The 72,089-nt window shown below is 40.2% G+C and overlaps 1 protein-coding gene across 4 annotated transcripts; it reads left to right on the plus strand.

The window, feature by feature from the left end:
* The first annotated feature begins 21,358 nt into the window (after nt 1–21,358).
* On the plus strand, nt 21,359–44,262 carry ANP32E (acidic nuclear phosphoprotein 32 family member E). Of its 4 annotated transcripts, XM_036272936.1 has the most exons (8): nt 21,363–21,762; nt 25,317–25,466; nt 26,929–27,051; nt 28,940–29,105; nt 30,419–30,585; nt 38,172–38,250; nt 41,812–41,915; nt 42,508–44,262. In XM_036272936.1, exons 1-7 carry the CDS (start codon nt 21,709–21,711, stop codon nt 41,880–41,882), a joined length of 810 nt encoding a protein of 269 aa, XP_036128829.1. In that variant the 5' UTR covers nt 21,363–21,708; the 3' UTR covers nt 41,883–41,915; nt 42,508–44,262. The 4 variants fall into 4 exon arrangements, with proteins under 4 accessions (XP_036128831.1, XP_036128829.1, XP_036128828.1 ...); XM_036272935.1 differs by having other exon boundaries at nt 41,812–44,262; XM_036272937.1 differs by lacking the exons at nt 38,172–38,250; nt 41,812–41,915; nt 42,508–44,262 and adding an exon at nt 33,652–33,756 and having other exon boundaries at nt 21,364–21,762.
* The last annotated feature ends 27,827 nt before the right edge of the window (nt 44,263–72,089 follow it).

The raw sequence follows: 72,089 nt of genomic DNA on the forward strand, positions 1-72,089 counted from the left end.
GTGTTCCACAGATAGACAAAATTCAGTATTTTTCTTCCCCTATGACCTTTTAGTTATCATACAGAAATAAAATTTATTTGTATCATGGTTAAATTTTTATACAATCAATCCCATCTTCTCATGGGTTTTCAATATAAAGTGAGACATATGTTCATTTGGGGGAAATTTTGTCTTAAAGACAAGTGAAGTCTACGTTAATGAGTGTAGTAAGCTGTTCAAGGACACATTGAAAGTAAACCCATCACTTTATTAGAAGTAATAATACTAAAATAATTTATGCTAATGCAAAGCATCACTTGTCAAAGTAGCTCAAATAACCAAGCAGAAGAAAACCTTAATTAAAGGACTACATTGCACTAGTCACCTAGCTCTTATCAAATTTCAATATATCTCAGTAGGCTTACATTTAAATCTTTGATTACTATGTATTTACTTTTGGCATTTGGGGGGAAGCCATTGTCTTAAATGAGCTGAAGTTAAATAGAAACACAATGTCTGGCTGGTGTGGCTCAGTGGTTGAGTGTTGACCCATGCACCAGGAGGTCGCAGGTTTGATTGCGGGGCGGAACACATGCCCAGATTGTGAGCCTGATCCTCAGTGAGGGGTATGCAGGAGGCGGCTGATCAGTGTTCTCTCTCATTGATGTTTCTGTCTCTCCCTTTTCCTTCCTCTCTCTCTAAAATCAATAAAGAAAAAAAAATTGAAAAAAAAAAAAGCACAAACACAGCCTTAGAAAAAAATCTAAACTGTATTAAAAAATAAATTGGCGGAGGGGTACTTATTGAAACACATGGCAGAAAAGTATCCCAAAATCCTGTCAGTGGGCATTGAGCATTGAATACTTCTCTATTTTGTAACTGTAAGTTTGGATCTGACATGCTAAACTCCATTATGACAAAATAAACCTATCTTCTACCACAGCATAAGAAAAGTAGACATTGGCTTAAAGACAGCTGATCTACTCAGTATGTTTTTTCTTTTTTTTTTATACTCACCCGAGGACATTTTTGCATTCATCTTCAGATAGAATGGGAGGGAGAGAGGGAGGAAGAGAGAGAGAGAGAGAAACATTGATGTGAGAGAGACAGATCGACTGGTCGCCACCCACACAACCCCAACCAGGGCCGGGGACAAACTGCAACCGAGGTACATGCCCTTAGCGGGAACTGAACATGGGACTCTCTGGCCCTCAGGCCAACGCTCTAACTGCTGAGCCAAACCAGCCAGGGTTCAGTATGTTTTTTTGTTTGTTAAACCCCACCCAAGAATATTCTTTTCCATTGATTTTTAGAGAGAACAGGAGGGAGGAAGAGAGAGAGAGAGATCAACTTGTTGTTCCACTTATCTATATATTCATTGGTTGATTTTTGTATGTGCCCTGACTGGGGATCGGAACTGAGCTTTGTGGCCAGGGCACATTCAAGACTTTAATCCATTTGAGTTCATTTTTACCTATGTTATAAGAAGGTGGTCTAATTTTATTTTATTTTTTTGCATGTATCTGTCCAATTTCCCCAATACCATTGATTGACTAGATAGTCTTATATTCTTACCTTCTTTGTCAAATATTAATTGACCATAAAGATGTGGGCTTATTTCTGGGCTCTCTGTTCTGTTTCATTGATTTATATGTCTGTTTTTATGCCAGTACCATGCTGTTTTTATTACTATGGCCTTGTAGTATAGTCTGATATCAGGCAGCATGATTCCTCCAACTTTGTTCTTCTTTCTCAAGGTTGCTGTGGCTATTTGGGGTCTTTTGTGATTCCATATAAATTTTTGGAATATTGGTTCTAACTCTGGAACTATGCCATTGGTATCTTTTTTTTTTCTTTTTTAAAAAATTTGATTTTAGAGAGAGAAAGGGAGTGGGAGAGAAACATTGATGTGAGAGAGAAACATCATTGGGTTGCCTCCCATATGCATCCCAACTGAGTATCGAACTTCCAACCTGGGCATGTGTCCTGACCAGTAATCAAACTCATGACCCTTCAGTGCTCCGACCAACTGATCTGCACTGGCCAGCACTGCCATAGGTATCTTGATAGGAATTGCATTGAATCTATAGATTACTTTGGGTAGCATGGACATTTTAACAATGTTAATTCTTCCTATCCACGAACACAGTATATGTTTCCACATATTTGTGTCTTCTTTAACTTCTTTCTTTAGTGTCTTCTAATTTTCTGAGTACAGGTCTTTTACATCCTTGTTTAAATGTATTACTATTTTATTTATTTATTTATTTATTTATTTATTTATTTATTTATTTATTTATTTATTTTTATTGATATTAGAGAGAGTGAAAGGGAGAGGGAGAAAGAGAAATATTGATTGGCCACCTCCTGCGTGCCTCCCACTGGGGATTTGGCCAACAACCTGAGCATGTGCCCTGACCAAGAATCGAACCGGTGACCTCTTGGTGCATGGGTTGACGCTCAACCAGTGAGCCGGACGATGGACTTTATTATGTTGAGGTATGTTCCTTTTATTTCCACTTTGCTGAGAGTTTTGTTGTTTTTTTTTTTTTAATCATAAATGGGTGCTGGATTTTATAAAATGCTTTTTCTGCATCTATTGATATGATCATGTGATTTTTATCCTTTATTTTGTTTATGTGGTGTATCATTTATTGATTTGCAGATAGTGTACCAACCTTGCATCCCCGGAATAAATTTCACTCGATCATGGTGTATGATCTTTTTAATGTAATGCTGGATCCAGTTTGCTAATATTTTGTTGAGGATTTAAGCATCTATATTCATCAGGGATATTGATCTACAATTATCTTTTATTGTAGTGTCTTTATCTGGTTTTGGATTTAGGATAATTCTGGCCTTGTAAAATGAGTTGGGAGTTTCCCTCCTCTCTAGTTTTTTTGTAATAGTTTGAGAAGAATAGGTATTAGTTCTTCTTTGAATGTTTGGCAAAATTAATCTGTGAAACTGTTGGTCCAGGACTTTTCTTTGCTGGGAATTTTGTTTATTACTGCTTCAATTTCATTAGCTGTAATTGGTCTATTCAGGTTTTCTGATTCTTCCTGATTCAGTTTTGGAAAATTGCATGTTTCTAGGAATTTATTCATTTCATCCAGATTGTCCAATTTGTTAGTGTATAGTTGTTAATAATATTTTCATATAATCCATTGCATTTCTGTGGTGTCAGTTATTACTTCTCCTCTTTCATTTATAATTTTATTTATTTGGGTCCTCTCTCTCTTTTTCTTGATGAGTTTGGTTAAAGATTTGTCAATCTTGTTTATCTTTTCAAAGAACCAGCTCTTGGTTTTATTGATCTTTTGCATTGTTTTTCTGGAGCCTATTTTGTGTATTTCTATTCTGATTTTTAGTATTTCCTTCCTTCCATTCACTTTCGGGCTTTGTTTGTTGTTTTTTTCAGTTCCTTTAGTTGTAAAGTTAGATTGTTTGAGTTTTTTCTTTTTTTCTTGAGGTAGGCCTGTAATGCTATGAATTTCTCTCTTAGGCCACTTTCACTGTGTCCCATAGACTTTGGGTTGTGGTGTTCTCATTTCCATTTGTTTCAAGGTATCTTTCTTATTTATTTATTTATTTATTTATTTATTTATTTATATATATATTTTTAATTTTTGTTTCAAGGTATCTTTTGATTACTTCTTTGATCTCATTGTTAACTCATTCATGTTATCAGTAACATGTTATCTAGTCTCCATGTCTGTGTGTTTTTTAGTTTTTTTCTTGTGATTGATTTTTAGTTTCATACCATTGTGGTCAGAGAATATGCTTGATATGATTTCAATCTTCTTAAATGTATTGAGACTTTTTCTGAGTCCTAACATGTGGTCTATCCTAGAAAATGTTCCATGTGCACTTGAAAATAATGTATATCCTGCTGCTTTGGGGTAAAATGCTCTGAAGATATTAATTAAATCTATCTGATTTAGTTTGTCATTTAAAGTCACTGTTTCCTTGTTGATTATCTGTCTGGAAGATTTATCCATCGGTATCGATGAGATATTAAAATCCCCTACTATGCTGCCTGAAATACTATTTATCTCTCTCTTTATGTCCATCAAGTTTTGCTTTATATATTTAGGTGCTCCAATGTGGGGAGCATAAATGTTTACAAGTGTCATAGGCTCTTGTTGGATTGCTTCTTTTATCGTTATATGGTTTCCTTCTTTGTCTCTTACTGTAGACTTTGTTTTAATGTCTGTTTTGTCTGACATAAGTATTGCTACCCCAGCTTTTTTTTCCCATTCCCATTTGCATGAAATATCTTTTTGCATCCTTTACTTTTAGTCTGTGTGTATCTTTTTTTTTTTTTTCTGAGGTGGATCTCTTGTATACAGAATATAAATGGGTCCTGTTTTCATATCTATTCAGCTACCCTATTGTCTCTCTCTCTCTCTTTTTTTTTTTTTTTTTTTTTTTTTTTAATCCTCACCCGAGGATATTTTTCCATTTTTTGTACAGATAGAATAGGAGGGAGAGAGAGAGAGAAACATCGACGTGAAGGGACACATCGAGTGGCTGCCACCCGCACGACCAACCAGGGCCGGGGACAAACTGCAACCGAAGTACATGCCCTTAGCGGGAACCGAACCCGGGTCTCTCTGGACCGCAGGCCGACGTTCTAACCGCTGAGCCAAACCGGCCAGGGCTCTCTCTCTTTTTAGAAAATGTTTATTTATTTATTTTTAATTTTTTTAAATTGATTTTGGAGAGAGGGGAAGGGAGAAGGAGAGAGGGATAGAAACATTGATGAGAGAGAGCATCAATTGGCTGCCTCCTCCATGCCCCACACTGGGGATCGGGCCCATAACCTGGGCATGTGCCCTGACCGGGAATTGAACCAGTGACCTCTTGGTGCATAGGTCGACACTCAACCACTGAGTGAGCCATACCGGCCAGGCAAGAGGACGTTTATTAAAGCTGGGGATAGTGAAACAAGGAAGGGACTAGTATCTACCCTAAGTCTTTTAGTTGAAACATTTAAGCCATTTACACCTACAGTGATTATTGATAGGTATGCATTTATTCTTTATAACTATGTTATCCTCCCCACCCCCTTTCTTCTTCTTCTTAAACACAACCATTCAACATTTTTTGTAATACTAATTTGGTGGCAACGAATTCCTTTAGCTTTTTCTTGTCTGGGAAGCTCTATATTTCTCCTTCAATTTAAATGATATCCTTGCTGGGTAATATAGCCTTGGATGTAGGTCCTTGCTTTTCATCACTTTGCATGTTTCATGCCAATCCCTTCTGGCCCGAAAAGTTTCTGCTGAGAAATCAGCCGAGAGTCATATGGGAGCTCCCTTGTAGGTAACTGTCTTTCTCTTGCTGCTTTTAAGATTCTCTCTTTGTCTTTAAACTTTGGCATTTTAATTATGGTGTGTCTTGGTGTGGGCCTCCTTGGGTTCATCTTGTTTAGGATTCTCTGTTCTTCCTGATCTTGTGTGTCTTTTTCCTTCACCAGGTTATGGAAGTTTTCAGCCATTATTTCTTCAAATAGTTTCTCAATCCCTTGCTCTCTCTTTCTCTTCTTTCTGGTACTCCTATGATGGCTTTTTTATGCTTCATGTTGTCCCAAATATCCCTTAAATTATCCTCAATTTTTTTTTATCCTCACCCAAGGACATTTTTGCATTTATTTTCAGATAGAGCAGGAGGGAGCGAGGGAGGAAAAAAAGAGAGAGAAACATCCATGTGAGAGACACACATTGACTGGCTGCCACCCACATAACCCCAAATGGGGCTGGGACAAACTGCTACTGAGGTACATGCCCTAAGCAGGAACCAGACCCAGGTCTCTCTGGTCCACAGGCCAATGCTTTAACCGCTGTGCCAAACTAGCCTGGGCTCCTAATTTTTGTTTTTTAATCCTCACTCGAGAATATTTTTCCATTGATTTTTTTCAGATAGAGTGGGTGGGAGGGAGAGTGAAAGAGAAACATCAATTTGAGAGAGCTACATCAATTGGCTGCCTCCCACACAACCCCAACTGGGGCCTGGGATCAAACCCACAACCAAAGTACATACTTTAGATGAGGAATTGAACTTGCAATCCTTTGATCCGCAGGCTGATACTCTAACTACTGAGCAAAACTGGCCAGGGCTACCCTCATTTTTTAAAAAGGCATAAGGCAGAGGTTATTGATTTTTAAAGAGAGAGAATAAGGAAGGGAGAGAGAAACATTGATGAGAAAGAAACATCGATTGGCTGCCTCCTGCATGGCCCCTACTAGGGATCGAGCCTGCAACCTGGGCATTGGGAATTGAACTGGCAACCTGTTGGTGCATGGATCAGCGCTCAACCACTGAGCCACACTGGCTGGACACTATCTTGTTTTTTAAATTATTTTTCCTTTTTTGCTGCTCTTATTGGTGTTTTCTGATACCTTGTCTTCCAAATGGCTGATTCAGTCTTCTACTTCATACAATCTTCTTTTTATGCTTTTGAAGTTCTCACTAAGTTCCCTGAGCATCCTTATAACCATTTTTTAAAAACTCTATATCTGGTAAATTGTTTGCCACCATTTTATTTTGCTCTTTTTTTGTTGTTGTTTTCACCGAGGACATTTTTCCATTTTTGTTCAGATAGAGTGGGAGGGAAGAGAGGAACAGAGAGAGAGAGAGAGAAACATTAATGTGAAAGGGAGACATCGAGTGGCTGCCTCATGCACGACCCCAACCAGGGTCAGGAATGAACTGCAACTGAGGTATGTGCCCTTGACTGGAATCGAACCCATGACTCATTGGCCCACAGGCCAACACTCTAACTACTGAGCCAAACTGGCCAGTGCTGGTTTTTTTTTTTTTTTAGATTTCATCTGTTCTTTTATTTGAGACATGTTTCTTTATCTCCCCATTTTGGCTGCCTCTTTGTGTTTTTTCTCTGTGTTAGGTAGATCTACTCTGTCTCTACTTGGTAGAGAGGTCTTAAATAGTAGATATCCTGTGGGACCCAGTGGCATAGTTCTCTTGACCATGTGAACTGGGTGCTCCAGGAATGTTTCTTGTGTAGGTTATGTGAGCCTTCCTGTTGTAATTGAGTCTTTAAAAAAAAATTCTCACCCAAGGATATTTTTTCCATTGATTTTTAGAGAGAGTGGGAGAAGGGGGGAGGGGAGGAGTGAGACACACACACGTGCACACACACACACACACATTAATATGAGAGAGACACATTGATTGGTTGCCTCCTGCCCATGCCCCACCAGGGCCGGGGATTGAATCTGCAACCTAGGTACATGCCCTTGACTGGGAATTAAACCCATGGCCCTTTGGTCCATGGGCTGATGCTCTAATCACTGAGCAACACTGGTTAGAGCATAATTGAGTCTTTTTTTTTTTAGTGGATTAAAAGCATTTGTATTTATCACCTTATTATTATTATTATTTTATCAGCTCCAGAATTTATTTGTTTAGTTAGTTATTTAACTTATCTTTATTGTTGAATGTATAGATGTTCCTTCTTTCTCCCCAACTGACCCCCTCCTCCCTGCTCCTGCTCCCCTCCTGCCTTTCCCCACGCTGCTGTCTGTGTCCATTGTCTATGCATATATACACACACACAAGTTCTTTGGCTTATTTCTTCCCATCCCTCAAACCCCCTTTCCCTTTGAGGTTTGTTAGTCTAACATCAATTTGTAATTTAATCCCTTCTCCTTTTTCACCCATTCTCCTAAACCCCCTTCTATCTGGCAACCAACAAAATGTTCTCTGTATCTATGAGAATGTTTTTGTTATGCATGTTCATTTTGTTTATAGAGTCAATTGTCAATAGGTATGTATTTATTGCCATTTTGTTTGTTCATATTTTTTATCTTCTTTTTCTTCAAGAACACCCTTCAACATTTCATATAATAATGGTTTGGTGGTGATGAACTCCTTTAGATTCTTCTTGTCTGGGAAACTCTTTATCTGTCCTTCAATTCTAGATGATAGCTTTGCAGGATAGAGTAAACTTGGTTGTAGGATCTTGCTTTTCATCACTCTGAATATTTCTTGCCACTCCCTTCTGGTCTGCAAAGGTTTTTTTTGAGAAATCAGCTGACAGTCTTATGGGAACTCCCTTGTAAATAACTAACTGCTTTTCTCTTGCTGCTTTTAAAATTCTCTCTTTGTCTTGAACCTTTTGTATTTTGATTATGATGTGTCTTGGTGTGGGCCTCTTGGGGTTCATTTTGTTTGGTACTCTCTGTACTTCCTAGACTTGTATATATGTTTCCTTCACCAAGTTAGGGAAGTTTTCTGTCATTGTTGTTTCAAATAGGTTTTCAATTTCTTGTTCTCTCTCTTCTTCTTCTGGCACCCACATGATGAGAATATTGGCATGCTTGAAGTTGTCCCACAGGCTCCTTATACTATCCTCATTTTTTTGGATTCTTTTTTCTTTTTGCTGTTCTGATTGGGTGTTTTTTGCTTTCTTATATTTCAAATCGACAGTTTGCTTCTTGGCTTTGCCTACTCTACTATTGAATCTCAGTAAATTATTCTTTACTTCAGTTAGTGCCTCCTTCATTTCTGACTGGTCCTTTTTTATGCTCTTGAGGCCCTCACTAAGTTTATTGAAGTTCTCACTAAGTTCATTGAGCATTCTTATAAGCAGTGTTTTGAACTCTGCATCTGTTAGCTTGCTTATCTCCATTTTGTTTAGTTCTTTTCCTGGAGTTTTGTTCTGTTCTTTAATTTGGGACCTGTTTCTTTGTCTCCTCATTTTGGCTGTCTACCTGTGTTTGTTTCTATGTATTAGGTAGAGTTGCTATGTCTCCTGGGCTTCTTAGGGTGGCCTATTGTAGTAGGTGTCCTGTAGGGTCCAGTGGCACAGCTTCCCTGGTCTCCCAGCTGGACTCTCAAGGTGCACCCCTCATGTGGACTTTACACCCTTCTGTTGTAATTTAGTCTTGATTACAGTCTTGATGTGGCTGATTCTTTAATTTTGTAGTTGTAGTACTTCTATTTAGCTTGATTTCAGGTGGTTTTGAATGATGGTTGTTCTTTAGTTTAGTTGTAATTTTGATGTGGTTGTAGGTGAATGCGATACCACATTTACCTACGCTGCCATCTTGACAGGAAGTCCCATAATTGAGTCTTGATTGCTATTGGCCCATTTGTGTGTGTGGAGGACCCTCAGACTGGCTGAATGTGAGGATCAACCCCAACAACGGCATACAAGCTGCTGCTACTTTAAGCAATTTCACCTTAACACAGTCTGGTGCCTGCCAAGATCTTCCTTTGGATATGCTGCTTGTGAAGCTAAATGGATCCTGCTCTGATGTCTGAAGCTGGCCACTACATGTGTCTGTTCTGAGGCCTCTTGGGAGGGTCTCTGATGCAGTCAATGTCAGATGCCAGTCAGTGACTGTCCCTGGACAACCTGTTCGGAACTACAAAGTGATCCACAGTTTGTGGCTGCCTCTGCTAGGCCTTGGTGTATGTGCGAAGGACCAAGCTGTACCCCAACGTCAGCTTCCACCAGCATCAAGCTGGAGGAAGGTCAGTAAATGGCCCAAGACACCCAAAGATCCTGCTGCTGCTTGTTAGACTCAGTCACTGATAGAACCTCTATTGGTACTTGAGTTACATGAGGTAGGTTCTCTGTGAGTCACCAGGTAGGGGCAAGTGGTGTTCACCAGATTAATAGGGTTCAAACTCGGTGTCAGTGCTAGGTCTGCCACTCCGCAAAAGTCCCAGGGTACACCAAGTCTAGTTGCACCCTGCTGGGTGCATGTAGACCTTTGTGGTGAGACAGGGTCTCAGGGAGTCATTAGCATGATGCCAGCAGAGTTTATCAGGCCCAGACAGATCAATATTTGGCCACGTGAAGGGAAGGCTCTGCACCAGTCAGGTATGCAAGGGGAAAATGACCCTGTCCTAGAGCCACATGACTTAGTCTGTCTCATATACTGCCAGGGGCCATATCTCAGTAGAAGTGGGGACACTGGAGTTTGGAGGGTGGGACCACAAGGAGCCCAGAAGGTGGGACTAGCAGATCTGTAAGGGGGAGGCACCAGTCAGGTTCATGGGAAAGGCAGGAGAATGGTTGCCACCCAAAAGCCACACAAGTCAGTCACTGATACTCCCAGAATCTGCTCGGACCTCTACACCTTTGCCCAGGCAGCTGACTCTTCAGCAGGGCTCAAGGTGGCTCTCTCACCAGAGCCACAAACCCCAGTCTCTGCTCACACAACTCTAGTCCACTCCACTGGAGCCCAGGATGGTGGCTGTGAATGAGCTTTTGTGCGTTGGTTCTTTGAGAGGGTGCCTGTGTCTCTAGTAGTCTTCTGTCTTTCTCTGGCAGACAGAATCCCTGCTGATTTTCCTGCCTCTGGTGCTCTGGGCTGGGGAGCCTGGTGTGGGGTTGAGACCCCTTTCTCTTTAAGGGGAAACTTTAAAGAGATATCCCTCCAGAATCTCAGCCACCTCCGTGCGAGGGGGGCCAGCCCGTTTTGCATCTCTATCCTTTCTACCAGTTTTGATGTGGCTTCTTCCGTAAATCTTTTGTTATAAGACTTCTGTTCAGCTAGTGTTCAGTTGGTTATTCAGGTTGATTGTTCTGTATTTTAGTTGTAATTCCATTCTGGTCCTGGGAGGAGGTGAGTGTACCTTTTACCTACTCTGCTGCCATCTTGGATCTCTTCCTCGCATTATTTTTTTTAAAAATAATTTTCTTTTATATGTTTTCTTTCTCTGAAACTCCTGTCAATTATGTGTTGAATCTTCTGGACTGATCTCTAATATTCTTAACTTTTTTCTTTTATTTTATGTCTCCTTGCATTTTGTTTTACTTTGGGAAGATTTCCTCAATTTCATTTGTTACCCCTTCTATTGAATTAAGTTCTGCATTTATATTTTTAATTTTCATATGATAACTTTATTCTATGAATATTGTTTTTATAGCATTATTTTCTTTTACTTTCATGAATACATTACCTTTTATGGTATGTACTTAGGCTTTCTTTTAAAAATTGTTTTCATCTGCTTCCTGCCCCATCTCTGTTTCCTCTAAGGTTTAATTTTTTTTTTTTTTAATTCTCACCCAAGGACATTCTCCATTTTTTTGTTCAGGTAGAGTGGGAAGGAGAGAGAGGAACAGAGAGAGAGAGAAACATCGACGTGAAGGGACACATCGAGTGGCTGCCACCCGCATAACCAACCAGGGCTGGGGACAAACTGCAACCGAGGTACATGCCCTTAGCGGGAACCAAACCCGGGTTTCTCTGGACCGCAGGTCGATGCTCTAACCGCTGAGCCAAACCAACCAGGGCAAAAATTTTTTAAATTATTATTATATTTTAATTATGTATTGGTTTTAGATGTACAGCTTCATAGTCTTCTGAGTTTTTTTTTCTGTTTGTTTTGTTTTTGTTTTTTTACTCTGCTTCTATATGACAGGGCTTTCTAAAATATTTAGTGATCCTTACCTATCCATTCACATTTAAGAGTGAGGAACTTAAAAGATGTAATAATGTATGGCCCAGCCGGTGGGCTCAGTGGATTGGGCATTGTCCCATGGACTGAAAAGTTCCAGTTCAATTCCAGGTGAGGGGACTTGCCTGAGTTGTGGGCCTGATCCCCAGTGGGGGGCATGCAGGAGGCGGCCAATCGATGTCTATCATTCTCTCCTTCTCCCTTCCTCTCTCTAAAAAAATCAATAAAGAAAAAAATAGGTGGGGTTTTACTGTAACAATATTTATACTTCCCTTTTCATTACTTACTCATCCCTACAGAGAAAAGAGTCCCACATTAAAGAAAAAATGGTGTTAAAAAATGAGGAAAATGTAAAGTAGTTCAATCATTTTACAGTATTCATAGTACCAATCAAAATTTTTTCTCAAAAAAAATCTGATAAATATCTTCAACTAAGGTTTAATAAAATGATCAAGTTTTATTAGTTATCCTGGAGTTTTTGTATTTCAGTAGGGGTCATAATAGATATGGGAATATCTATTTCTGGCATTTTGGGTGTTAGTAGGGAGTGAGAATGCTATTTTAGGAAGCAGAACATTTTGTGCATCCATGACTTAAACAGGATTATAATTGCTCATCTTTGGAAGAATATTTGAACTTTGATCAGAGGAACTGGGTTTGAGATTTATCTTCACTAATTACTAATCATAGGAACTTGGGTATACCCTTGTTTTAGTTATCTATTGCTAAGAAATCACCTAAAAACTGAGTAGTTTAAAACAACAATCATACTTTTTAAATTTAAAATTTTGAAGTTTGGGCTTGTCTCTGCTCCACATGGTGTTGGCATGCTTGACAATGGCTGGAGGATCCATGATGGCTTCACTCACATGGCTGGGGCCTCGTTAGGTTGCTAGGCGGCTGAGGGATGTCTGGATTCTCTCTTCCTTCATAGTCTCTCACATTCTAGGACGTCTCTCACACTCTAGGACGTCATGGCCTCTCTCTAGCAGGGTAGTTGGACTTCTTTTTTGTTTTTAATCTTCACCCAAGGACATTTTTCCTTTTTTTTTTGTTCAGATAGAGTGGGAGGAAGAGAGAGAAACATTGAAGTGAAAGGGACACATCAAGTGGCTGCTTCCCACACGACCCTAACCAGGGCCAGGGATGAATTGCAACTGAGGTACGTGCCCTTGACCAGAATTGAACCTGTGACTCATTGGTCTACCAGTCGATGCTCTGACTGCTGAGCCAAACCGGCCAGGGCTAATTGGACTTTTTTTTTTGTATTCTCACTGGAGGACATTTTTTCATTTATCTTCAGATAGAGCGGGAGGGAGAGAGGGAGGAAGAGAGAGAGAAACATTGATTTGAGAGAGACACATCAACTGGCTGCCATCCACACAACCCCAACCAGGAACGGGGACAAACTGCAACTGAGGTATGTGCCCCTAGTGGGAACCGAACCCGGGACTCTCCGATCCGTGGGCCGACGCTCTAACTGCTAAGCCAAACTGGCCAGGGTTGGACTTCTTTTTTAAAAAAATTTATTTTTCTTTATTGATTTTAGAGAAAGAGGAAGGGAGAGGGAGAGAGAGAAGAAACATCAATGAAAGAGAACATCGACTGGCCGCCTCCAGCATGCCCCGACTGGGGATTTAGCCCAAAACCTGGGCATGTGCCCTGACTGGGAATTGAACCGGTGACCTCTTGGTGCAAGGGTTGATGCTCAACTACCGAGCCACACCGGCCAGTCTAGTTGGATTTCTTTACATGAGAACTAGGTCTCAGGACAGCAAAAACAGAAAATGCCAGGCCTCTAAAGGCTAGGCCCAGAACTGGCACAGTGTTATTTCTATTACTTTTTTAAAAATTATGTCTTTATTGACTTTTTTAGAGAAAGAGGAAGGGAGAAAGAGAGAAAAAAACATCGATGTGAGTGAGAAACATCCATCAGCTGCCTCCTGCAGCCCCTTACTGGGGATCAAGCCCGCAGCTCGGGCATGTGCCCTGACCAGGAATTAAACCAGGACCTCTCAGTCTATGGGAGAATGCTCAATTCACTGAACCACACCAGCCAGGCTCTATTACATTGTATTGGTGAAAGCAAAGCCTAGCCCAGATGCAAGGGGTGGGGAAATAAATTCCACATCTTAATGGAGTTGGGAGAAATTGTTCGTAACCATCTTTGGAGACAATTTACCCAATCACTTACCTCAATAAACTTCAGTTTTTTCCTTTGGAATGGTAACTCACCTCTGATAGATATAAATATAAATATAAATATAAATATAAATATAAATATAAATATAAATATAAATATAAATATAAATATATAGGTATATATCCCTTGACTCTAAGGCCCTATACAAATATACAACTTACTTTGCCTTGTAGGGTGTTGACCTAGATGGCTTCCAGGATATTCGCACAAGGGGCATGTAGAATTGTTGGTGTTCTCAGAGTACTGAATATCAGTCCTAGTGCTAAGGGGAGCAGTAGTGACCTATTGGATGGTTTTCTGGGACAGGATTTCTCAGAGGTATAGGTAGATGATTTCTGGTGGTTTCAAATCAGTCTGAATTGGGAAGAAAATGCACTGGCAGTGTTTGCACTGGCTTAGCTTTTTCTTGAGACTGAAAATTAACTAGTTTGGAAAAGAAAAAGGTAAAAATTTAAGAGGAAGAACAGTCTGCAGTTATCCTTCACTCCTAGTCTGCCACCTGTTCCCCAAGAAGGCATCAACAACACTCTTTATTTCCTAATGGAAGTGTGAATTTAAACTGCCACCTGAGAGATATTTGAATATAATCAATTGAGACAGTCAATTACTAAACATGTTTTGAGTACCCACTGTGTGCTCAACACTGTGCCAAGTCCTGTGAGTGATGCCAGAAAAAGCCAAGTGACTGATTTGATTTCTCTCCAGAAAATTCCAATGTGGTTGGGTGAACCAGAACTACATGACATATAGGAGATGTAGCAAGGCAGCATAGGATAAATGCTGAATAAATAGGACATCTCTTTTTTTTTTTTGGTAATACATGCCCCTAGTGGGAACTGAACCTGGGATTCTCTGGTCCGCAGGCTGACGCTCAACCGCTGAGCCAAACTGGCCAGGGCTAAATAGGATATTTCATAAGTCCTAAGAAAATCAGAGAAGGTAAAATTCTTTTGGTTAAGGTAGAAGAACAGCATAAGGAACACTAGAAAGAGCAGAATGATTATCATCTGTATAGAATAAAGGGGCACTAATGAGACTTGGTCACAAAAATGTGTTGCAGTTACTATTGCTACATAACAACTCCAAAATTTAGAGACTTAAAACAATAATGATCATTTTATTATCTGTGGTTTCTGTGGGACAGGAATTTGAGAAGAGTTTAGCTGGGTGGTTCTGGTTCAGGATTTCTTATGTTTTTATAATCGGACAGTGGCTGGAGCTGGAAAAGTTGGGGCTGGAGAGACTTGAGCTGGGTGAGTACCTCTCACTCTCTTCAGGTAGGCTCAAAGTGTCTCCCTGTGATCTCTCCTAAAGGTTAATTTGAACTTTTTCAGAGGGTGGGTATTTGGAGAGGCCATTGTTTCATGTTGGGTTTCCCAGGAAGCAGACTCTGAGATGGAAATAGCATTCAGAACATTTATTGGGGAATGATATTGGACTCAATATTTGTAGAAGGGAAGAGAAGGAAACAAGATTAAGCAGTGGGAGAAACAGAATGGCATGCAGGGGTGCTCTGGAGCTGGGATGAATAACCCTTCAGAATTTGTCTAAGTCAGGGCAAAGGGCTGGCCGGGCCCTTATACATTTGCTTTGAAGGAGGTATGTATAACTTTGGGCAAGGCAATTTTCCTTAGATGAGGTAACCCCTGTCAGGGCTGACAGCTGAAGGTCATCTTTGAGCAGTACTCTCAGTACTGAGTGAATAAATACTTCATTCCTGTAGGAAAATTTGGGTGGTGCCCCGCAGTGTTCACCACAGACCCAACAGGATCTGTGGCTTTCAGAAGAGGCCCTCCTGTAATGGCCTGACCTGGAGGAAGAGGGAATAAATTCTCCAACCTCAGTCTCCTACAGACTCCTAATTGCCTGACAGGGCCCCCTCCCCCACAGACCAAACTCAGGGAGTGATGGGACCCTGGGGCATTTATTTATTTATTTATTTATTTATCCTCACCCGAGGACATTTTTCCATTTTTTTACTCAGATAGAGCGGGAAGGAGAGAGAGGAAGAGAGAGAAACATCGATGTGAAAGGGACACATCGAGTGGCCTCCACCCACATGACCCAACCAGGGCCGGGGACAAACTGCAGCCAAGGTACATGCCCTTAGCGGGAACTGAACCCGGGTCTCTGTGGACCGCAGGCTGACGCTCTAACCGCTGAGCCAAACTGGCCAGGGCCCTGAGGACATTTTTTGATATTTTGTTCAGATAGAGTGAGAGGGAGAGAGAGAGAGAGAAACATTGATGTGAAAGGGACACATCAAGTGGTTGCCACCCATACGACCCAACCAGGGCCAGGGACAAACTGCAACCAAGGTACGTGCCCTTAGCGGGAACCAAACCTGGGTCTACCTGGACTGCAGGCCGATGCTCTAATCGCTGAGCCAAACCGGCCAGGGTGACCCTGAGGCTTTTATATATATTTTCTTATTGATATTTATATATATATATATAGAATATTTTATATATATATTCTTATTGATATTTTTTCTTTAGAGAGAGATAGACACATCAGTGTGAAAGAAAAACATCCATTGGTTGCCTCCTGATTGAGCCCGCAACCCTGGCATGTGCCCTGATCAGGAATCGAACTGGGACCTCTCAGTCCATGGGAGGATGCTCAATCCACTGAGCCACTCTGGCCTGGCTGTACTTTCTTTTTTTAATTTAATTTTTTTCAATTACAGTTTACATTCACTATTATTTTTTATTAGTTTCAGATGTACAATATAGTGGTTAGGCAATTATACTTTATAAAGTGTTCCCCCTGTATGTTTCCAGTACCCACCTGACACCATGCACAGTTATTACAATATTATTGACTATATTTGCTATGTTGTATTTTACATCCTGTTACTATTTTTTAACTTTTTAAAATTTTAATTAATTAATTAATTAATTTTTGTTACAGATGTTTCTTCTTTTTCCCCCATTGACACCCTCCTCCTGTACCCCCCACCCCCCGCCAGGCACCAGCATTGTTGTCTGTGTTCATTGGTTATGCTTATATGCACAAGTTCTTTGGTTTATCTCTTCCCTACTCCCAACCCCCTCCTCTGAAGTTTGTCAGTCTGCACCCTACTTCCATGTCTCTGGGTCTATTCCTTTCATCACTTTATTTTGTTCATTATATTCTACAAATAAGTGAGATTATGTGATACTTGTCTTTCTCTGACTGACTTATTTCACTTAACATAATACTCTCCAGGTCCCTCCACGTCGTCTCAAAGGATAAGAGATCTTTCTTTCTTTTTTTTTTTTATTATCCTCACCCGAGGACATTTTTCCATTTTTTGTTCAGGTAGAGTAGGAGGGGGAGATAGGAACAGAGAGAGAGAGAAACATCGACGTGAAGGGACACATCGAGTGGCTGCCACCCGCACGACTGACCAGAGCCGGGGACAAACTGCAACCGAGGTACATGCCCTTAGTGGGAACCGAACCCGGGTCTCTCAGGACCGCAGGCCAACGCTCTAACCGCTGAGCCAAACCGGCCAGGGCGAGATTTTTCTTTCTTACAGCTGCATAGTACTCTATTGTGTATATGTGCCACAGCTTTTTTATCCACTCATCCATTGATGGACACTTGGGCTGTTTCCAGATCGTAGCAATTGTAAATAGTGCTGCTATGAACATGGGGGTACATATATTCTTTCTGATTGGTGTTTCAGGCTTCTTAGGTTATAATCCTAGAAGTGGGATCACTGGGTCAAATGGCAGTTCAATTTTAATTTTTTGAGGAAACACCATATTGTTTTCCATAGTGGCTGCACCAGTCTGCATTCCCACCAGCAGTGTACTAGAGTCCCCTTTTCTCCACACCCTTGCCAGCACTTGTTTGATGATTTGTTGATGGCAGCCCCGATTTGTACTTCTTAATTCCTTCACCTTTTTCACCCAGTTCCCCAAACCTCCTCCCCTCTGTCAACCATCACTCTGTTCTTTGTATCTATGAGTCTGTTTCTGTTTTGTTTGTTCATTTATTTTGTTCTTTAGATTCCACATATAAGTGAAATCATATGCTATTTGTCTTTCTCTACTATGGTGTACTTTTTGAGCCCACAACCAGGTCATGTGCCCTGACCATGGATCGAACCAGTGACCTCTTGGTACGTGGGTCAATGCTCAACCACTGAGCCACATTGGCCAGGCTACTATGGTGTACTTTTTGAAGGTACTATCCAGTAGTAAAATGAATTCATGGTCTTTCTGCATATTTATTGTTTTCACCACACTCTCCCATTCTGTCTAATGTGTTTCAACACAAAAGCCCTAGCATTTAACCTCAACAATCATTTCTTCCTTGATACTCTTTGGTTTCCATACTTTTTTTTTTTTTTTTAATCCTCACCCAAGGACATTTTTTCCATTTTTTGTTCAGATAGAGCGGGAGGGGGAGAGAGGAAGAGAGAGAGAGAGAAACATCGACGTGAAGGGACACATCGAGTGGCTGCCACCCGCACAACCGACCAGGGCCGGGGACAAACTGCAACCGAGGTACATGCCCTTAGCGGGAACCGAACCCGGGTCTCTCTGTACCACAGGCCGACGCTCCAACCACTGAGCCAAACCGGCTAGGGCTCCATACATTTTTTTTTAATATATTGTCTTCTTTTCTTCCTGCCTCTCAGTTTCTAACTATTTTGGTAGACAATCCCTCTCTTCTCTTTCTCCTCTCAACCATGTTTTACTCTCTTTTGCCTGATAGTCTTATTTTTTTCTCATGGCCTCAACTGTCACTCGTATGTGGATAACTCCTAAATCTGAACTCCTTCCCTTAACTCTCTTTGGAATTCCAATCCAGAGTTCGACTCCATAGTGGCTAGTGGGATCAGAACACAAGACTTCTTCCCAAACTGGTACTAAAATGTGCTTTTAGGTATCTTTTTAGCCCTTTTCCCCTTCCCTTGTTTTTAAATTTTTCTTTTTTCCTTTATTGATTTTAGAGAGAGGAAGTGAGAGGGAGAGAGAGATAGAAACATCTGTGAAAGACAACATCAACTGGCCACCTCCTGCATGCCCCCTACCTGGGACCTGGCCCACAACCTGGGCATGTGTGCTGACTGGGAATCGAACTGGCGACCTCCTGGTGCATGGGTTGACACTCAACCAGTGGGCCACACTGGTTGGACCCTTCCCTTGTTTGTTGATTTGTTTATTTATTTATTTAATCCTCACTCAAGGACATTTTTGCATTTATCTTCAGATAGAGCAGGAGAGAGAGAGGGAGGAAGAGAGAGACAAACAACATCGATGTCAGAGTTAGGGGACAAACTGCAACCGAGGCACGTGCCCTTAGCGGGAACCGAACCTGGCCCTCTCTGGTCTGCAGGACAACACTCTAATTGCTGAGCCAAACCGGCCAGGGCCCTTCCCTTATTTTTAAACTCTTTCTTGATTGAACTGTGCTTCTGTCCATTTTGGTTCAGTTTTCATATCATCCCAGCTTCCTTTTAACCTGAATAAAATAAGCAAACAAATTTGACTAACTCCAAGTTGCCCCCTACAGGTGTCATTTTATACCAAAAGCTCTCCTTCATCTCCACCTCTGTTTTCACATCTTCACAAAATTTCTTTTTCAGGGAATTCAAAGGAAACACTTAAAAAGGAAAAAACAACCACTATTTTGTTTTTCTTTAAAGTAGTTAACGGGGCCTAATACCAAATATTTCCATTTTAAATGTAAGCCTATTTGAAAAGCTGTGTGTCTTTGTATGGGGGCAGGAGGTAGGGTGGTGGAGTGATGAGGAGACTATTGAGAAACCTCAGGTCTTCAACCTGAGACCTTAAAATAGCAAACACTCGCCCTGGCCGGTTTGGCTCAGCGGTTAGAGCGTCGGCCTGCGGTCCGGAGAGACCCGGGTTCGGTTCCCGCTAAGGGCACGTACTTCGGTTGCAGTTTGTCCCTGGCCCTGGTTGGTCGTACGGGTGGCAGCCACTCGATGTGTCCCTTCACGTCGATGTTTCTCTCTCTCTCCCTTCCTCTCTCTCCCTCCCACTCTATCTGTACAAAGAATGGAAAAATGTCCTCGGGTGAGGATAAAAAAATAAAAATAAAAAAAAATAGCAAACACTCAACTCTGAGAGGGGTTGGGTTGGACTAATTCACCCCTTTCTTCCCCAAATCATATTCAGTTTCTTTTGGTATTTATCCTGAGAATGGTGTAAGGGAATGAAAAGGACAGCATTTAAGCAAGAACTAAGAAAAATTAGACAAAATTTCAAAAATGCATTTGTAGCCTGCTCTTTTCTATCCCACAGTGACCAAGTTTTATTTCTATTTTCTTTAAATCCTTTAAATTTTTACAATTAAAAAAAAAATCCTCACCCAAAGACATGCTGAGAGAGAGAGAGAGAGAGAGAGAGAGAGAGAGAAACATTTTGACCGCCCTCCCGGGATCCAGCCAGAAACCCAGGTATGTACTCTGATGGGAATCCTACCGGCAACCTTGCAGTGCACTAAAGGACGCTCAACCAACTGAGCCACTCCAGCTGGGTAAAAGTGTGCTTTTAAAAGTTGGTCAAGCCCGGTGGTGTGGCTCAGTGGTTGAGCATCAACCCATGCACCAAGAGGTCGCAGGTTTGATTCTCGGTCAGGGCACATGCCCAGGTTGTGGGCTCAAATCCCCAGTGGAGGGCATGCAGGAGGTGGCCAATTGATGTTCACTCTCATCGATGTTTCTATCTCTCTCTCCCTCTCCCTTTCACTCTATCTAAAATCAATCAATCAATAAAATAAAATAAAATAAAATAAAATAAAATAAAAGTTGGTCAAGCATGGCCAGAGTGGCTCAGTTGGTTGAGCATTGTTCTGTGCACCAAAATGTTGTGGGTTCAATTCCAGGTCCGGGCACAAAAGGTGATGTTTCTCTCTCTCTAAGTATGTCCAGGGGTGAGGATTAAAAAAAGAAAAAGAAAAAAAAAAAAGCACATTTTTACCTGCTGATTGAAACCAATCAAAGGGAAAGTATAATGGAGAGGGATGGCACTACCATTTCTATGCGAATTTAATTTTTATTAGGCCAACATTGTCTTTCCTGCAAGGTCTTAGTGTTTATTACAGCAACAACTACCTCAATAACAATTCCTCGAGTAGTTTTAATTAACAGTGCCTAACTTACATGCTTCACCCAAATGCTTTCAAAATCGGTCAGTCTTTCATGGTGGAAGTTAAAATATCATCTTTAACCCGCCTCTGGTTGTGCATCAGAAGCCTGACTCCAGCACGGCAGTGCCATGAAGGCATGCTTTTTATGTGTTGTGCATGCAAGTTTCTGTGCACCTTGCCTACAAAGCAGGAGTTGTGCGTGTCGTGTGTCGAATAGCCAGTCTTGCAACTTGGGCACGCAGGAAGGATGTTTTCTTTCTCCCTTTAACATTAAAAACATAAAGAAAAAAACCCCCAAATAAATCCAACAGGCATCAAAACCGCCTGATAGCCTAGGGAAAGCGCGCCAATCACACAAAGAAAAGTAGGGGGGCTACTGGGATTCAAAATAATTTCCCCAGACGAACAACCTTCTGGACCTATCCGAGTTAACTGCGCGCTCGGTCGTAGCTAATAGACACAGCGTTTCTGGTTCAGATCCGCCCTCAAGACTGATAGACATTTATGCAGCCCAATAGAATAGTGGTATGTCGAAGAATTAACCAATACACTGGGGAGGTGGGTGGAGTGTAGGCCAGGGGGTTGGCGGTGTCGTGTCATGGAGGCTCAGTATCTCAGCAGCCATTGAAGGGGAAGGAACTGCGTGCGTGCGTGTGTGTGTGCGTGCGTGTGTGTATGTGTGTGTGAGAGAGAGAGAGAGAGAGAGAGAGAGTGTGTGTGTACGCGCGCGCGCGTGTGAGTGCGCGCGCGAGTGTGTGGACAAGGAGGTGTTGGCAGCCGAGTTAGAGTCCCAACTCCTTGGACTCCATTTGCTATTCTCTTCTTTCTTCCCCACACCTATCTGGTGGTGGTGGGCGTTTATATTTGCGTTTCTTTTCATTCATTTCCAAATCTTTTACAATTTGGGACTTGGGGGTAGTGGGAAAGGCAGGACAGGGTAACGGAGGAGAGTAGTAGCACCAGAGCAGGAGGCGGACATGGAGATGAGGAACAGGATTAACCTGGAGTTAAGGAACAGAGCCCCGGAGGAGGTGAGATGACTCAGCCCCCTCCCCTTCCCCATCAGCACACTATTCGGAGGATCGGGTTTCGGGGTTGGGGGGGCTAGGTGTGTGTGTGGGGAGGAGTAACGAATTAACCCCCACCTGGGGTTGGGGGGAAATATTTAATTTGAAGTTTTAAACCATTAAAATATTTTACTTAAAATGGCGAAGGGTCTAAGTTTCTAAGGGTTTTTTTGGTGTGTGCATGGGGGCTTAGTCGTTTTCTCCTTTCCGGCGTCCTGGCCTTGTGGGGGCGGGAAGGAAGCAGGGGTTGGGGGCCGCTCGACTCCCCGAGTTCCTCCTGGGGGCAGGCGACGTGGGCGCGACCCCCCAGCCCCACTCGACCCCGCCGCAGCCATCGTCGCCTGAGAAGTTAGTCCAACTTTTCTTCAGTGCTGCCAACTCTTTTTTCGGGGGACGGGGAGGGGCGGCCCCGGCCTAGAGGCCCCTGGGCGTCGGAGGACGTCGCGCCGGGCACGGTCTGAGGTCGCTCGCGCGGTGGGCGACCACCTGCTGCCAGCGGCGCCCACTCCCAGGGGCAGCGGCGCGCGCCGATCGCGCCAGGCATAATCTGGGTCAGCGGCCGGCTCTCCGGCCGCGGGTAAGTTTTGGGGAATTGAGGAGTAATCCCTCGTCAACCCCCCGCGGTATTCGCCGTGTCTTGTCGTGGTGGCCGCAACTCCGAATGTGATCCCTGGAGGAGGTTTCACAAAACTCAACAAATGGGTCGTAGGGCTTTTGTGCTTTAAAGATGGGTTCGGCGAAACTAAATGATGCGCGCTCGCTGCTGTCGCCTTAAAGAGACGGGGTTGGGAGGGGCCACGCGAGGCGGGGTTTCGGTCAACTTTTGTGGGGGTCGGGCGGGAGGCGTTTCCGCCTCCTTTCCGCTGGCACCTCTTCGGTTTCACCTAGTCCTTCCCGCCCCCGGCGGACGCGCCAGGGGAACGCGGGCTGGGAAGGCGACCCCATTTTTCCGTGGGGAGTCCCCGCCCCGTGTGGGGTTTCCCGTCGGTCAGAGCGGCAGGTCACCAAAACGGGGCCGGAGACCAGCGAGGAACCTCCCACTTACGATCGCAGAGGAAAGTGTCAAGAGACTTGTAAACTGTGGCCTCTGAGATAAATCCAAGAATTGGGATATAGGGATATAATATTTTCCGGGGAGTGGAGGCGGTGCCTGTGCATACCAGCATAAAGGATGGGTAGGGGCTGCCCGTCAGCGGCGTGCAGAGTGGGAACCCAAGATCTGTATGTACTTAAAAAAAAAGTTTATTTCTCTGAAATTGGCAGGTGGCAGGGAGGAGTAAGCAGCCGCTATTATCTCAGAGAAAACGGAAAGTTTTGTAGAACGTAACCTTTAGGGGCTTCAGAGAACACAAAGTCAAACTTGAAAAGCTGTCTCTTAGAAGAACACATTTAGAATGCTTTTTTATGTTTTGGGATGGAAAAGTGGATTTACAAACCCTCCCGCCCCCCATGCTTTTACCTACACTATCGCAGTAATTTCCTTTCCAGTTTTAGCGAGTGCCAGATGTTACCTTTTTGCAGCCTCTCCTTCCTCCCCTGTGGTGTAATAATGGTCTCTTGTATTTGCATAGCTCTTTTACAAAGCACTCTTCTTCTTTGCTATTCACTTACCTCCTTCAGACTAACTGGTAAAGTAGCTCCTAATAGTGGAGTCTCAGGACCATACAGTTATTTTATTTAGTTATTTATTTTTTAATCCTCACCCGAGGATACTTTTTTCCATTTATCTTTAGATACAGTGGGCGAGAGAGAGAAACATCCACTGAGAGAGACACATGGATTGGTTGCCTCCTGCACGACCCCCACTGGACTGGGGCCTAACCACAAACTAGGTGCGAGGTAGAGGTATGTGCCCTTGACTAGAATCGAACCCACGACTCTGGGGTGCTCTACTGCTGAGCCAAAGGCCAGGGTAGGACCGTGCAGTTATTCATTCAAGTGGAAGAACTGGGTTTATGACACCAAATCTAGTGACCCTTCTCTGCTCAGCTAGACTAGGAGTCAGAAGACAGAGTGGAGGCACAGCTCTACCACATTCTGACACCAAGCAAGTCATTCTCACCCTCTGGGCTGTGGCTTCCTTATCTCTAAACAGATCATGATGCCTTCTCTGCTCACTGAAGTTATTATGTTGAAGTCATTTTCAAATAGAGAAGGTGGCATTTTTTGTTGCCAATTTTTAGCTCTCAAAATACTTCAAACATATTGGGAATGGAGAGTCAGGGTCTCCTGCCGCCTCCTTAAGATTAAATACATTTAGGCCCACATCAGAAAGTTTTGTTCTACAACTTTGACATAATAGAGAATCCAGCCACCACCCACCCCCTCCCAAGAATGGGGAGAAGGTCACAAAAATGCTACCAATATGGCAGGGAGAAAAACATTTTGTCAAGAATGTATCTTTCTGGGTGATATTATTTGGCCTTGATATTAAAACAAATAACATCCGAAAGCTGGCTTGACTCAGGAAGAGCTTTCTAACATTTCTTCATGGAGGGTAACAAGGTATTTTTGAGTTGTGGTATTTATCAACCAAAGATAAAGGGGTTTAAACTGAATAATTTCCTTTCTTCTCTCTACTTTTTTTTTTTTTTTTCTTTTATCCTCACCCGAGGACATTTTTCCATTTTTTTGGTACAGCTAGAGTGGGAGGGAGAGAGAGGAAGGGAGAGAGAGAGAGAAACATCGACGTGAAGGGACACATCGAGTGGCTGCCACCCGCACGACCAACCAGGGCCGGGAACAAACTGCAACCGAGGTACGTGCCCTTAGCGGGAACCGAACCCGCGTCTCTCCGGACCGCAGGCCGACGCTCTAACCGCTGAGCCAAACTGGCCAGGGCTCTTCTCTCTACTTTTTTAAGGCAGCTCACTTGCATCCTTTCCCAGTAGCCTTGGTATCCTCTCATTGCATGAATATATGCCCTGATGTTGAGAGTTCTTTTCATCAGAGTCAGAAACAAGTTTCACATGGGACCTTTTTCAGTTTTTTGTGTTTTTTTTTTTAATACATCAGTGATTTAAAGCAGGCATTAAACTTCTTGGTCAAATTTAAATTTATTTATTATTATTTTTTTATCCTCACCCAGGACACTTTTCAATATTTTGTTCAGATAGAGTGGGAGGGAGGGGGAGAGAGAGAGAGAGAGAGAGAGAAACAGAGAGAAACATCGATGTGAAAGAGATACATCGAGTGGTTGCCACCCACACGACCCAACCAGGGCTGGGGACAAACTGTAACTGAGGTGCGTGCCCTTAGTGGGAACTGAACACGGGTCTCTGGACCGTAGGCCGACGCTCTAACGAGCGTGATGAGCCAAACCGGCCAGGGCTTAGTCAAGTTTAAATTTAAAGTTTAACATAATGATGACTGCTAGACTGTATTTCAATTTTTTTTGAGAATGAAAGGATCTGTAAGGTGATTGGTGGTTTTAATATTCACATTTCCAGAGTGTCAGACCCCAGGTCCTTTGCTAAACAAACTGCAAACTAAAGAGTCATTCTTGTTCTCTCTTACAGGTGACACAGTTAGTCCTTGATAATTGCCGTTGTGACAATGGGGAAATTGAAGGCCTGAATGATACTTTTAAAAAACTAGAACTTCTGAGTATGATTAACGTGGACCTAAGGTCACTGGCCCGGCTTCCCAACTTAAATAAACTTCGAAAGGTAGGTTGATATTATGTGAGAAAGAATCATGATTTGAATGCCAAAGGTTATTATTTCTCTTTATTGGCCAAGTGGAATGACCATTCTGCCTTTTAATTAGAAGGTTCTAAGTTTCTAGAGGTAAGCAAAGGGGCTATGTAAGATTTTGGAATCAGTTCTAATATTGCTTTTAGAAATTTAAATTTAATAATGAAATTGTGCCCTGGCTGGTTTGGCTGAACAGTTGGAGCGTCTACCTGTGGACCCAGGAGTCTCAGATTCTATTCCCCGTCAAGGGCACGTACCTGGGTTGCAGGTTTGATCCCTGGCCCCGGTGGGGGGATCGTGTGGGAGGCAACCAATCAGTGTGTCTCTCCTACATGATATTTCTCTCTCTCTCTCTCTCTCTCTCTCTCTCTCTCTCTCTCTCTCTCTCCCCCCTTCCACTCTGTCTAGAAAGCAATGGAAAAATATCTTCGGGTGAGGATTAAAAAAAAAATGAAATTGCTTTATGGCATGAATTTGAACTTAATATTTACTAAATATTTTTCTCTGAAACATAAAATCCAACTGTTAAACAATTGGAACTAAACCTATATGAGGTGTCATTATACAGACAGTCCCCAGCTTATGGTGGATTGACTTACAACTTTTTGACTTCATGATGGTGCGAAAAGCAATATGCATTTAGTAGAAACTGCACTACAACTTTTGAATTTTAATCTGTTGCTGGGCTAGCAATATGTGGTATAATACTCTCGTGATGCTGACAGTGGCAATGAGCCACAGCTCCTAGTTAGACACCAGATAATGAGGGTAAATAACTGATATTCTACAGTGTATTTATTAATTGTATTAGATGATTTTGCCCAACTGTAGACTAATGTAAATGTTCGGAGCATGTGATAGGCTAGGCTAAGCTATGATGAGGTTAGGCGTATTAAATGCATTTTTGACTTGTGATATTTTCAGTTTACAGTGGTGGGTTTAATGGATGTAACCCCATTGTAAGTTGAGCATCCATCTGTACAGGGGTTCTAATATACTATTTGGTGGTTGTAGGTGGAGTGTGGAAATTAATTACTTGTGACAATCTTTTTTTTTTTTTTATCCTCACCCGAGGACTTTTTTGCGTTTATCTTCTGATAGAGTAGGAGGGAGAGAGGAAGGGAGAGAGAGAGAAACATCGATGTGAGAGAGACACATCAAGTGGTTGCCACCCACACGACCCCAACTGGGTCTGGGGACAAACGGCAACCGAGGTATGTGCCCCTAGCTGGAACCGAACCCCAGGACTCTGGTCCACAGGCCGACGCTCTAACCGCTGAGCCAAACCAGCCAGGGCCACTTGTGACAATCTTGAAGCCAGAGAGAATCACAAATGTTTTTCTTCTTCAAATTGATATATTTTTGAAATCTTTGATCTGTCCTAAGTCTACCATTCTTTGTGTGTCCCCCCCCCCCCCGTGTTGAATATATATAGTTGGAACTTGCTAACAACAGAATTTCTGGAGGGTTGGAAGTCCTGGCAGAGAAATGTCCTAATCTTACTCACCTCAATCTGAGTGGAAACAAAATCAAAGATCTCAGTGCACTAGAAGCTCTGGTAAGTGGAAAGGTTTGTTTGGGCTTGCTTTTTTTTGGTTGAATTTTCCGATATGTGTTTGTGTGTGTGTGTGCAGAAACAGAAAAATATTGCTCATTTATTTAAACAAATACTTCTGTTTTATTCATCAGTAAAATAAAAGAATATAAATAAGAAGGTTAAAAGGCATATAATGGATACCATGCTGGAAAGCAAAAAGTAAAAGGAGATAGGAAGGTACACTAAAGTTTTGATTTAATCAGGCCCTCAAATAAGATACCAATATTAGAAGACTATTGGAAATACTGAAAAATTTTGGATGGTTTTTCATTACTAAAAAAAATACATTTTATATCCATAGTACTTTGAATAACAATTTTCATTGATATTATCTGTCAGAATAAAAATGGAAATTCATACATATCAGAAATTTTTATCTCTGCTTATTGTGAAAAATATTGATAAATATTTATATATTTAGACAAATATTTTAATATCAGAGGAGAAGTTACTCTATTGATTTCTATTTCACTCTTTTGAAACTTCTGAATTTCTTATATGTTGTGATCTAGATCAGTGATTTTCAACCTTTTTCATCTCATGGCACACATAAACTAATTACTAATATTCTGCTGCACACCAAAAAATACATTTTTTGCCACTCTGACAAAAAAAAAAATAGGTATAATTTTTATTGATTTACAAAATAGTAATAATAATAATAATAATAGTAATTACCTAGCCTTTTTGCTCCAGAGTGACTTTTTAAAAAACCAGGTGCCTATATTTGTATATAAGGATTTCTGGTACTGAGAATTAACCAGTGTAACACAACCTTATTATGTGGCATGACCATAAGAGGCAACTCTGTTCTATGACCTACATATTTATTGTTCAAGAAAGGGCATCGATACCAGATGGCTACCAGTTGTGCTGGCTGTTATCATTTTTTTTTTATCCTCACCCAAGGACATTTTTCCATTTTTTGTTCAGATAGAGTGGGAGGGAGAGAGAGAAACATTGACATGAAAGGGACACATTGAATGGTTGCCACCTGCACAACCCAACCAGGGCCGGGGACAAACTGCAACCGAGGTACATGCCCTTAGCGGGAACTGAACCTGGGTCTCTCTCGACTGCAGGCCGACACTCTAATCGCTGAGCCAAACCGGCCAGGGCTATTTTTTAAATTTGACACTAAGGGAAAAGAGGTCAGTGTCTCTAAGTAAGTGGTTAGGTATTGCATGTTTTAAAAATCATTGTTGCACACATGTTGAAAATTGCTGATCTAGATGGTTAAGGCTTTCTTTTCCTTTTGATTAAAACATTCAGATAATTTTTTAAATTGGTGAGAAATTTATTTTATTATCAACTTTAGGAGTTTGATATCTGATCTGAAAATCTGTAGTATTTTCTCAAATTCTATTTTCCTTTCTTCTTGATTATTTTTTTAGTTATTTCATTATTTGCTCATTTGTTTTCCTAGTATGAGGCAAGGAAAAGAAGATAAAGTAAAACTCTGAAAATTGTTGCTCTAATTTTTAAAAAGTTTGTAAAGAAGTTGAAATTGTTGAAAATAAGTTTGACTGTGGATTTATTGTTGTTGCCTATTTATGAATAGATTCAGTGAACAAATAAATTGAGTGCCTACTATAAGTAAGTTACTAAGCCAGGTGCTGGGACATAGCAGCTGAACACAACAAAGTTTCCACTCCTGTGGAGTTAAGCATGCCAGTGTCTCATTAAGAGAATTGGCTGTGCTTGATATAATAACCCTTCATTATAAAATTCTAAAGATCCAAAAATCATTCTCTTGATTTCAAGTATATATTTTCTGGTTCATAAATTAAAAAGAAATAACATACTATTTTAAATCTTTAATGTAAGTTTTAACTTTTTACTTTTTCAGCAAAATCTTAAAAATTTGAAAAGTCTTGACTTGTTTAACTGTGAGATCACAACCTTAGAAGATTACAGGGAGAGTATTTTTGAACTGCTGCAGCAAATCACCTACTTAAATGGATTTGATCAGGAGGATAACGAAGCACCAGACTCAGGATCAGAGGATGATGAGGGTAATCATTCGTAATACTCATAAATGTGCCACAATTATAGACTTCATGCTAGCCATGCACATTAGATTGGGCATGAATATTTAGGTGTAGAAAAAAAAGATGTTGGTAAGACAAGAAACATTTAAAAATGCACAGCCCTAATTCTGTATTTCTTTAGATTTCTGATAGCTTTGGGGGAATTTAATGATTATTATATCAAGCTCCTCGTAATTTTATATCTGTAAAAACCAATCAGTAAAAGTGGCAATTTTTATTTATTTATTTATTTGCAAATTTTAAAATAGTACTTAAAACAAAAATAAGCCCTGGCCGGTTTGGCTCAGTGGTTGGAGCATCGGCCTGTGGTCCAGAGAGACCCAGGTTCAGTTCCCGCTAAGGGCACGTACCTCGGTTGCATTTTGTCCCCGGCCCTGGTTGGGTTGTGCAGGTGGCAACCACTCAATGTGTCCCTTTCATGTCGATGTTTCTCTCTTTCTCTCTCCCCCTCCTACTCTATCTGAACAAAAAATGGAAAAATGTCCTCAGGTGAGGATAAAAAACAACAACAATCCATTCATCACAGTATTATCTATAATAGCCACAAAGTAGAAACAACTCATATCCAGCCCTTAATAAATGGAAAAACAAAATGCGATATATCTATACAGTGGAATAATATTCAGCCATAAAAATGAATGAAGTACTGGTACCTTAGTGAACCTTGAAAACGTTCTACTAAGTTAAAGAAGCCAGATACAAAAGGCTACATATTGTATGACTCTCTATATTGAAATGTCTAGAGTAGGCAAATTTAGAGAGACAAAGTAAATTAGTGGTTGCCGGGGTGGGGGGTGAGGAGAATGGTGACTAACTAATGGATTTGGGTTACTTTGGGGGTGATGAAAATGTTCTAGAATTAGATGGTGAATATATATTTTTGGAAAAATGGGTACGAACGGATGACAAAATAGCTGTTATTAGTAATGGGACACTTTATTACTACTACTTTAAAAGAATTTGGTGGATAAGCAATGTTACAAAATGTAGAATGATAGACAAGCAGGTTTTGAACTGTCCACAAAGTAAAACAAACTTTAGTACATGTAACATTTTGATGAAAATCTATATGTTGGAAAATTTTCAGTATTTAGAAACCGTATTTTTCAAATAGTAAATATGGATGTTGTAAAGGTGACATTTTAAAAAATCACCCTGAAGTACTTCCCACCTATTGGCTTAAGAGTTTAAAATGATTGGGGCAAGGGTTAAAAGGATCAACACATTATCAAGATATTTGCCCAGTCATTTGCCCATCTCTGAAACTATTTTTAAAGATGGAGATGAAGATGATGAAGAGGAAGATGAAGCTGGTCCATTTGAAGGATATGAGGAAGAGGAGGAGGAGGAAGAAGAGGATGAGGATGAAGATGAAGCAGGCTCCGAATTGGGAGAGGGAGAAGAGGAAGTGGGCCTCTCATACTTAATGAGAGAGGAAATTCAGGTAAGCAGACCCTTCTTATGTGCACTTAAAAATCAATTATTTAGGCATAGGGCTAAGTACTATAAAAAGTAAGGTATGTAGAAAGCTGAGTTATTGTTATTTCTAACTTGTGGGGGTACATGTGTCTGTCTGCCTGTTCTCTCCCCCCCCCCCCCCGCACTATCCCCAGTTCATACTATATCCAGATAATCATAAACATCTATTGATTTTATCTCCCAGAAATCTTTCAAACACATTCTGCCCTCAGTGGCATGTTATGGTGGAAACATTTTACAACTATTTCTGAGCCTCAGCTTCTGCATTTATGAAACCTAGATTATACCAACCTCATAGAATTGTTTTAAGGATTTAACAAAATAATACACGTAAAGTATCTAGTTGCTGGCACATTATAGGCACTCAAGAAAACTTTCCTGTGATTGTTTCTTGCTTGTGCTTTTATTTTTAATCCTCACCGGAGGACATGCTTAGGGAGAGAGAGAGACAGATCAATCGGCCACCCTCCATACGCTCCTAAGAACATGAATCAAACCTCACACCCAGGAATACACCCCAACTGGGAATCCAACTGGCAACTTACAGGTGCAACGGGATGATGCCCAACCAATAGAGCCAGAGCCAGGCCCTTGCTGTGCTTTTGTTGTAGCTTTCTAAATGCTCTGAATACAGCATCACTACTAAGGTGCATCCTTCCCAGTGCTTGCTTTCATAGTCTGAATGCAAGTGTGATCCTATCACTCGCCTGCCTGAAACCCTTTAATGTTTCTCTGTTGCCACTAAGGCACACAAGGCCCTTCATTATCTAGCCCCTGCTTCCTTCTCTGGCTGTATCTCCCTGGATACCAAATTAAATTGTCACACAAGGCTATTTCTTGCCTTTCTGTCTGTGTATAATCTGAGTATTCTATTAATATAGAGTAAGCAATGTATAAAATACATTGTTTATCTGAAATGGCTTTGTACACATGCCCTCTGATAAACTTTCTTTTTTTCTTGGGTAAACATATAGTAAAACATGTAAAGTGCACTGATTTTATGTATAAGTCCATGACAAACATTTTTTAATCCTCATCTGAGGATATATATTTTTTAAATTTATTTTTAGAGAGCGAGAGAAAGAAAAAAAGATGTAAGAGAGAAACATCGATTGGTTGTCTCTCCTACGTGCCCCTACCACCCTGACCAGAGATCAAATCCACAACAGGTGATGCTCCAACCAACTAAGCCATACCAGCCAGGGCAAGTCCGTGGAATTTTACGTATGTTTATATTTGTGTAGCCACACAAATCATACCTCATGAAGTCTTACCTTTAAAAGCTCAACTGTGGAGTTGCCTCAATATTGAAGCTTTTTATAATTTTTTGTAGACAATCACCTCTTTCTCTGTTACCTTTGAACCTTGATTAGGCTTTTATTACTTGTAGACACTTTTGTAGAAACGTGTTTATTTGGCTATGTTGTGCTAGATGGTGAGATCTTTAAGGGGAGGGAGGGCCATTCAGCCTTGTATCTCAGCATCCAGTGTATTTACTGGGACATAATAGGCTCACAGGAAATGTCAGATCTTTTAACTCCTGGGAGTTTATATAAGCTATTTTCTCCTAATGTTAATTTATTGAATTTCATTTTCATAATTTATAATTCAAACAAGTTTTTAATTAAAAAATAATATCTGCCCTGGCTCATTTGGCTCAGCAGTTAGATTGTTGGCTGAGGACCAAAGGGTCTCAGGTTTGATTCCTGGTCAAGGACATGTACCTGGGATGCGGGTTTGATCCCCGGTCCCTGCTGGGGTCATGTGGAAGGCAACCTATCAACATGTTCCTCTCTCATCTCTGTTTCTCTCTCTCCCTTTCACTCTCTCTCTTTTTTTTTAATCCTCACCCGAGGGCATTTTTCTATTTTTTGTTCAGGTAGAGTAGGAGGGAGAGAGAGAAACATCGATGGGAAAGGAACACATCGAATGGCTGCCACCCGCATGACTGACCAGGGCGGGGGACAGACTGCAACCGAGGTACGTGCCCTTAGCAGGAACCGAACCCGGGTCTCTCTGGACCGCAGACTGACGCTCTAACTGCTGAGCCAAACCAGCCAGGGCTGTCTTAAAAAAAAGAATTAATGGAAAAATATCCTCGAGTGAGGATTAACAACAACAACAAAAATAATAAAATAATATTTAGACTAGAAATTGTTAATATTCTCACTTGTTTTCCTAATGATTCACATTTGTTAGATAGATGATATCACTGATTAATGGTAATTTTTCTCTGATACTGTTTTAAATATAAAACTTGTGGGATAAAATAGGACTCATACTTGTTTGGGCCCTTAGTGAGTTAGGAGCTATACAATCATGATGAATAGAACTTTTAAGTATTTTATTTTACTGTTATTTAAAAAAATATGTTCTCATTGATTTTTAGAGAGAGAGGAAAGGAGGAGAGTCAAACCCGAAACCCGGGCATGTACCCTGACTGGGAATTGAACCAGTGACCTATTGTTGCATGGGTCGATGGTTAACCACTTAAGCCAGAAGTATTCATAGAAAAGGGCAACGTGTTCAGTTTACATCAGCATACAACTTGAATATTTTTTCCCTAAATTTCAATTTATTTAATAAAATAATTAACTTGTGTTATTTTGCCTTTGGCTTTTAATTTGCCAGTAGTTCTTCTTTAGATAGAACTAAGTGATTTAAAAGTGATCTTCAGCTAACTGCAAATATTTATATGTTCATTATTCCATTAATATTGGGAAATACTAACTAAAAATGACATGGTTAAGTATAGAGCGAGAATCTCTAAGTTAATACATATAACATTAAGTCAATATAGTACCCAGGTAGCAGGGACCAGAAGAAGTTTTTAATGACGATGAGATAATTTGGATGTTTAAAATGAAGTCTTGTTTTTAGAAATTACGAGCCAGTGGAAGTGTCAGAGACTTCTGAGATTTAGAAACAAATTAGAAGGAAATAGAAATGGTATTTGATTAGCTATTTTTTGTTTGAACCCTTTTTATTTTATTTTAATCCTCACCTTAGGATATATTTTTATTAATTTTAGAGAGAGAAGAAGCAGGAGAGATACAGAGAGAGACATCAGTGTGAGGGAGAAACATCTATTGGTTGTTTTCGGTTCACGCCCTGACGGAATCTAACCGAATTCTAGGTATGTGCCCTGACTGGGAATCAAACCGGAAGCCTTTTGGTGTATTGGATAATGTCCTAACCAACTGAGCCACCTGGCCAGGGCAGTATGAATCTTATTTCTGTTTCAGTTGCTCTTCAACAATAGGGAATATGTATGAAGACTTTATGTAGGTATAGCATATTTCATTTAAAATGGGGCCCTGGCCCTGGCTGATTTGGCTCAGTGGTTGGAGCATGGGCTTTCGGACAGAGGGTTGAGGGTTTGATTCCTGGTCAAGGGCGCGTAGGTGGGTTGCAGGTTTGTTCCCCAGCCCTGTTGGGGGGGTCGTATGGAAGGCGACCAATTAGTTGGTCTCATATTCATATTTCTCTCTGTTTCTCCCTCTCTCCCTTCCATTCTGTCTAGAAAGCAATGGGAAAATATCCTTGGGTTAAGATTCAAGCAAACAAACAAACAAACAAACAAAATGGGGCCCTGGCTGGTTGGCCCAGCAGTTAGAGCATCGGCCTTCAGACCAATGAGTATGGGGTTCGATTCTAGTCAGGGGCATGTACCTCGGTTGCCATTTGTCCCCGGCCCTGGTCGGGGACAGCTGATGTATAGAAGGAATCCAGTTGATGTGTCCCTCTCACGTCAATGTTTCTCCCTCTCCCTTACTCCTACTCTATCTGAAGATAAATAGAAAAATATCCTCGGGTGAGGATAAAAAAATTGGGGAAGGTGCCTGTCCAATGTGGCTGAGTGGTTGAGCGTCAACCCATGCACCAAGAGGTTGCTGGTTTGATTCCCGGTCAGGGCACAACCCAGGTTGTGGGCCAAATCCCCAGTGGTGGGCATGCAAGAGGTGGCCAGTCGATGCTCTCTGTCATTGATGTTTCTATCTCTCTTCCTCTCCCTTCCTGTCTGTCCCTCTCCCTTCCTCTCTCTCTAAAATAAATAAATGAAAAAAATTGAAAAATAAAAAGTACTTAAAAAAAATAAAAATGGCCCTGGCCAGTTTAGCTCAGCGGTTAGAGCGTTGGCCTGTGGTCCTGAGAGACCTGGGTTTGGTTCCTGCTAAGAGCACGTATCTTGGTTGCAGTTTGTACCCGGGCCCTGGTTGGGTCATGTGGGTGGCAACCACTCGATGTGTCCCTTTCACGTCGATGTTTCTCTCTCTCTCTCTCTCTCTCCCTCCCACTCTATCTGAACAAAATATGGAAAAAAATGTCCTCAGGTGAGGAAATAAATAAATAAATAAATAAATAAATAAATAAATAAATAAATAAAATTTAAAAAACTGGGGAAGGTGGCTTCGGAATTGGGAATTATGGTGCTCTTGTACTATTCATAGTACAAATGAGGAAACATTTTATTTCCCACTAATTAGGAAGAGACCAGAGTCTTCACAGAACAAGTTTCTGGTGGTCTAATAGATTATTATTACTACTATTTTTTTAAGTTTCAGCCTTGGCCACTGTGGCTCAGTTGATTGAGTGTCTTCCCATGCACTGAAAGGTCACTGGATGGATTCCTGGTCAGGGCACATGCCCAGGTTTCGGGTTTGATCCCCAGTCGAGGTGCTTACAAGAGGCAACTGATCAGTTTTTCTCTTATATTGATGTTTCCCTCTCCCTTCCTCTCTCTCTAAAAATCAATAAAAACATTTTAAAAGTTTATAAAAAGTTAAAAAGAGACATAAAAACATGATTCAATTAATGTACTTATATTTTCTTTCTTTTTGCTTAATCCTCACTGAGGATATTGGTTTTTAAAGAGAGTGGAAGGGAGGGAAGGAGAGAGAGAGAAAGAGAGAAAGAAACAGAAACATCGATGTGAGGGAGACACATCGGTTGGTTGCCTCCCACAGCCCCTACCAGGGCCAGGCAACCCAGGGCACGTGCCCTTGACCAGGAATTGAACTGGTCAACCACACCAGCCATGGCTAATCATATTTTCTTTAAAACAAATTCCAGAGAACTAATTAGCTTTTTAGACTTGGGCTTTTGTAAATTATCAAGGAATAAATGTGATTTGTATCTCACGTGTTTTAAATATCTTCTTTTATCATTCCTTACAGATTTAAGATGTTTAAAATGTTTCTTCTCTCTTTCTCCTTTCCTCGTTTACTCTCTCTTCCCTTCCTCTTCTCTCATCTTTCTCCTCTTTTCTATACCCCCCTTTCTCTTCCTTTCTTTTATTTTTGTCTTTAGTTCAAAGCTGCAGGTTCTCCTGATTTTTATTATAGTTCCTTTTTGTGCTGTTTGCTACCCCATATTCCTTCTGTTCCTTGTAGCTTGGTGGTATTCTGGTATGGAATGCTTTACAATGTTTCTGTTAGCTAAATGCTGGGGAATTAGGTTCTTTCTAGTATTTCTAGACACAAATGGAGCTGTGGATACTGTGATAAGTATGTGTCTTCCAAATTTTCCCTAACTACCCAGCAGTTCTTGACATTTGCCAATGAAAGTATTTTAAAGGAGCAATAAACTTTTTTTTTTAATTCTCACCCGAGGACATTTTTCCATTTTTTTTGTTCAGATAGAGTGGGAGGGAGAGAGAGGAAGAGAGAGAGAGAGAGAAACATCGATGTGAAAGGGACACATCGAGTGGCTGCCTCCCGTACTACCCAACCAGGGCCAGGGACAAACCTCAACCATACGTGCCCTTAGTGGGAACCGAACCCGGGTCTCTCTGGACCACAGGCCGATGCTCTAACCTCTGAGCCAGACCAGCCAGGACAGGAGCAATAAACTTTTGTGGGGTTGGAGGGGAGACCATAGATTGGTTCCATTTTTTTTCAACATATAGTAGAACTCAGCCATTTGGAACATAGTTAACAACAAAGCAGTAAGTATAAAAGGCCTCCAAGTAATCAAAATAAAAGTAACAAGACATTTTCTTTGTAGGATGGTGTTCAGGCTATTACTTTAAAGCTATTTTTTTCTCTCTCTCTTTTTTTAAATCCTCACTCAAGGATATTTTCCCACTGATTTTCAGATATAGAAGGAAGGAGGGAGGGAGTGAGGGAGGGAGAAAGTGAGAGAGAGAGAGAGAGAGAGAGAAACATCAATGTGAGAGAGATGCATCGATTGGTCCCTCCCACACAATCCTGACCAGGGCCAGGGATCGAACTGCAACCAAGGTATGTGCCCTTGACAGCAGTTGAACCTGCAACTTTTTGGTCCTCGGGCCACACTCTAGCTGCTGAGCCAAACTGGCCAGGGCCCTATTTTCTCTTTTATATTCAATCCTCTGATAAGTTTGTTGATCTATTTTCTAAATCCATAGCAGATTAAAATAGAAATAGTAACTGATGCAAAAGACAAAGCATCAAAACTAGAAAAAGATACAACTCAAAATATAAGCCAGGGTCATTTTCAAAATGGGAAAACCATCCTACATGTATTACTATGTTCTGAGGGAACTGGCTTATAGTTCATGATCAGAATGGTGACTATGATAATTCAAGAAAAAAATTTGTTAGGTTTAGCAGAAAATGGTGGAAGAGTGCAGTGCTCTTTTGAGATTTCTATCCCAGTTGGCTAAAGTGAAAAAAATCTGGTGTTGATGTTTCAAGACTATATTTAAATCTTAGCTCTCCAAAACAACTCATTCCACAAGAGTTGTAGATCAAGTTTATTGTGATTTTAATTGACATTTGCTATTTTTATATGTAGAGTTTTATTTTTAAATATGTTTTTATTGATTTTTTTGAGAGAGAGATAGAAACATTGACGGGAGAGAAAAACATTGATCAGTTGCCTCTTGCATGCCACCCATTGGGGATCGAGCCTGCAGGTGGGGGATGTGCTTTGACTGGGAATCGAATCTGTCAGTCCATGGGACTATGCTCAATCTACTGAGCCACATTGGCTGGCTTGATACATAAATTTTTAGATGTATAAGGAATTTATAGATCTTTCTAGACAAATATTTTCTTTTATTGATTGGAAAACAGAGGTCCAGAGAGTAAGTGACATGTTCAACACATTGAACTGTGTTGGGGCCAGGATTCAGGTAATTCCTACCATAGTGTATAAAGTTCTTGAAGACACTGTAAGACAGAGCACCCTCTCCATTATAGTAGCCATTTGGCCATTTAAATTAATTAAATTTCAATAAAATTATAAATTTAGCTCCTTTGCATCAGTCACACTTCAAATGCTCAGTAGCCATGTGTGGCTAGTGGTTACTAGATGGTACAGTACAGACAGTGACATTTGCATCGTTGCCATGTTTGAACATTGCTGGTCTAAAACAACTTATTTTCATAAAGAAACTAGATTTAGTTGGGTTTTTAAAAAGATCGTATATATGTCACACAGAGGTTATCAGAACATGGAATAGCCATAGTTTTGTGGGGTTTTTTTGCTGTTGTTAGAATGTATTATCAAAATGGAAAATCTGTGTCATGGCTCATTTATTCTCAAACTGAATATTTTAATTTCAAGGATGAAGAAGATGATGATGACTATGTCGAAGAAGGGGAAGAAGAAGAAGAAGGAGAAGGAGAAGAAAAAGAAGAAGAGGGTGAGTTATATTAGCCATAAAAATATTCTAAAATTATAGTCATAGCTATTCATGGACTTTATTTTATTTATTTATTTATTTATTTATTTATTTATTTACTTACTTACTTACTTATTTATTTTTTTGTGGTACATGCCCCTAGTGGGAACCGAACCCGGGACTCTCTGGTCTTTAGGCTGACACTCAACCGCTGAGCCAAACTGGCCAGAGCTATTCATGGACTTTAAAGAATGAGTCTATAATTCAAAATTATTACTGATCTCTTGGATTTGGGCAACATAGAATTGGCTTGAAAGGTATAAACTTTTTAAAAGTAATTTCTCAGGGTATTCATGAATTCCAATTAAAAAACAGCTTGTAACATTTATTTTCAAAGTAGGAATGGATAATGGATCTTTGAGCTCAGTTTATTATTTTTTCAGGGTCTTACATTTTGGAGAAGATGAAGCTTTCTCTAGAAAGGAAGAACAGTTGAACTCAATAATGCCCTTTTTAGATTTGCTCTCTGGTACTCTTTACCAAGGTCTTTCAAAATAAATTTTAAAATTCACTAATAATTCTATTAATATCAAGCCCTTAGTTCCTTTCTTCTTTTTAAATTTTTAATTTTTTAAATTTATTTTTGTTCCAGATGTTTCTCCTTTTTCCCCATTGACACCCTCTCCTGATCCCCCCCACCCTGTCCCCAGCATTGTTGTCTATGTCCATGGTTGTGCATACATGCATATAAGTTCTGTGCTTTATCTCACCCCCCCTTTTCTGAGGTTTGTCAGTCTGTATCCTACTTCTATGTCTCTGGGTCCGTTTTGTTCATCAGCATGCTTTATTCATGATATTCCACAAATAAGTGAGATCATGTGATATTTTTCTTTCTCTGGTTGGCTGTTTCGCTTAGGATAATACTTTCCAGGTCCCTCCATGTCGTCTCAAAGGATAAGAGATCTTTCTTTCTTACAGCTGCATAGTATTCCATTGTGTATATGTACCACAGCTTTCTTATCCACTCATCTATTGATGGACACTTGGGCTATTTCCAGATTTTAGCTATTGTAAATATTGCTGCTTGGTGATTGGTGTTTGAGGCTTCTTAGGGTATATTCCTAGGAGTGGGGTCACTGGGTCAAATGGCAGTTCAATTTTTTGAGGTAACACCATAGTGTTTTCCATAGTGGCTGCACCAGTCTGCACTCCCACCAGCAGTGTACTAGAGTCCCCTTTTCTCCACACCCTCGCCAGCACTCGTTGTTTGATTTGTTGATGGCAGCCATTCTGACAATTGTATCAACAGTGAGGTGATATCACACTGTTGTTTTAATTTGCATCTCTCTGATGACTAGTGATGTTGAGCATTTTTTCATATGTCTCTTGGCCATTTGTATGTCCTGTTTGGAGAGGTGTCTCTTTAGGTCCTCTGTCCATTTTTTAATTGGATTATTTGTCTTTTGTTGAGTTGTATGAGTATATTTTTGGAAATTAACCCTTTATCTGATGTATTGTTGGCAATTATGCTCTCCCATATAGTGGGTTCTTTTCATTTTGATGGCTATTTCTTTTGCTGTGCAGAAGCTTTTTTTTTTTCAAGGTCAAGCAGATAGTTTATTGAAAAGATCTTGTGCACAGGGAGTGGACTAGAAAAGAGAAGTCACCCTCCCTGAGAGTTCTGATGGATGACTTATATAGGGGCCTCAGGGAGGGTGCAGGGCTTGGAATGAGGATGAGGTCAGTTGTCCCCTGATCTTTGGTTGTTCTTGGAGTCATCACAAGGTGTTCTTCATGGTCAGTGGACCACTCAAGGGGCCTGGGGCTCTGGTAGAGGGAGGGAAGACTGGACTGGAACTGTGTGGGGACACTTGGGATTTGGAGGGTGCTCAGAGCTTTGCTCAGTTGTGGCCACACAGGACTGTGGTCATCTTACTCCTTCCCAGGGCTCTGGGGAGAGGTGGTGGTCCTACCCTCCTGTGCAGAAGCTTTTTAGTTTGAAGTCCCATGTGTTCATTTTTTCCTTTGTTTCTGTAGCCTTAGGCATTGTATCAATGAAAATTCTGCTGCGTGTGATGTCTGAAATTTTGTTGCCTACATTTTCTTCTAGGATTTTTATGGATTCATGAGTCACATTTAAGTCTTTTATCCATTTTGAGTTTATTCTTTTGTATGGTGTAAGTTGGTGGTCTAGTTTCATTTTTTTGCATGTAGCTGTCCAATTTTCCAACATCATTTATTAAAGAGGCTGCTGTCTTGCCTCCACTGTATGACTTTGCCACCTTTGTCAAATATTAAGTGAGCATAATGACTTGGGTCAATTTCTGGGTTCTCTGTTCTGTTCCATTGATCTATATACCTGTTCTTGTGCCAGTACCAGGCTGTTTTGATTACAGTGGCTTTGTAGTATAACCTGATATCTGGTATTGTGATCCTTCCTACTTTGTTATTCTCTTTCTTTCTTTCTTTCTTTCTTTCTTTCTTTCTTTCTTTCTTTCTTTCTTTTTTTCTTTTTTTTTATCCTCACCCGAGGACATTTTTCCATTTTTTGTTCAGATAGAGTGGGAGGGAGAGAGAGAGAGAAACATCGAAGTGAAAGGGACACATTGAATGGTTGCCACCCGCACAGCCCTACCAGGGCCGGGGACAAACTGCAACCGAGGTACGTGCCCTTAGCAGGAACCAAACCCGGGTCTCTCTGGACCTCAGGTCAACACTCTAACCGCTGAGCAAAACTGGCAAGGGCTGTTCTTTTTCAAGATTGCTGTGGCTTATTCGGGGTCTTTTTTGGTTCCATATAAACTTTTGGAGCATTTGTTTTAGTTCTGTGAAATATGTCATTGGTATTTTGATGGGGATTGCATTGAATCTGTAGATTGCTTTGAGTAGTATGGGCATTTTAATGATGTTAATTCTTCCAATCCATGAACAAGGTATATGCTTCCTCTTTTTTATATCTTCCCCTATTTATTTTTTCAATGACCTGTGTAGTTTTTTACAAAGAGGTCCTTGACTTCGTTGGTTAAGTTTATTTCTAGCACTTAAATTTTTTTTGTGCTCTGGTAAATGGGATTTTTTAAGTTTTTCTATGAGTTTGTTGTTGGTGTATAAGAATACCATCGATTTCTTGACCTTAATTTTGTAACCTGCTACTTTGCCAAATTCATTTATTAGTTCTAGTAGATTTTTGATGGAGTCTTTAGGGTTTTCTATGTACAATATCATATCATCTGCCAGTTTCACCTCCTTTGTTCCAATTTGGATTCCTTTTATTCTTTCTTCATGTCTGATTGCTGTGGCTAAGACTTCCAGTACTATGTTAAGTAAGAGTCAGCCCTTAATTTTTTTATCTGTACTTCATGATTTGGCCACAAGGATGCATAGCAAGCTGCCATTATTTATGGATTTCTAAGTATGAGCTTGATTCAATACACTGAAGTGAAAAGAAATTTAGAGAGGAAACTTAACCTATAATTTTCTTATGCCATTAACTTTTCACTAAAATAGATTCAAATATTTTTAACTTAACAAATATTTGTTAAAATTTAGTATTTTATACTTTTCCTTTCACTCTTCTTTCAGAAGAAGAAAGTGTTCGAGGGGAAAAGCGGAAACGAGATGCTGAAGATGATGGAGAAGAAGAAGATGACTAGATCATTCTAAGACCAGATTCCCTAAGTTCCTGGGTGTGCAATAGAGTGGTCACATCTTATTTCTTCATGTATAATAGCTATCCCTACAGAAGATAACATGTAATTTTTATAGGAAAAGTGTGGTTTTACTATTTTTGCCTTATCATTCCAAATAAGATTTACTAGTCTGTTAATGATCACATTGTATGTAGAAAAATTTTCATTGACCCCATTATAAAATTCCCTAGCAATTTTTTTAGAATCTTAATTTTTCTAATATAAGTTTACTGTATTAGTCATTTTTAGCCCATAATTAAAACATGATAGCATAGTATGGGGCATTTTATTCATAAGGTTTTAAAGTTATTTATGAATTAAGTGAAATCACAGTCAGCTGGAATATGAAATAAAAATAGTCTCTTGAATGATAAGTTGGTTATTTTTTTCGAGGTGACCCAAAGATCTTTAGTATGAAGGCAATGGCTTTTTTTTTGGCTAAGGATTTTTGGGTGCTTATTTGTCACATGAGTAACTTGGAGAGTAGGAGCAGAATAGTAAAGGTTCTATTCAACAGTATAGTTCATGACTTTTGGGAGGCTTCTGAAACCTTTCACGCCAGGTGACTAATAAGATTTTCTTTTTGAAGGAAAAACTGCTTATAGTAAGTTCAGAGACATACAGGTAAACCCTTTGTTCTCAAGCTGAATGAAGATCATGACATGCTAATAGTTGTTTATTTTGTTTAGTTTTTCAGTGTGCATTTTGCATTTTCTTTTCAGCAATTCCTTTACGATACCTTCCTTTCTTGTTTCACTCCTCCCTCTTCTCAAAAAAAAAAAAAAGTTGGGACATTTATGAATACCCAGGAAAATCTTTATTCTTATACCTCAACTACCTTTTCAGACCTGTCTCAGTTTTTAAAAAGCTAAGTGAAACAAACTGAGTATTTTCTGAGATACAAATATTATTATCAATGCAGTTTTATGCAACAGACTCTGCTTACTGGAAATCTTTCTTGGTTGACAAGATGTATAGATTGCAGAAAAATGAAGAAAGAAAAGAAGCAGATGGGCTTTTGGAAGCAGCAGTAGTGTTCCTCAAAACTCAGAATAATTGCTGGTTGATAATTAATGAGACATTCAAGTCAAATTTTTTTTTTTGGTGGCATGTGCCCCTAGCTGGAACCGAACCCAGGACTCTGGTCCATAGGCCGATGCTCAACCACTGAGCCAAACCGGCCAGGGCTCAAGTCAAAATTTTAAGTTAGCTTCCCAAATGACTTAGCTACCCCTCTGCAAGTATCTCTAATTTTTCTTAGTAGAACCTTTAATTATTCTTTCTATAATTTAAAGCATTACCAGGTAGAGCATTTGACTGGAATATATTAGGCAGTGGGAAAAATATTTAAAACTAAATCCTTATTAAAATTAAGATTTGTTTTCAAGTGGATGTCCATTAAAAGTAGAAAAATATTTGGGGAAAGTATGAGTGTGTTTTCTTATACGGCTACTAATTATGAGTAGACAAGTTCATTTCCCTTTTTGTTGTGGAGGCTCCATGTTCAAGGCAATTGCTTTTTTAATCTTGGCTCTCTAACCACCACCCCCCCCCCCACTCCCTTTGTTTTGAATACTTGTAAGTTTTTTTAAGTTAGTGTCAGCAAATTAACTGAAGTTACAATTCCATACTGGGACAAATTTAAGTTACTGAGTATAGTACTGCTTGTTTTTTAGTTTAAAAATGTATGACTTGGGGTTTTAAAGTAAAAATTAGAGTTATTTGTAGATAAACAAAAAATGTTGCACAACTGACTGAAATAAAACTCTTGGGATAACTTTAGTGGGGGGATTCAAGTATCCAAATAGTTAACATTTTACTCCTTTTAAACAATTGACATGCCCTAAGAATTCTCATCACATTGTTTGCCAGATTATAAAATACTTTTTAAAATTAAATTTATATATTGACTTTCTTATCAATCATCATATTGTGCAATCAAAATTAAGAGTTCTTTGGTTTGTTTGAACAATGTGTAAGAGCCTCCAAATAACTTTTTAAGACTTATTTAGCTTTGTGGGTGATATTTTCATGCAAATAAGTAAGGGTGGGTTTTATATTTTGTAGAAGTTTTCGGTCCTATTTTAATGCTTCTTTGTATGGCAGTATGTATATAGTGTGTTAAATTCCTCAAAACTCCTCAAAAACCTTTGAAGTTAATACTTTTGTGCAACTGTGTTTTGAATAAAGCCATGACAGTGTTAAAACAAACAAAAACACAGTACTTCTGATTATTCTTTTATTGTTTCTGACTGTTCCCTGTTTTTTGTTTTTTTTTGTGACTGCTGTAACTTAAAGGTTTTGAAATTGAATTGCTTCAAATAAATTGAAGGTTTGTTGTTAATGATTAGTTTCAAGTGTATGATAATTCACTTTTTTTTTTTTTATCCTCACCCGAGGACATTTTTTTCGTTTTTTGTTCAGATAGAGTGGTAGGGAGAGAGAGAAACATTGACGTGAAGGGGACACATCGAGTGGTTGCCACTGGCACGACCCAACCAGGGCCGGGAACAAACTGCAACCGAGGCACATGCCCCTAGGGGGAACCAAATTCAGGTGTCTCTGGATCGCAGGCCAATGCTCTAACCGCTGAGCCAAACCGGCCAGGGCGAGAATTCACTTTTGAGCATCGCCATTGGAGGCATTGAATATCTTTTTTATAAAAAACTGAGAAACAGCTTGAAAGTTAACTCATCTAGCCCGGCTGGTGTGGCTCAGTGGTTGAGCATCAACCCGTGCACCAAGAGGTTGCCTGTTTGATTCCTGGTCAGGGCAAATGCCCAGGTTGTGGGCCAATCCCCACGAGGTGGCCTATTGATTTTTTCTCATTGATGTTTCTATCTCTCTCTCCTCCCTCCTCTAAAATCAATAAAGGAAAAAAAAACAAAGAAAGTTAACTCATTTAAACACTTGGATGTGATATGAGGCATTACAAGTTAATAGTTTAACTCATGATTTGCCTTAGTAATTTTTTTCCAAGAAAAAAATACTGGATTTTCTTAATTTTACTTTTGGAGTTGCAAATTGAGCCCAGTGCCTTTTGTATTTTGATTTGAAGTTATAATTTTATTACCTACAGTTGAAGTGACTATGATCTATAGTTAACTAAAGTTATTATAAATCTATTGTACAATTGTTTTCTAAAATGGGTCCAAACTCTTTATTTATATTGTATGTTTACCTTCAAACTCCTTAGATAATCTCAATAACATAATTCTTGCATGTTTACCTTGAGTAAATCAAACCTGAACCAAATTGGTTGTGATAAGTAGTTTTTAAAATGTTTCATTTGGCCTGGCTCGTGTGACTCAGTGGTTGAGTGTCGACCCATGCACCAAGAGGTCACCAGTTCGATTCCTGGACAGGGCATATGCCCAGGTTGTGGGCCTGATATCCAGTGGGGGGCATGCAGGAGGTGGCCAATCAATGTTCTCTCTCACTGATGTTTCTCTCTCTCTCTTTCTCTAACATCAATTAAAAAAAAAGTTTCATTTGTAGGCAACTCTGGAATGTATTTGTTGTTATTAATCCTTGCCTGAGGATGTTTTTTTCCATTGATTTTTTTTTTTTTTTTTGAGAGAAACATTGATGTGAGAGAGACACATGGATTGGTTGCCTCCTGCGCGCCTGACAAACTTGGGATTGAACCTCTAACCCAGGTACATGTCCTTGATGGGGAATCAAACTGGAGATCCTTTGGTGCCCAGGCCGATGCTCTAACCACTGAACTCAGGGCTGGAATGTATTTTATCAAATTAAGGCACAAGTATAATGTTAAGTAATGTTTTTGTGATTGCTATACAGTTTAATATTGAAAAGGTATTTTAATTATGTAACTGCTTCCTGAAGAGATGGAAAATATTGAAATATATTCCAAATACAGGAATTGTTTATTGAAATTAGAAGGGTATTTTTTGTTTTGTTTTAATCTTTAAAAATTTCAAAGCCTTTTCCTTCTTGGTTAAAGGAAATGGTAGAACTACTAAGTTTTTGATGGAAGTGATGTAGATAATGAAGCAATTCTGCGAGAGATTGTAATTCAAAACACTATTAAGTATTATTCATTCCTTGTTCTATATTTTGAAGAAAGGCTTTTGAACATAGGACATTTATTTTCCCAATTGCTGAAAACTTCCCTTCTATTGCTCCTAGGACTGGATGCAATCATATTCGCAGCTGTTGCAGAAGGCTATATTCTGCTGTGTTCCTTATTCTTGTATTAATCAGACTAAGATTTGAGAGCCTGGCTTGGGTAATTTGTACCCAGGCAGCTACTTGTTTAATAGTCTTGGACAGCCCTAACTTGAAGGAGAACAGGTTAAACCACACAGTGGAAATTATAAAATGAGTTGATTTCCAGGAGAATCTTTAAAAAGACCATATACTGGTAAAATATTTTTATTTCATACAAAGTTAACCACTTTTTTGGGTGATAAGACCCTGAAGCAGGGTTTACCCTATAATATCAATTCTGATTCAGAAAGAAAAAGAAGTATGACTTTTAAAATTTTTGTTAAGGCATCATTTGCACCTGGTTACTTATGCAGTGAACACATCCACATTACTGGTCAATGATGGACACAGGCTACTAAATAGGCACAATATGCTGGTGAAAACAACCTATTTTAGATGTTCAAAAAGTTACTTTAACACTGTAAATACTTTCCTATTTCTTTGATTCTCCTATTAAAAAACTCAGACTGCACCATCTTGTAGATGAAGGCCATGATCTGTGCTCTCCACTTTAGCTGTGACTTTTCCTGAATAGAGTCCACAGCCCCATAATTAACTCAGAGAGGCCATTCTAGGTTTCTCCACTTGGAGGCATTTTCTCCCAGCATCTTTGCATTTTGGTTGGAGACCACAGCAGCAGGCTCAGTGGAACTCAATGTCATTGACAGCTGTGAGAAATACTTGCATTGGTAGAAGAATCTTGAAGTGTAATGGAACTGCAGTTAAAGCAACTAAACTTAACCAATGACAGCTGCACCAGAAGACACCAGCATCTGTAAGGGAAGCAGAAATCATTCACAGGGCAACTGGCAGAGAAGTCCGTGCAAGTCCAGGGCTTTTAGCTGTGCGCACACTCCCCTCTTTGGTTTTCTGAGAACATTCTGAGTTAAGAATGAACTCATCTGCAGTATTGAGGATTTATGTTTGTAGGAAATAAGTGAAATCTTTCTAAACAGGATTTCAGGTGAGGGGACTTATTATTTTTATCCAGCTATCTATATTGCAATTATATGGAGGGAAATTTCCTTTTATATTGTTTTGACATATTTGGCATTTTATCCTTTTGTACTATTGTTTGCTTCCCCGCTGCCAAGGTTCCTATGCTGTAACCTTCAGTACATGGATTAGAACTCTAGAATTAAGCCTCATCTGTTTTGCTTTTACCCCATTCCCTTCTCATTTCAAGGACTCCAGCCTTAAGGTTGAGTTTCTCTAAGTGCTTTTTTCCCCGTCACGCTCCTGTGGGGCGAACCAACCACACCATGCAGATAACCTTATCCTAGCATCACTACTCCAGATTCTTGATAGAAGGCTTGAATAAACCCACCGGGAGATTTTTACTTAAATGCTTAAGTTAGAATAAAGTATTCTTCTGGGATACATGTTTGATGTAAATTATGTGTCCTAGTCCTATGGGACACTTGCCTTTTTATTTATTATTTTAAAAAAATCCTTACCCGAGGATATGTTTCCATTGATTTTCAGATAAGAGTAGGAGGGAGGAAGGGAGGGAAAGAGAGAGAGAGGGAGAGAAACATCTAGGTGAGAGAGAGACACAACTGTTGCCTCCGCGGCGGGACCCCAACCGGGCAGGGGATGTAATTGCAATAGGGGTAAGAGCCCGTGACTATTTGGTCTGTGGGCCAAACCCGCCAGGGCGACACTTGCCTTTTTTTTTTTTTTAATCCTCATCCGAGGACATTTTTCCATTTTTTGTACAGACAGAGTGGGAGGGAGAGAGAGGAAGAGAGAGGGAAACATCGATGTGAAAGGGACACATCGAGTGGCTGCCACCCGCACGACCAACCAGGGCCGGGGACAAACTGCAACCGAGGTACATGCCCTTAGCGGGAACCGAACCCGGGTCTCTCGGGACCGCAGGCCAACGCTCCAACCGCTGAGCCAAACCAGCCAGGGCGACACTTGCCTTTTTAAACGTTTACCTTAATTTCCCCAAATCCTCAACTCTTGAGATATAAAGCAGTTTTTCCTTTTTTAGGATACAACAGGGCTCACTCCAGACTCAGTCTAACAGTCGGAACAGGATTTGAACGTCTTGGGGGGAGAGGAACAGAACTTAAATGGGAGACATGACAGTCTAGCTATTGGGGGGGGGGGGGCGGCGGAGAAATCAAAGGCACCACTTTAGCGTGGGCCCCTAATTAAAAAAAAAAAAATCTGTGACAGCCAAATTTTCAGCTTCTCAGAGACAGTTTGCTCACTCCGCCATCTTGAACGGAAGTCCCCTCGTGTACCCCGAATTCGACTTGGTGGATATAGGCTAAAAAGTTTGCCAAGCCAGATTCTGAGATTGAAGATGAGAGTCGAGAAGCAGGGAGATTAAAAGGGCCAGGACTGCGGACAAGCCTGGCTAACAAAGTTGCTCTGCCAGCGAGCTTTCTGAAACCCCAGGCTGCGCCGGAAGAGCTGCAGTCCAGGTCACGTACTCTCGCCCCTCCCTCCCAGCCCCAGATCAGCGACGGCAGGCGCGCGCGCAGCGCTCAGTCCGCGAGCTGCGCATGCGCCGGAGGTCCTGCGCCGGCGGTCCGCGGAAGGCTGTCGCTGTCCTCTGTCCGCTTCCCTTTTGCTCTTTCCAGCTAATGCACACTCAAACTGGCCTGTCAGGGCCTTGGGACCTCCCTTTTCTTAATACAGCCATCATTTAATGTTTTAGAGCTGTTTTCTTTTTCATTTAATTCCAAATATTGATTTATTCTTAGTTCTGCATTCATGAATACTATCCAATTTAGCAACTATGAGCGGCAGTGTATATGTACCTTTTCAAGATCAAGTGGAAATGTCATTGGCCTTAGGCCACTTTGCTTCTCAACCTCTTATCTGTCCTGCTTCTGGTTCAGGATAGCTCTTGGGTGGCCTTTGCTTCTTGTTTGTAGCCTGCTATTCCTTGTCGTTTCTATTCTCTGTCTTAAAGCCCGAATGGCTGGAATGATCTGAGGTTCAATAGTTCAGTCACGTCGGTGTCCAAGGACGAATCAATTCTGGAAGGTACATAGAGCAACCAACTACCCAGAAGGAAACCAATTAAAAAATGACATGCAGCCCACATGTAAAATGATAAAGAGGTTTAACATATGTAGGATCTTTCTCTTTACTGGAAGGAAAGAATAGTTTCATTGTGGAAATTTTGTAAAGGTCGGCTTGCAGATTTAGGGCAACTGAATTGTTTGTGAGAAGTGTCAAATTATTGAAGAAAAACTGTCATCAAATTACACTTTCTACAGAAATCAGTAAGTCTCCTTTTAGAGAATATTTGCTTCAGTTTGTCTTGTACACCAGAAAGGTTTCTTTGGCGCTATGGAAGGTGGAGAAGACAATTGAGTTCTTACGTAAACCATTTTTAGAAAAATATTAAAGATGGGTTCATGTTTCCATAGAATTAGCAACTGTAAAATGTAACTTCAGTAAAACTAAGGTCAGTAGTTTCTCATGCATTTTCAATGGCTTTTACAAAACAGCCACAACAATGGGTAAAACAAAGGCCATCTTCTTCATTTAAAATAAGAGATGAGAATATATCTATATTTTAGATAGCCAAGATTTTCTGTTGGATAACATTTTTCAGAGAAGGATTTTCCTTTTAATAGAGTATTTACTTTTTCTTCTTATATTGAGGGATTGTGTCTTCAGCATTGTTTTGATGCTGCCACAGTATTCAAAAAATAATTATTAGCAGAAGTTGATAGTGAATTTGTTTTTTTTACCACCCGTGGGACATTGAGAAGCTACCTGCTGAGAAAGTGGTTATTGCCATCTGGTCTATGTAATGAGGCCAAAGCATTATACTGATCCTATAATAAACCTCCTTTCCTGTGTCATCTATTTTCCCTCTTACCACTATTTTATATCAGCCTTGAGGGTGTTTTTGGAGTTCAGGGACAAATAAGAAGTCATATAATGTTGGACATTGCATAGTGATGAAATATCAATTCTGTGATCTGTTTCTAAGGCTCTGTCCTTGATAATAAAATACAGTGTGCTATATGGTTATGAGTTTTCACTTCATAATATTAAATATTTTTCATTACAGTATTTTTGGTTGACATGACTGAAAATTACTCTCTTATAGGTTTTTCTGTGTTCAGTCTTTACAAATTGCAATTAACAGATGAAGAAGAAAGCAAAGAAGTTATGTACAAATCCTTTTTAAGGTAAAGAGGCCTATAGCTATGATCAAAACCATAAATGTGGAAGAATGTTCATTTAATAGGCTTTTTAATACTTTTGTTTAAGGTACCTAAGTGCTAGGAAAACAAAGATGAATAATACTCAAATGTGAAGAACACGGTCTAAACATGAAATTATGAGCCAAGAGAGAAATGATGGAAGGTAGACAGCTTGTGCCCAGGAAGCTCAGAGGGTGCCAGAACCTTGATTTGTGCACTTAGTGAAGGTCCGATCTTTAGCAGAACTTGATTTTGTCAGTGCAGAGTTGATTAGTTTCTGAGGGACAGACTTGTGCCTGTGTCAGTTTATTAGTTTATAGGGAGATTGTATATTTACGTTGACTGCAGTGTTCTTATTCCATATTCTAGATCAATGCTCTCCAATGGAAATATAATACTATCCACAAATATGAGCTATAGAAGTAATTAAATTTTTTTCCAGTAGTCATATTAATAAATGTAAAAAGAAACAGGTAAAATTAATTTCAATAATATATTTTATTTAAACCAGTATATTCAGCCCAGCCAGTGTGGCTCAATGAATTGAGAGGTCCCGGTTCAGTTCCTGGTCAGGTCACATGCCCTGGTTTCAGGCTCGATCCCCAGTGGGGGGTGTGCAGGAGGCGACCAATCAACATTTCTCTCTCACATCGATGTTTCTATCTCTCTCTTTCTTTTTTTTTTATTGATTAATTTTTGTTACAGATGTTTCTCTTCCCCCCACTGATTCCCCCCTCCCCCTCCCTCCCTGCCCCTTCCCCAGATTGTTGTCCATGTCCACTGTTCATGCATACATGCATATAAGTTCTGTGGTTCATCCCTCCCCCACCACCCCCCTCTTTAGGGGATTGTCAGTCTGTACCCCGCTTCCGCGTCTCTGGGACTACCCCATTCCTCAAACTGTTATGTTCATTATATTCCACAAATAAGTGAGATCATATGAAACTTGTCTTTCTCTGTTTGGCTTGTTTCACTTAGGATGATACTTTCAAGGTCCCTCCATGTCGTCTCAAAGGATAAGAGTCTATCTCTCTCTTTCTAAAAAATAAAAAAAAACCCCAGTATATCCAAAATGTTTATAATTTCAACATGTAATCAATATAACACTATTACTGAGATATTTTCCATTTTCTTTCATACAAAGTCTTTAAAATCTGGAGTGGATTCTGCATTTACAGCACGTCTCAATTTGGATTAGCCACATTTCAAGTACTCATGTGGCTACATGGAGGTCTAGGATATCTCCTTCTGGGAAAAAGATTACTGGGAGGGCAAGTTACTAATCAGAAGGCTCTCTGGTGAGCGTGGAATCAGAACAGAGGGTGCTAGATGGTCTTGAGGGATATTTTATTGGCCTGGCAAGCATAATGACCCTACCGAGATCCACAGTAGAATATACCTTATTTAAAAATATGTTTTTATTACTTTTTTTTTTCAGAGAGAGAGAGAGAGAGAGAGAGAGAGAGAAATGTCAATGTGAGAGAAACATTGATTGGCTGCCTCCAGCATGCACCAGGGATTGAACCTGAAACCTGGGCGTGTGCCCTGACTGGGAATCTAACTGGTAGTGACCTTTCGGTGCACAGGACAACGCTCAACCAACTGAGCCATTCAGGTGGGGTTAGGTTTTAGTATTTGTTGTATTTAGCATGTCTTGTCTCAGAGGTACTAGACTAATTCTGCCAAATTTTCTTTTGATTCTATGTAAACCATTGTCTTCTATTAACATACTTTATTCAAACAAGTTTAAAATTTAAAAAAAAAATTCTTTTATTGATTTTAGAGTGAGAGGAAGGCAGAAGGAGAGAGAGAGAGAAACATCAATGAGAGAAAACATTGATTGGCTGCCTCCTACATGTCCCCCACTGGGCATTGGGCCCACAACCTGGGCATGTACCCTGAGCAGGAATTGAACTGGCAACCTCTTGGTGCATGGGTCAGTGCTCAACCACTGAGCCATACCGGCTGGGCTAACAATGTTTTAAAATTCTGCCCTGGCCAGTTTGGCTCAGTGGTTGGATCGTTGGCCTGTAGACCAAGGAGTCCCGGGTTTGGAGTCCCGGGTTTGATTCAGGCCAGGGGCACGAACCTAGGCTGCAGTTTATCTTTGGCCCCAGTTAGGGTTGTTTGTGTGGCAACCAGTCAATGTGTCTCTCTCATGTCAATGTTTCTCTCTCTCTCTCTCTCTCTCTCTCTCTCTCTCTCTCTCTCTCTCTCTCTCTCTCTCTCCCCTCCTCCCTCCCACTCTGTCTGAAGATAAATGTAAAAATACCCTTGGGTGAGGATTAAAAATAAATAAATAAATTAATTAATTAATTAAAAATATTTTAAAGTTTCTTTCACAGGCCCTGGCCAGTTTGGCTCAGCAGTTAGAGTGCCAATCTGTGGACCAAAGAGTTGTGGGTTCAAGGGTGTGTACCTTGATTGCAGTTTGGTCCCCAGCTCTGATTGGTGTCATGCGGGAGGCAACCAATCGATGTGTATCTCTCTCTCTTTCTCCCACTATATCTGAAAATCAATGAAAAAATATCCTCCGGTGATGATTTTAAAAAAAAGTCTTTCATGGAGTAAATACTTTCTAATCTGGCTAATTTTATCCATGATGTGTTTTTTAAAAACTGAATATATATACACAGACATATATATTAATGATTGATTTGAGAGAGAGAGGAAGGGAGAGAGAAAGAGAAACATTGATTTGTTGTTCCACTTATTTATGCATTTATTGGTTGATTCTTTTTTAAAAGACTTATCTTTACTGTTGAATGTATTACAGATGTACCCCTTTTTTCCCTATTGACCCCCTCCTCCTCACTCACACCCCCCTCCTGCCTTCCCCATACTGTTGTCTGTGTCCATTGGCTATGCATATATGAATATAAGTTCTTTGGTTTATCTCTTCCAGCCCCCTCTCCCCTTCCCTTTGAGGTTCATCAATCTAACAACCAATTTGTACTTTTTTTTTTATCCTCACCTGAGGACATTTTTTGATATTTTGTTCAGATAGAGTGGGAGGGAGAGAGAGAGAGAGAAACATCGACGTCAAAGGAACACATCGAGTGGTTGCCGCCCACGTGACCCAAGCAGGGCCGGGGACAAACTGCAACCAAGGTACGTGCCCCCAGTGGGAACCGAACCTGGGTCTCTCTGGATCGCAGGCCAACGATCCAACCACGGAGCCAAACCGGCTAGGGCCAATTTGTACTTTTTAATCCCTTCACCTTTTTTGCCCATCCCTCCAACCTCCCTCCCATCTGGCAACCATCAAAAAAAGTTCTCTGTATCTATTAGTCTGTTTCTGTTCTGCTTGTTCATTTTTTTTATCCTCACCTAAGGACATTTTCCAATTTTTGTTCAGATAGAGAGGGAGGGAGAGAGAGGAAGCGAGAGAGAGAAACATTGATGTGAAAGGAACTCATCAAGTGGCTGCCACCCGCACAACCCAACCGGCGCTGGGGACAAACTGCAACTGAGGTACATGCCCTTAGCGGGAACCGAACCCAGGTCTCTCTGGACCGCAGGCTGATGCTCTAACCACTGAGTCAAACTGGCCAGGGCTCTGCTTGTTCATTTTGTTTGTAGATTCAATTGTTGATAGATATGTATTGCCATTTTATTGTTCATATTTTTTATCTTCTTTTTCTTCAAGAAAACCCTTCAACATTTCATATAATACTGGTTTGGTGGTGATTAACTTCTTTAGCTTTTTCTTGTCCGGGAAACAATATGTCCATCAATTCTAAATGATAGCTTTGCAGGACAGAGTAATCTTGGTTGAAGGTCCTTGCTTTTCATCACTTTGAATTAAAGTGATTTTGCCACTCCCATCTGGCCTGCAAAGTTTCTTTTGAGAAATCGGCTGACAGACTTATGGGAACTCCTTTGTAGGTAACTAACTGCTTTTTTCTTACCGCTTTTAAGATTCTCTGTTTGTAACCTTTTGCATTTTGATTATGATATGTCTTGGTGTGGGCCTCTTTGGGTTCATCTTGCTTGCTCTGTGCTTCCTGGACTTGTATGTCTGTTTCCTTCACCAAGTTAGGGAATTTTTCTGTCATTATTTATTTATTGTTTAGAAATTTTCACCTGAGGATATTTTTCCATTTATCTTCAGATAGAGTGGAGAGAGAGAGAGAAACATTGATGTGAGAGAGACACATTAATTGGTTGCCTCCCACACGACCCCAGCTAGGGCTGGGGAGTGAACCGCAACCAAGGTGCATGCCCTTGACCAGAATCAAACCCGAGACTCTTTGGTCCACGAGTGGATGCTCTAACTGCTGAGCCAAACCTAGAGCTGTCATTATTTTTTTCAAATAAGTTTTCAATTTTTTGCTTTCCCTCTTCTCCTTCTGGCACCCCCATGATACGAATGTTGGTATGCTTTAAGTTATCCCAGAGGCTCCTTACACTATCCTCATTTTTTTGGGGGGGGGGATTCTTTTTTCTGTTCTGATTGAGTGATTTTTGCTTCCTTTTATTCCAAATTGATGGTCTGCTTTGTGGCTTCACCTACTCTACTATTGATTCCTTGTAAATTATTCTTTATTTCATTTAATGCATCCTTCATTACTGACTCTGCATCCTTCATTTCTGACTGGCCCTTTTTTATGCTCTTGAGCTCCTCACTAAGTTCATTGAGCATCTTTATAACCATTGCTTTGGACTCTGCATCTGTTGCATTGCTTATCTCCATTTTGTTTAGTTTTTTTTTTTTTTTTTCCTGGAGTTTTGTTCTGTTCTTTTATTTGGTACATGTTTCTTTGTCTCTTCATTTTGGTTGCCTCCCTGTGTTCATTTTTATGTATCAGGTAGAGTTGCTATGTCTCCTAGAATTCGTAGGGTGGGCTATTGCAGTAGATGTCCTGTAAGGTTCAGTGGCACAGCCTCCCTGATCACTCCAGCTGGGACCACAAGGTGCACCCCTTGTGTGGATTGTACACTCTTCTGTTGTAATTGAGTATTGATTACTGTTGGCACATCAATGGAAGGGATTTACTCAGGCTGATCAGTTGCACGGACCGGCTGTGCTCACTGACCACTGACCTCTGACTACCTTGGAGGATCAGCTGTGCAGAGGCCCACCATTACCCACTGAGTCCACTCCTTGAGTGTGTTGCTTGTGGAGGTAGTTGGGTGGTGGTGCTTCAATATGTTCTGAAGCTGTCCACTGGGTGTGCTGGCTCTGAGGCAAGGTCTGAGTCCTCTTGTCCTGGGCTTGGAGGTGCCCAGGCAAAGCCAAGCTGTGAACCAAGGCTGGCTGCTCCTAGTGCCAGGCCTGGGGCCATTTAGCGAGGGATACGGGTCTCGCTGAGGTCACATGCTACTTTCTTGAGAGAATTTAGGAAAATCTGAAGCAGGATTCAAGACAGGTGAATCCTACGGTAAAGCCACTGGAAACAGCTTGGGTGGGCCTGAAAGTTGGGTGGGGCAGGGCCACCAGGGCGGAGCAAAGAGTGTGAGCCAGGTTGCTGGAGTTCCAGATTTGGCTCCCTTCTGCTGGCCCCACGGGGGAAGGGCTCACCAGAGGAACGATGGCCTTGGAGGCCCGCTTGTCTGTCTGGGAGAAAGCTGTCTCTCCAGTTCTTACCTCAGTGCCAGACAACTCAGTTCTTCCCCATATGTCTCTGGTGCCTTTCAAGCTTCCTTCCTCATGTTGGAGCCTGGAGGGTGCGAGTCAAAGTATGTCTGTGCATGGACCCTTTAAGAGGAACTGCTTGGGACTTTAGAAACCTCAGCCTCCCTTAGCCTTAATTCCTGCTGGTTTTTACAGTCAGAAGTTATGGGGACTTCTCTTCCTGGCACTGGAACCCAGAGCTGAGCTCCTGGTATGGGATGGGGACCCCTAACTCCTCAGGGAGGACTTTCCCAGCTGAGGTGTCCCTCCTGATTTTTATTCGCCACACTTGGGTATGAGACCAGCCCGTTTCTGCCTCCACCCCTCCTACCAGTCTCGATGTGGCTTCTTCTTAAATTTCATAGTTGTAGGATTTTCATTCAGCTCAATTTCAGGTGGTTCTGAATGATGGCTGTTTTGTAGTTTAGTTGTAATTTTGATGTCTTGGTTGATTCTTGTATGTGCCCTGACTGGGGATCAAATCTGAAACCTTGGCATATTGGGATGACATTCTAACTAAGCTACCTAGCCAGGGCTTGAAAAAATGAATATATTTTTATTATAAATGTATTTTAAGGATATAAGTTATAACCATGTTGCCAACAATTGGGAAAATAGAACAAATAAAAATTGCCACAATACATTAGTTATTTATTACAGTGATATATATATATATATATACACACACACACACACACACACACTTTTTTTGTTGTTGTTGTTAATCCTCAACTGAGGATATTTTTCCATTGACTTGTTAGAGTGGAAGGGAGAGAGAGGGAGAGAGAGAGAGAGAGAGAGAAAGAGAAAGAGAAATGTTGTTGTGAAAGAGAAAGAGACACATTGATTGGTTGCCTCCCAAACAACCCTGGTCACAGCAGGGATGAACCTGCAGCTGAGGCACGAGGTACGTGCCCTTGACTGGGAATCAAACTCATGACCCTTCAGTCTGCAGGCCAATGCTCTAACTGCTGAGCCCAACTGGCCAGGGCTAGCCTCCAGGGTTTTTTTTTTTGTTTTTTTTTAATTGATTTTTAGAGAGAGGAAGGAAAAGGGAGAAATAGAAATATTGATGAGGGAGAGCATCAGTTGGCCACTTCCTGCATGTCCCCCACTGGGTATTGGACCCACAACCTGGGCATGTGACCTGACCAGGAATTGAACTGGCAGCCTCTTGGTGCATGGTGAGTCGACGCTCAACCACTGAGCCACACCGGCCGGGCCAGCCTCCAGGTTTAATATTGGGCCATATTATTTACTTAAAGGTAAATAGCAAGTATATTTTAGTGAAACCATGATAGGTATTAGAACCCAGAGAGAGAGAGAGAGAGAGAGAGAGAGAGAACATGTTTTAAAATCACAAACATGATAATAATATGAGACATAATTAATCAAATGCTGAAATTCTGACAACAGGATATTAAAAGTACTAAAAAATTAATTAAATGTTCTCGTATTAGTTTGCTATTGCTGCTATAACAAATTACCATAAATTTTGTCATTCAAAACAATACAAATTAATTTTCTTACAGTTCTGGAGGTCAGAAGTCTGGAATGAGTCTTAGACTCCTAAAATCAAGGTGTCTTCAGACCTATGTTCCTTCTAGAGCAGCAGTTCTCAACCTGAGGGTTGTGACCCCTCTAGGGGTCGAACAACCTTTTCACAGGGGTTGCCCAAGACCATAGGGAAACACATATTTCCAATGGTCTTAGGAACCGAGACACCGCTCCTCTATCCGTCTCCAGGTGTGTCTGCCCACAAGCAGATACGCCCACATACAGCATGAGGAACTGTATTAAAGGGTCGCAGCATTAGGAAGGTTGAGAACCACCGTTCTAAAGGCTCTAATGAAGAATTCATTCCTTGCCTTTTTCAGCTTCTAGACACTGCCCACATTCTTGAATTTATAGCCCCTTAGGTCAAAGCCAGCCATTGCATCACTCTGACCTCTGCTTCTACCATCAAATCTTTTCTAAGTTTCTTTCTTCCTCTTTCATTTATAAGGACGCTTGTGATTGCATTGGGCCCAGCCAGATAATCCATGATAACCTTCCCCTCTCAAAATCCTTAATTTAATCACACCTGCAAAATCCCTTTTGCTATATAAGTTAACATTTTCACAGGATCTGGGGATTAGGGCATGGATGTCTGGGGAGGGGCGGGGTGATTATTCTGCTTACAGTTTCTTTAAATCAAAACCTAAAGAGCCCGGCTGGTGTAGCTCAGTGGTTGAGCATCACCCCATGCACCAAGAGATCATCACTTCAGTTCCTGGTCAGGGCACATGCCCAGGTTATGGGCCTGATCCCTAGTGGGGGGCATGCAGTAGGTGACCAATTGATGTTCTCTCTCATCGATGTTCCTATCTATCTCTCCCTCTCCCTTCCTCTCTCTCTAAAAACAAACAAACAAAAAAAACCCCAAAGAAACATTTTCCTTTGCTGAGGAGTTTAAAAGTTCTGTGAAATTAGCAATGAATACATAAACTAATTTCTAGAATAATTTGCTTTTTAAAAAGTTTTTGGATGCTTTTTTATTTCAAAAAAATGTGTTTTTTTTTAAATTAATTTTTCTTTATTGTTTAGAGAGAAAGGAAGGGAGAGGGAGAGAGAGATAGAAACATCAATGAGCCCTGGCCGGTTGCTCAGTGGTTAGAGTGTCGGCCTGGGGTCCAGAGAGACCTGGGTTCAGTTCCTGCTTAGGGCATGCACCTGGGTTGCAGTTTGTCCCCAGCCCTGGTTGGGTTGTGTGGGTGGCAGCAACTTGATGTGTCCCTTTCACATCGATGTTCCTCTCTCTCTCTCCCTCCCACTCTATCTGAACAAAAAATGGAAAAATATCCTCGGGTGAGGATAAAAAAAAAAAAAAAAAAACAAAACATCAATGAGAGAGAATGTCAGTTGGCTGCCTCCTGCACACCCCGCACTGGGGATCCAGCCTGAAACCCAAGCATGTGCCCTGACTTGGAATCCAATGGTTGAACTCTTGGTGCATGGGTGAACATTCAACCACTGAGCCATACTGACCAGGCAGGCAATTCCATTAAAAATTTTTTTTTATCTTCACCCGAGGACATTTTTGCATTTATCTTCAGATAGAGCGGGAGGGAGAGAGGGAGGAAGAGAGAGGGAGAAACATCGATGTCAGAGAAACACATCAAATGGTTGCCACCCACACGACCCCACTGGGGCCGGGGACAAACTGTAACTGAGGTACGTGCCCTTAGTGGGAACCAAACTCGGGACTCTCTGGTCTGTGGGCCAATGCTCCAACCACTGAGCCAAACTGGCCAGGGCTAAAAAATTTTTTTCTTTATTGATTTTAGAGAGAGAGAGCAAGGGAGAGGGAGAGAGAGAGATAGAAACATTCGTGAGAGAGAACATTGATTGGCCGTCTCCTGCATGCCCTCCACTGGAGATCAGGCCCACAACCTGGGCATGTGCCCTGACTGGGAATCGAACCAACAACCTCTTGGTGCATGGCACGATACTCAACTACTGAGCAATACTGGCTGGGCTGCAGTTCCATTTATAATTTTTTGAGGAACCTCCATATTATTTTCCATAGAGACTGCACCAGTCTGCATTCCCACCAGAGTGTACTAGGGTACTCTTTTCTCCACATCCTTGCCAGCACTTATTTGTTGATTTATTGATGGTAGCCATTCTGGCAGGTGTGAGGTGATACTACATTGTGGTTTTATTATTATTATTTTTAATCCTCACCCGAGGATATTTTTCTGTTTGTCTTCAGATAGAGTGATGGAAGAGAGAGAGAGAGAGAAACATCGACCTGAGAGGGACACATCCACTGGTTGCCTCCCACACTAACCCGACCAGGGCCACGGACAAACTGCAGTCAAGGTACATGCCCTTGATTGGAATTGAACCCACAACTCTTTGGTCCATAGGCCGATGCTCTACCACTGAGCCTAACTGGCCAGGCCATTGTTGTTTTAATTTGCATCTCTCTGATGATTAGTGACATTGAGCATTTTTTCATATGTCTGTTGGCCATCTGTATGTCCTCTTTGGAGAAGTGTCTCTTCAGGTCCTTTACCCATTTTTTAATTGGATTGTTTGTCTTCCTCTTGTTGAGTTGTATGAATTCTTTGTATATTTTGGAAATTAACCCTTTATCAGGCATATCATTGGTGAATCTGTTCTCCCATACTGTGGGTTCCCTTTGCATTTTGAGGATGGTTTTATTTATTTATTTTTAAATATGTTTTTATTAATTTTTTAGCGAGAGAGGAAGGGAAAGAGATAGAAACATCGATGTAAAAGAGAAACATTGATCGGCTGCCTCCTGCACATCCCTCTCTGGGGATTGAGCCTGCAACCTGAGCATCTACGCTGACCGAGAATTGAACCAGGACCTCTCAGTCCATGGGACGACACTCAATCCACTGAGCCACACCAGCTGGACGAGGAGGATTTTTTTTGTGTGTGTGCTGTGCAGAAGATTTTAATTTGGTGTAATCCATTTGTTTATTTTTTCCTTTGTTTTTCTTGACATAGGAAATGTAGTGGCAAAAATTCTCCTATGTGAGATGTCTGAGATTTTACTGCCTATGTTTTCTTCTAGGATTTTTATGGTTTCATGACTTACATTTAAGTCTTTTATCCATTTTGAATTTGTTCTAGAGTATGGTGTAAGTTGGTGGTCTAGTTTCATTTTTTTGTGTGTGTATCTGTCCAATTTTCCCAACACCACTTATTGAAGGGACTGTCTTTATTCCATTGTATGCTCTTGCCTCCTTTGTTAAATATTAATTGACCATAATGGCGTGGGTCGATTTCTGGGGTCTCTGTTCTGTTCCACCCATCTATATACCCATTCTTGTGCCAGTACCAGGCTGTTTTGATTACGTACCTCGGTGGCTTTGTAGTACAGTTTGATATTCAGTATTGTGATATTTCCAACTTTGTTTTTCTTTCTCAGGATTGCTGTGACTATTCGAGGTCATTTTTGGTTCTATATAAATTTTTGGGATATTTGTTCTAATTCTGTGAAATATACTGTTGGTGTTTTAATAGGAATTGCATTGAGTCTATAGGTTGCTTTGGGTAGTATGGACATCTTAATGATGTTAATTTTTCTAATCCGTGAACATGGTATATACTTCCACTTGTTTGTATCTTCTTCTATTTCTTTTTTCAATGTCCTAAAGTTTCCCAAGTACAGATCTTTAACCTCCTTGGTTAAGTAAGTTTTTGGATGCATTAAAATAATTGTATATTACAGAGTAACCTGGACTTTTTGTATAACTAAAAATAACTCTCAAATAATATCACTGGGTCACATACATCTCTCCTGTCTGATCAGATTGATATCTTTCCAAATTTTGTGTTTTTCTTTAGCATTTTCCTTTGATCCAAGTGATTGTAACTTTTCTGTGTGTATAGTTTTAAATATACATTCAGATAATTTGGATGTCCCTTAAAAGATCAAAGTCTAAAACCCCATTTGGACCTTGCTTTATTATATGATTAGAGGACTTTATAATTGAATTTAATTAGAGAGGATAGGGTGAAACCAATATAAACAGAATCAGTAAAGCAGCAGGGAGTGATCACAAACTGCTCTGTGCAGCTAAACTAGATTTCCATCCAAGTTCTGCTCCTAAGAGCTTGGCGATTGCAGAGCCACAATATTTTCAATTTCACTAAGTAAAATACTAGTTCTAAATGAGTTAGTAAAAAGTGATATACTTAAAATCATATAAGTGAGTTAAAATTGTTTATTGATTCTTATTTCTGATTTCTTTAGTGAAAGCATTTAAGTCAGTGAGAAATTTGATAAAGAGAGGAAGTTACATTCATTGCCAGGCCAAATGACTTTTTTACATTTTAAAATATCTAGTCCTCAGTGATTTTTAGGTTTTAAAATTTATAGAATCAGGATTTATAAGCATAATGTGTTTACATGAGGAATAATTATTCATAGCAGATCTGAATGAACATTCCTAATGTAACTTTCTCAAGTCCAGATTTGAAATTTCTTTTGCTGTTTTATAAAATTTTCACGGTATATTTACGATCAATACAGATTCTTGGTTGCCTGTAGAGAAAGTCATGCTGACTTTCTAAGTTGTGCTAGACTATAGTACAAACACTCATACCCCCCTCCCCTCACACACTTTCTCTACTATATTACCTACATTCTGCTAGAAGGGCAAGCTTTGTTCTAAGCACTTTGAAAGGAAATGAACAGATCTAAGAGGTAAAACTGAAACAGAAAGTTAAAGGTGTAAAGAATTTGCCACTAGCCAGGACTTTAGGGAGAGTGGGGAGCTGAAAACTCTTAATTTTTTATTATTTGTTTCTCACGCAGAAATGAAATTCTCCTTTATCTCACTCAAAGGAATGAGTCTAGAGAAGAAAAGTTTTTGGCTTATAATTTTTAGGACTAGTGTGACTGTTCTGGACAACCTTTAAGTTAATATAGTCATTCTCAACCAGGGGTGATTTTGCTCACCAGGGGCCCTTGAGCAATGCCTGGAGACTTCTTTTGTTTGTCACAACTAGAGCTGGGGAGTGCTAGTGCCTCTAGTGGGTAGAAGGCAGGGATGCTACCGAACATCCAACAATGCACAGGACAGCCCCCACAAAAACGACTTGCCCAAAATGTCAACAGTGTGAAATTGAAAAATCTTGAGTTAATAGAATGTTATTTAATTTTTGACATGCTTTCTATGACATGTCAGATAGTGTTCAAATTTTTTATTTAAAAAGTAAAAGCACTAGAGGGCAGTCCCTGCCCAACAGATGAAAATGATGTTACTTTACTTGGGAGGTCTTAGAAGTTAAAAAAGAGCTTGTTTTAGGTAACCTGAAGCTAAATGACTGTGGGAGACCCTTGAGAAACGATTTAAGTAATTCTAGATCAAAAGACAGTTTTAATGATGATTGTTTCTGAAATAAAAAAAGTAAAAGTAAAAGCAGAGCAAGCAGAGGTTTTTTTTTTTTTTTTCTTTTCTTTTTATAATGATGCCTTGTGAACTTTTGCCAGAGAAAGGGGAAAATTCACACTAGGTTTTCACACAGAGAAACACTAACGTCATTGCCACTTACCTTTCTCTTTGCTCTGTGAAACAGGTGATGGAAAGTCACTATTCCTAGGTCATGTGGTTCATTGTAATGCTGTAGAGGCTGTGTCTGGAACAGGGGAACTTAGGGCAGACAGGCAAAGCTGAGTGAACCATTAGACAAGTCAGAGTCTGACTCAGCTCTTTGATTCCCTGAAACAGATAAATAATAACCAATTTGTTGCACGAAGGTATTTACAATTGCTAACTATACAAGAATGCAATACAATTTCCTGTTTTCTCCTAAGGATCAGTACAGTTTTAAAAAATGAAACATTTTTTCTTTTTAGTATGAGACATCCAAGATCAAGTCTAAGTTTTGGGGCATTTTAATAAAAATTGAGCCCCATTCCCCAAAACAGGATAAACCATTTGCTAAACTCACATTAACCCTACACAATCCTTTTTACTTATTATTAAATATATAAGGTGTACAACATGGTATAAAGAATGAACATTTATGAGCCTGCCATTCAGCTTTAAAAAAAATTCAGTTGAAACCTTCTGTGCATCCTTCTCCAATTTCTTCCTTCTCTCCCTGCCTCCCACCTGCCATCATGCATGGGTAAATGAGTTTGATGTCTATTATTCCTGTATATTTCTTCATACTTTTATTACATGTGTTAAATCTATGCAGTAATATATAATTTTTGTATATTTTAAAAAGTTATATAAATGGCATGTGACTGTTCTGTAATTTGTTTTCCCTTCGACATTATGTTCATAAGATGTATCCATGTAGCTCCAATTATGCCAACATTTATTTATCATCATTCTATTATAGATATTTAAGTTGTTTCCAATTATTTGCTAATACAAACCATGATGTTATATAGGTTTGGATATACAGCTGCTTTTGTGCATGTGTCAGGGTCCTGTGGGGCAGGAATCAGCAAACTGTGGTCTGGTCCATATGCTTCCCACCTGTTTTTGTATGATCTAAGGGCTAAGAATGGTTTTTAAAAAAATCAAAAGACTAATATTTTGTGACATATGAAAATTAAAATTTTAGTATCCATAAATAAAATTTTATTAGTCATGCTCATTTAAAAAATATATTGTCTGTGGTTTTCAGGCCTAGTGAGTAGTTGCAACAGAGATTGGATGCCCTGCAAAGACTAAAATATTTACTACCTTACACTTTACCAAAAATGTTTGCAGCCCTGGCTGGTTTGGCTCAGTGGTTAGACTGTCGGCTCGCAGACCAAAGAGTCTCAGGTTCAATTCCAGTCAAGGGCATGTACTTTGGTTGCGGTTAGGACCCTGGCCCTGGTCGGGATCGCAGGGAAGGCAACCAATCAATGTGTCTCACATCGATGTTTCTCTCTCTCTCTCTCTCTCTCTCTCCCTCTCTCTCTCTCTCTCTCTCTCTCTGCCTCCCTTCTTCCTTCCCTCCCACTTTATTTGAAAATAAATGAAAAAAATATCCCCAGGTGAGGCTTTAAAAAATATAATAAAATGTTTGCTAATTCCTGCTTTAGTATATATATGTGAGAATAAAATTGCTAGGTTGCACATATTCATTTTTTGCCATCTTATCAAATAAATCTAAATTAAAAAAATACAAAGCCCTATAACTTGTTGCATCATATTATATATTTTCTTAAACTTTTAAATTATTATTTTTTAATCCTTACTCGAGGATATTTTTCTATTTATCTTCAGATAGAGTGAGAGGGAGAGAGTGGGAGAGAAAGAGAGAGAGAGAAACATCTTCATGAGAGGGACACATCAACTTGTTGCCTCCTGCATGACCCCAACCAGGGCCAGGGGTACGTGCCCTCGGCTGGAATCAAACCCGTGACTCACTGGTGCACGGTCAGACGCTCTAACCACTGAGCAAACCAGCCAGGGCTTTTCTTAAACCTTTAATATAAAAAGAATGCTTTGAATCTCACTCTTTCATTTGGTTTAAATAATGAGCTTAAACACATCTTTGCTGTAGCTTCTTTGCCCCTAACTCAGGGTGGGTAGTAATTGGTGTAGTGGTGCAGAATACCAGTTAAGTTTATCTTTCTTTTGAGAGGGTGCTGGGAATGGGAAAAGACTGGGAAAATAATGGGCTGGTATCATTTTTAAACTTATGTTGAAGGTCTCTTTTACATCCCAGAATAAGTCATCTAAAAAACAAACAAGCAAACAAACAAAAAACCCACGTGTTCAGATTGACTTTATTGGTCACTAGCTTTACTACCTTCTACTAGAATGTAAACTCCATGAAGACAACAACTTTTGTCTATACTTGTAGTAGATGTTCAAGGAATACTTGTTAGTTGAACAAGCAAATATATACAACACAATCCATCTGAATGAAAGCTTGAAATGTATTGAACTACGGTACCTAGATATTTAGAATATATCACTTAATACTAAACAATACTATAGTTGGAATTAGGTAAGATATTCCCTGTTTTCATGTAGGTATTTTACACAGTACAGACAGTTTGTGATACTGCTCTCTGTGGTTAATAATAATGATAATGAAAATAGGTAGTACTGATAAGGACTGGGTATAGTTCTAAGTACATTACATGTATACACATTTAATCCATATAATAATCCTATGAGATAGGTAATATTATTATCATCATGTCCATTTTTACCAATGAGGAAACTAAACACAGAGAGTTTAAGAAACTTGCTGAAGGTCATAAAGCTAGTAAGTGGAAGAGCAGATTTTTGAACCTGAACAGTTTGGAAGAATTTTATTGGGTAAGCCTGGAAGGAGGGCTCTTTGAAGTCCTATAGTTTCCAATCCTTTAAGTCAAGCTGTATAACAAAAAAATAACATGAGCTGCTTCTTAAATTTAAAAAATTTTTAGTAACCACATTTTAAAAAATTGTTGCAATTAATAATATATTTTATTTTACCTAATATATATAATATGTAAAATGTAATCAATATAAAATTATGAAGATAAGTCTTAAAAATTTTTTTTTCTTTATTGATTTTAGAGAAAGAGGAAGGAAGAGGGGGAGAGAGATGGAAACATCGATGAGAGAAAACATCGATTGGCTACCTCCTGCATGCCTTCAACTGGAGAGTTGGCCCACAACCTGGGCATATGCCCTGAATGGAATCAAACAGGTGATCTCTTGGTGCACGGGTCAATGCTCAACCACTGAGACACACCGGCGGGGCTATTATACCAAGTCTTTAAAATGTGGTATGGCCCTGACTGGTGGTTAGAGCGTCAGCCTGCGGACCGAAGAAAGAGTTGCAGTTTCGATTGCAGTCAAGTCAAGGACATGTATGTTGGTAGCGGTTTGATCCCTGGTGCTGGTCAGGCTGGCGCGGGAGGCAACCAATCGATGTGTCTCTCTCACATCGATGTTTCTCTCTCTCTCTCTCCCTCCCACTCTATCTGAAGATAAATGGAAAGAAAAAGTTGAGGATTAAAATAAATAAATAAACAAAATGTGCTGTTTATTTTACACTTACAGCATATCTGAATTTGCAGGAGGCACATTTCAAGTGCTCAATAGTCACATGTGGCCACATGTTCCACTAGCTATTTAAACTACTTAGCTCTTAGTTACAGAAGAGGGAACCTAAACCTGGAAGGTACATACATTGCCGAAGTCATGCTATTGGTTGGGTGAGTCACAGGTATAGGCAAAAATCTTATAATCTTGGAGGTGGTGAGAGTAGTGCCAGGGTTGATGGTAAATGAGAATTTCTAGAACTCTGAGTGATAGACTGGGGCCAGGGCAGACTCTTAGAAATATAGGAGTAGTATGAAGTCCCCTACAACCACTATGTAGGGCTCAAATGCATTGATTTTTTTTTTTAATCCTCACCTGAGAACATTTTCCCATTATTTATTCAGATAGAGCAGGAGGGAGAGAGAGGAAGTGAGAGAGGGAGAAACATCGATGTGAAAGAGACACCTCGAGTGGCTGCTACCCACACGACCCAACCAGGGCCGGGGACAAACTGCAACCGAAGTACATGCCCTTAGCAGGAACCAAACCCGTGTCTCTCTGGTCCGCAGGCCGACGGTCTAACTGCTGAGCCAAACTGGCCAGGGCTCAAATGCATTGATTTTAATGGCAAAGAAGTTATTTGTTCACATTCTGAATTGAGGTTCATTTGGTCCTCAGGCATTTACTTGTTTGCCTAATATGGCAAGAGTAGTAATGTACTGTATGTAGTAATTATATACAGTATAGCCTAGTCACACCCCATGGCAATGAATGGTCCCGATGTCAATTATGTTTGATTGTTTCACTAGTCACACTGTCTAATTACTACCTCTTTACCAATTAGAGAAATAGTCAACGAGAAGTTCTGATTATACGCAGAAGGGATGGGGAATGGGGAGGCAGGTTTACTACAAAAAACCATATGGTCTTGGCTCTCAATAAACTTGAATCTAATGAAAAAATAATATAGTATAAGACTTAGTATAAACTTTAAACTATAATCCTAAAGCGCTAAACTCCCGGAGTGCTAAATTCACTCGTCCAGAAATGCAGAGGAGGGAGAGAGAGTTCATCTGAAATCCTGAGTTAAAATGAAATAATCTAGTTCTTTCAAAAGCAACTTCATATTAATCCTAGCAGCCACGCTGGCATTATTTGCACATTACAAGGACAGTAGGTTTTGTTTGTTTTTTTTTTTTTATCCTCACCCGAGGACATTTTTCCGTTTTTTGTTCAGATAGAGCAGAAGGGAGAGAGAGGAAGAGAGAGAGAGAGAAACATCGATGTGAAGGGACACATGGAGTGTCTGCCACCCGCACGACCAACCAGGGCTGGGGACAAACTGCAACCGAGGTACATGCCCTTAGCGGGAACCAAACCCAGGTCTCTCTGAACTGCAGGCCGATGCTCCAACCACTGAGCCAAACCGGCCAGGGCAAGGACAGTAGGTTTTAAATTTAAGTTTAATTTATTTTTTCCCATTATGGAAAGGATCCTTTGAAAATTTGGAAAGTATGAAAAAATGGAAAAATTCATAATCCTAAAGACAACGATTTCTCTATATTTCCTTCCAGTTCTTTTACATACATTTAAAAAATATTACTGATTATGGACTATAATTGTTTATATGTTTTTTTCTAAAATTATAAGTATTTATTTATTTATTTTGCATTTATTTTCAGATAGAGCAGGAGGGAGAGAGGAAGAGAGAGAGAGAGAGAAACATCGACATGAGAGAGACACATTGAGTGGCTGCCACCCACACAACTCCAACCAGGGCCGGGGACAGACTGCAACCGAGGTACATGCCCTTAGTGGGAACCGAACCCGGGCCTCTCTAGTCCGTGGGACGATGCTCTAACTGCTGAGCCAAACTGGCCAGGGCTAAAATTATAAGTATTTAAAAATGATCATAAATATTATTTAAAATGCCTACATGACAATAGTGTGATGTGTCATAATTTTTTCAACCACTCCCCATGGTTAGATATTTATTCCATTTTGCTATATTTGATGCTTCAGTGACCATCTTTGACAACAAATTGCTTTTTTAAAATCTTTATTATTGAGAGTGTTACAGATGTCCCCTATTTTTCGCCCCATTGCTCTCCTCCATTTGACTCCTGCCTCACCCCGTGTCTTCATGGCATGCTTCCATGCCTCTGAATCTATTTAGTTTGTCAGTTTATTTTGTCCAATGGATTCCACATATAAGTGAGATCATGTGATACTTGTCTTTCTCTGACTGGCTTATTTCACTTAACATAATCATCTTCAGGTCTCTCCATGCTCTCTCAAAGTGTAAGAGGTCCTTCTTCTTCTTCTTCTCCTCCTCCTCCTCCTCCTCCTCCTCCTCCTCCTCCTCCTTCTTTTTACAGCTGCATAGTATTCCATTGTGTATATGTACCACAGCTTTTCTATCCACTCTTCTACTAATGGGCACTTGGGCTGTTTCCAGATCTTAGCAATTGTGCTGCTATGAACAAAGGGGTACAAATATTCTTTCTCATTGGTGTTATAAGCTATCTTTCATATTCAGGATTATTATTTTTTCATTCTTTATTTTATTCTATTTTATTTTTGTTACAGATGTTTCTCTTTTTTTACCCCATTGACATCCTCCTCCCCATCCCCCCCACCCCGCCCCAGCTTTGTTGTTCATGTCCATTGGTTATGTGTACATGCATATAAGTTCTGTGGTTTATCTCTCCCCCCCCCACCCTTTCTTCTGAGGGTTGTCAATCTGTACCCTACTTCCACATCTCTGGGTCTACCCTATTCCTCAGACTGTTATGATAATTATATTCCACAAATAACTGAGATCATGTGGTATTTGTCTATTTCTGCTTGGCTTGTTTTGCTTAGGATAATACTTTCCAGGTCCCTCCATGTCGTCTCAAAAAATAAGAGATCTTTCTTTCTTACAGCTGCATAGTACTCCATTGTGTATATGTACCACAGCTTTTTTATCCATTCGTCTACTGATGGACACATGGGCTTTTTCCAGTTCTTAGCTCTTGTAAATAGTGCTGCTATGAACATGGGGGTACATATATTCTTTCTGATTGGTGTTTCAGGCTTCTTAGGGTATATTCCTAGTAGTGGGATCTCCCAGTCAAATGGCAATTCAATTTTTAATTTTTTGAGGTAACACCATATTGTTTTCTATAGTGGCTGCACCAGTCTGCATTCCCACCAGCAGTGTACCAGAGTCTCCTTTTCTCCACACCCTCGCCAATACCTCCTTGATGATTTGTTGATCGCGGTCATTCTGACATGTGTGAGGTGATACCTCATTGTTGTTTTAATTTGCATCTCTATGATGATTAGTAATGTTGAGCATTTTTTCATATGTCTCGACCATTTGTATGTCCTGTTTGGAGAGGTGTCTGTTTAGGTCCTCTGCCCATTTTTTAATTGGGTTCTTTGTCTTCTTTTTGTTGAGTTGTATGAGCACTCTATATATTTTGGAAATTAACCCCTTATCTGATATATCATTGGCAATGATGTTCTCCCATACAGTGGGCTGCCTTTCCATTTTGATGATTGTTTCTTTTGCTGTGCAGAAGCTTTTGAGTTTGATGTAGTCCCATGTGTTCATTTTCTCCTTTGTTTCTGTTGCCTTAGGTGATATATCAGTGAAAATTCTGCTGCGTATGATGTCTAAAATTTTGTTGCCTACATTTTCTTCTAGAATTTTTATGGATTCACGGGTCACATTTAAGTCTATTATTCATTTTGAGTTTATTTTTGTGTATGGTGTAAGTTGATGGTCTAGTTTCATTTTTTTGCATGTAGCTGTCCAATTTTTCCAACACCATTTATTAAAGAGGCTGTCTTGACTCCATTGTATGCTCTTGCCTCCTTTGTCAAATATTAATTGAGCATAATGTCTTGGGTCCATTTCTGGGTTCTCTGTTCTGTTCCACTGGTCTATATGCCTGTTCTTGTGCCAGTACCAGTCTGTTTTGATTACAGTAACTTTGTAATATAACCTGAAATCTGGTAATGTGATCCCTCCTACTTTGTTCTTCTTTTTCAAGATTGCTGTGGCAATTCGAGGTCTCTTTTGGTTCCATATGAACTTTTGAAGTATTTGTTCTAGTTCTGTGAAGTATATCGTTGGTATTTTGATGGGTATTGCATTGAATCTATAGATTGCTTTGGGTAATATGGACATTTTAATGATGTTAATTCTTCCAACCCATGAACAAGGTATGTGCTTCCACTATTTTTTATATCTTCCTCTATTTCTTTTTTCAATGTCCTGTAATTTTCTGCAAATAGGTCCTTTACTTCTTTGGTTAAATTTATTCCTAGGTATCTTAATTTTTTTGCCACAATGGTAAATGGGATTGCTCTTTCAGTTTCTCTTTCTGTGAGTTCATCATTGGTGTATAAGAATGCCATCGATTTCTTGATGTTATTTTTGTATCCTGCTACGTTGCCAAATTCACTTATTAAGTCTAGTAGATTTTTGATGGAGTCTTTAGGGTTTTCTGTGTATAATATCATGTCATCTGCAAATAATGACAGTTTCACTTCCTCCTTTCCAATTTGGATCTCTTTTATTTTTTCTTCATGTCTGATTGCTGTGGCTAAGACATCCAGTACTATGTTAAATAAGAGTGGTGAAAGTGGGCATCCCTGTCTTGTTCCTGTTCTTAAGGGAAATGCTTTTAGTTTCTGCCCATTGAGTATGATGTTGGCTGTAGGTCTTTCATATATGGCCTTTATTATGTTGCGATATGATCCTTCTGTTCCCACATTGCTGAGTGTTTTTATCAGAAATGGATGTTGGATTTTGTTGAATGCCTTTTCAGCATCCATTGATATGATCATGTGGTTTTTATTTTTCATTTTATTTATGTGGTGTATCACATTTATTTTTTATTTATTTATTTATTTTTTTTATCCTCACCCGAGGACATTTTTCCATTTTTTGTACAGATAGAGTGGGAGGGAGAGAGAGGAAGAGAGAGAGAGGGAAACATCGATGTGAAAGGGACACATCGAGTGGCTGCCACCCGCACGACCCAACCAGGGCCAGGGACAAACTGCAACCGAGGTACGTGCCCTTAGCGGGAACCGAACCCAGGTCTCTCCGGACCGCAGGCGGACGCTCTAACCGCTGAGCCAAACCGGCCAGGGCAATCACATTTATTGATTTGCAAATATTGTACCAGCCTTGCATCCCTGGGATGAATCACACTTGGTCATGGTGAATAATTTGTTTGATGTATTGCTGGATCCGATTTGCTAGTATTTTTTTCAGGATTTTGGCGTCTATGTTCATCAGGGATATTGGCCTGTAGTTTTCTTTCTTTGTAGTGTCTTTTTCTGGTTTTGGAATTATAATTATGCTGGCCTCATAAAACAAGTTTGGAAGTCTTCCTTCTTCTTGAATTTTTTGAAATAGTTTGAGGAGAATGGGTGTTAGTTCTTTTTTAGAATGTTCAGTAAAACTCCTCCGTGAAGCCATCCAGGCCTGGCCTTTTGTTTGTTGGAAGAGTCTTGACAACCTCTTCAATTTCTTTAGTTGTTATTGGTCTGTTCAAGTTGTCTAACTCTTCCCGGTCCAGTTTTTGGAGACTATATGTTTCTAGATATTTGTCCATTT

Source organism: Molossus molossus, unplaced genomic scaffold (genome assembly GCF_014108415.1).
Source record: "Molossus molossus isolate mMolMol1 unplaced genomic scaffold, mMolMol1.p scaffold_m16_p_20, whole genome shotgun sequence".
Lineage (NCBI taxonomy): Eukaryota > Metazoa > Chordata > Mammalia > Chiroptera > Molossidae > Molossus > Molossus molossus.

Bases quoted from the DNA above. Each gene is read 5' to 3' on its own strand.
- ANP32E (XM_036272935.1), top strand. From the start codon at position 21,709: ATGGAGATGAGGAACAGGATTAACCTGGAGTTAAGGAACAGAGCCCCG. The intron at 21,763-25,316 runs GTGAGATGACTC...TCTCTCTTACAG, and splicing joins GGAACAGAGCCCCGGAGGAG to GTGACACAGTTAGTCCTTGA. The intron at 29,106-30,418 runs GTAATCATTCGT...CTATTTTTAAAG, and splicing joins AGGATCAGAGGATGATGAGG to ATGGAGATGAAGATGATGAA.